At 37.6% G+C, this 70,929-nt stretch overlaps 6 protein-coding genes and 1 pseudogene across 9 annotated transcripts; 2 read left to right on the top strand and 5 right to left on the bottom strand.

Moving 5' to 3' along the window:
• Window positions 1-14,042: 14,042 nt before the first annotated feature.
• LOC137718834 (uncharacterized) lies at window positions 14,043-20,944 on the top strand. The gene is made up of 6 exons (XM_068458369.1): window positions 14,043-14,383; window positions 14,620-14,812; window positions 15,617-15,703; window positions 17,202-17,585; window positions 19,158-19,302; window positions 19,869-20,944. Exons 1-6 carry the CDS (start codon window positions 14,313-14,315, stop codon window positions 20,843-20,845), a joined length of 1,857 nt encoding a protein of 618 aa, XP_068314470.1. The 5' UTR covers window positions 14,043-14,312; the 3' UTR covers window positions 20,846-20,944.
• A 1,173-nt stretch (window positions 20,945-22,117) lies between these two features.
• On the bottom strand, window positions 22,118-24,973 carry LOC137717836 (large ribosomal subunit protein mL102 (rPPR5)-like). The gene has a single exon (XM_068457322.1). It carries the CDS (start codon window positions 24,850-24,852, stop codon window positions 22,579-22,581), a length of 2,274 nt encoding a protein of 757 aa, XP_068313423.1. The 5' UTR covers window positions 24,853-24,973; the 3' UTR covers window positions 22,118-22,578.
• A 1,673-nt stretch (window positions 24,974-26,646) lies between these two features.
• On the bottom strand, window positions 26,647-30,017 carry LOC137716899 (protein NETWORKED 2A-like). Its single transcript, XM_068456252.1, has 2 exons — window positions 29,924-30,017; window positions 26,647-29,456 (listed from the first exon to the last, which is right to left on the bottom strand). Exons 1-2 carry the CDS (start codon window positions 30,015-30,017, stop codon window positions 26,647-26,649), a joined length of 2,904 nt encoding a protein of 967 aa, XP_068312353.1.
• A 1,746-nt stretch (window positions 30,018-31,763) lies between these two features.
• Window positions 31,764-35,347, bottom strand: LOC137718570 (uncharacterized). Its single transcript, XM_068458120.1, has 3 exons — window positions 35,268-35,347; window positions 33,825-34,363; window positions 31,764-32,349 (listed from the first exon to the last, which is right to left on the bottom strand). The coding sequence occupies exons 2-3, from the start codon at window positions 34,288-34,290 to the stop codon at window positions 32,300-32,302; spliced, it is 516 nt and encodes a 171-aa protein (XP_068314221.1). The 5' UTR covers window positions 34,291-34,363; window positions 35,268-35,347; the 3' UTR covers window positions 31,764-32,299.
• A 5,802-nt stretch (window positions 35,348-41,149) lies between these two features.
• Window positions 41,150-45,570, bottom strand: LOC137717716 (kinesin-like protein KIN-4C; annotated as a pseudogene).
• A 710-nt stretch (window positions 45,571-46,280) lies between these two features.
• On the bottom strand, window positions 46,281-55,890 carry LOC137717715 (kinesin-like protein KIN-4C). Its single transcript, XM_068457166.1, has 28 exons — window positions 55,796-55,890; window positions 55,462-55,655; window positions 55,118-55,264; window positions 54,869-55,021; window positions 54,533-54,783; window positions 54,079-54,257; window positions 53,751-53,875; window positions 53,307-53,343; window positions 53,109-53,200; window positions 52,903-53,019; window positions 52,693-52,806; window positions 52,535-52,618; window positions 52,147-52,354; window positions 51,315-51,427; window positions 50,845-50,943; window positions 50,655-50,768; window positions 50,465-50,581; window positions 50,305-50,385; window positions 49,728-49,799; window positions 49,563-49,656; window positions 49,455-49,486; window positions 49,011-49,096; window positions 48,686-48,757; window positions 48,357-48,584; window positions 48,059-48,191; window positions 47,845-47,931; window positions 47,127-47,693; window positions 46,281-46,969 (listed from the first exon to the last, which is right to left on the bottom strand). The coding sequence occupies exons 2-28, from the start codon at window positions 55,570-55,572 to the stop codon at window positions 46,643-46,645; spliced, it is 3,840 nt and encodes a 1,279-aa protein (XP_068313267.1). The 5' UTR covers window positions 55,573-55,655; window positions 55,796-55,890; the 3' UTR covers window positions 46,281-46,642.
• A 6,501-nt stretch (window positions 55,891-62,391) lies between these two features.
• Window positions 62,392-68,224, top strand: LOC137718332 (mechanosensitive ion channel protein 3, chloroplastic-like). Of its 4 annotated transcripts, none has more exons than XM_068457857.1 (14): window positions 62,392-62,616; window positions 62,939-63,178; window positions 63,294-63,353; window positions 63,628-63,785; window positions 63,984-64,107; window positions 64,197-64,294; window positions 64,438-64,551; window positions 64,956-65,016; window positions 65,365-65,514; window positions 65,694-65,804; window positions 66,010-66,177; window positions 66,277-66,390; window positions 66,655-66,711; window positions 67,218-68,224. In XM_068457857.1, exons 2-14 carry the CDS (start codon window positions 63,101-63,103, stop codon window positions 68,055-68,057), a joined length of 2,133 nt encoding a protein of 710 aa, XP_068313958.1. In that variant the 5' UTR covers window positions 62,392-62,616; window positions 62,939-63,100; the 3' UTR covers window positions 68,058-68,224. The 4 variants fall into 4 exon arrangements, with proteins under 4 accessions (XP_068313958.1, XP_068313957.1, XP_068313959.1 ...); XM_068457856.1 differs by having other exon boundaries at window positions 62,392-62,620; XM_068457858.1 differs by having other exon boundaries at window positions 62,392-62,620; window positions 62,939-63,182.
• The last annotated feature ends 2,705 nt before the right edge of the window (window positions 68,225-70,929 follow it).

The following is a 70,929-nucleotide window of genomic DNA, read 5'->3' as shown; positions in this document are numbered from 1 at the left end:
AACTTCACGGTGAAGCGAATGTGCAAATAAATAGATTGAATGATGATTTATGTCCAAATTTGCAAAATTGGCTAAAAACCATGAGTGTTTATTTTTTTTATTTTTTATGTTTAACAAACGATAGTATCTACACTAAGTGGGGGAGTGGGCTAAGCCTTACAATGGGCTTGCCATAACAATATGGTTCAACTTTACCTTTGGCGAGGATCGAACTTAAGACCACTCACTTGAAAAGGAATACCACTAGACTGTAGCACTACATGGCAAAAACGTGAGTGTTAACCCAAGTTTTTATGTCAAAAATGAATTTTGTTTTTTCACGAAATATTTTCCATGAGCATTAAGGAGAACTTTTACAAGGTATTTGGAAGTAGATTTACTGACACACTCCGACCCAGAATGCCCACTTGAACTCCGAATCGAACTGTGTTGACCGACACCTAGAAGGTGACGAAGCCATAAAGTGTAGTGTAGTGTAGTGGAAAATGTGAATAAATTTAAACCTTGAAGTGCCTAAATATAAGAGTGCGATGTGAGTGGGAATGAACCCATTTCACACGTGATGTCAGAGCATAAGTACAATACAGTAAGATAAGGTGAGAATTATACCATCGAAGGTAATCGTCTACACCAAGATTTGCCAAGAATCCTCGTCGATATGAAAGCTCAGCTACTAAAACCTGGAGAGGCAAAAAACAAGGGTGAGTGGGCCTTAAAATGAAGCTTTATAAAAACCTTTTTGAAAACATTATAACCCCTCGCTGTAAAACTAGCATAGTTTTCAAAATATACATACTATGTATAGTAAGAAAATACTTACTGTAGCCTGTAAAATCTCAAGAATTCATTACGGCACAATATCTCGTAAATAAGGGCATGACATCCATACTCACAAAATCTCACATAAGCAACATATCATATCAGGTGCTCATCAACATATGCTGACACATGAGTTCATGCAGAGGTATTCTGACATGAATAGGACTAGGTGTAATAATAATATACGCTCTAGTACTACAATCACATGAAAACTAGAGCTATACGCAGCACATACGAGTCGAAGTTGCCAATGGCAACTTGTACGACAGGACTGGCACCTACAATGAATCCAAAGTGAGTATACAGTGCGATAAGCATATACACGTGAAAGACTGGCCCTGACCCGGGCGAGTACCAACACCAGTGCAACAAACGATGAGCAGATAACATCAATATAGTCATGCCATAGCCATTCAACAATTCTAATCAATATCGTACTATTCATGACCATAAATATAATCAAGGCATCTCCTTATAGTAAGCTTACTTGTGCATCCCATAGGATTATTTCATCATTTCCCAACAATAAGGTATTTCTTATAAACATTAATTTAATCATGGCAATCGCATAAAGAATTTATTAATGCTTATATATATGGAAACTAACCAATATATATATATATATATATATATAAAGAAAAGACCCACTCACAGATCATGTCACCGAGTCGAACCCGCCTCGTAGCATCAAGAGTCCTTGCAATCCATTTCGCATAAAAACGAAACCATTTAGATAAATATAACGTGCTAATGAAATTATGCGTTTTCGTACAAAGTACGGCTAATAAAGGAACTATCCTAAAATGGCCGAATTTTGAAAAACAAATGGCGGATTCGGAATCAGCGCATCGAATTACGCTAATGAGGGTCCGTGTCAAATTTTACAAAAGTCAAGTCTCTATCAAAGGTGAGGTCCATAGCCCTACGCAAGTCAATCTGGAACATTTGCCCATGGATTTTCAATCTGTAACTTCCCAAAGTCCACACTATGCTTCTAGAACAACATACTAAAACTTCTTTACGATCCAACGGTTGGATCTCCGCCAATGGCAAATTCAAGTGGCGGTCAACATTGGATTTTACAAACTTTAGAAATTCAATTTGGAAAGAGCCGTACGTCGGATTCCCAATCCATAAGTTCCTAATGTCCAAAAATATTACATACTATCACGTATTAAAGTTTGGTGCCAATCCAACGGTCGGATCGTCCATTCATATAATAACCAAGTAGCGACCCACTAGGCGGTCCACTACGAAACTATATTAAAACATCAGGATTTCACTAAATGGATGTCAATTATGTAATCGGAGCATCAAATTAGCCTAGAATGGTCATGTGGGGTCTTGGCCCACGGCTTGCCGCACTCGGCGGCTGGCCGCCCCGACTCGCCGGAAAAATCAACTAATTCCAAAAATTACCAAATTTCATATAAATGAAGATCTCAATGAGTAGAGAAAATTTTATACATGTGGCCAAGTCCAATTTGGCCAAGAAAAGCTCCAATTTCCCTTGAACTCGCTGAAAACCCTAGAATGGGTGAGCTTCGATTCTTCTTCCTTAATGTTCTGACGCCCCTACAACTGGTTAGGTCTTGTTCTTGGTTCCAAATGGAGTTGATTAAAGGTCGTGATGGATGGTGCAACTCACTGGATCGATGGATCGCCGCCAAGAAACCGTCGGTGTCACCGTCACTAAACGCCACGAAATTGGCCCAATTTCCGTCGAATCTTGGATAAAAAATGAAGGAGAAGAAGTATGGTGGTGATTGCAAGTGATGGTTGGGTGAATTTAGCCTGAAAAATGGTGGAAATTGGGTGAAAATCAAACCGGGTCACGGTTGGGTCCGATTTGGGTGTTCCTGACCTCTCTCCTTTATCTCCTTTCTTTCCTTCCGATTGTCCTACCACTCCCTCCTTTATTTCTGATTGGGCAGCCCCCAATCCCTCATTTCTCTTTTTTTTTCTTTTTTCTTTTTTCCTTTCAATTCCAACCATCTATCCTTTTCTTTCTCCATCACAGCCATGCATGTGCCACTTCCAAATTTTATGAAGCATTATAGATTATGGTCAAATGACCATTTCGCCCATAACTTCGTTCGTTAATAGCTCCTTCATTATAGCTCCAAATTACGTTATGTTTATGGGTACGTGTTCGTATCGTCGAGTACTTCAAAAATACGATACAATAGTAGCTTGTACACATCACAGAGAGACGGTCAATAAAAGTCAACAATCTCACCTCGAGGCATTTTCGTCAATTCACTCATTTAAAATTAATAAAATCGTAAAGTTAGGGACGGATTGTCACATTTATGGTTTACCGAGCAACAAATGTATATTTACTATAATATTTAAGCTGAAAACTACAAAAATTAATGAAAAATATAGTAATGAGGCCCAAAACATTGTTAAAATGGGTTCCACCCTCAAGAATATCCATGGAAAGTCTTATATTAATTTTCAAAACTTCCGTGAAGCGAAGATGAAAATAAATAGTTTGAATGACGATTTATGTACAAATTTGCAATATCAACTAAAAATTGTGAGTTTTTGTCATAAATGCAAATTTTTTATTTTTACAAAATATTTTCCGTGAGCATTAAAGAAAACTTTATAACACATTTGGAAGCAGTTTTATGATTTATTGAACAATAAAAGTCTATTTAGTAGAATATTTAAGCCGAAAACTAAAAAAAATAAGTGAAAAAATATAGTAATGAGCCCCAAAATATTGTCAAACGGGGTTCTACCCTCAAGAATCCCAAGGGAAAGTGTTACCTTAAATTCCAAAACTTCACGAAAAGGCAAAAGTGAAATAAACAGATTAAACAATAATTTAAGTACGACTCAACGATGATCGGTAGCGTGGTACAGACCATTTCCTATTCCAATTTATGTATTTATTTTCTGCTTTTTTTTCCTTTGAGCTTTTTCTTCATATGTTACTTTATTTGAGTAACCACTATTAAATTCAAATATCTTTAAAATTAGGTTTTAAATTGCTAAGTATAAGTGTTTAAATATGAATTATAATAGATTTTGCATGGAAAAATATATTTTGAAGAACATGAGTATGATAATTTATTGTTATGGTAAGAGAAATAAAAGAAACATTAGCATAAAAAAAAAATTTGAAAAGGAACGATCGGTATGAAGCTAGCAAATGTTACGGAAAGAAGTCGTTACCTCACTAGCAACAGTTCTTATGTATAATCGGTAGCCCAATACCGATCGTATCTTTTTCTATTTTATTTATTTATTTTCTTCTTTTTTCTTTTTTCATTGAATTTTCTTTTCTTCCTTTATGTAGATTTGAATGCCTTTACATTTAGATTTATATTCTCATTTTTCGTGCGCCAAATTGCCTTGTTTTGTGTGTCTCGTTTTTGTGCCCTGAGCGACGTCAGTTTACACAATGGATCCTAACCCGTTTTGGGTGCCAAAAGATCGTCACGTTTTCGGTGAATGGAGCCCGTCTTGCTTTCTGTGCGTTATGGCAGCCTAAACACCCACGTTTTTTTGGAAAAAATGCAAATTTTATATTTTCGTGAAGTATTTTCCGTGAGCATTAAGGAAAACTTTATAAGACAGTTGGAAGAGGTTTTACAGTTTACCAAGTAATATATTTATATTTTAGTATAATATTTAAACCAAAAACTAAGATATTAAGTGAAAAATATAGTAATGAGGCCCAAAACATTGTTAAAATGAGGTTCCAACCTCAAGACTATCAACGGAAAGTCTTATTTTAATTTTCAAAACTTCACAGTGAGGCAATGGTGAAAATAAATTGTTTGAATGACAATATATGTGTGACATCCCGTCCCGGAAATATCGAAACGCACGTGTGAATTGTCAACTTTACCCCCAGTTCGTTTCTTTGACATTATTGGTTGTTTTGTGTGTTGTGGCATGTGCTGGGCCACACACACACACATTCAAACTCACTGTCTCTCTCTGCCCTTTCTCTGTCTCTGTCTCTCATCTCCCTCTCCCTTCCCGTTCACCTTAAAACGGACGGACAAACACACACTCACTCGAACGTTCACAGATCGAGGAAACCAAGGACACAGTTGAGCTCGTGAGGTCGAGGGGAACACAGCCATACCATTTTCAGGTGAGAACTCCGACGTTTTCACGTCGATTTCACAAACTCCGATTTGTGTACTGTTCATGCAAACGTTAATCTAGCATGTTTTTGGGATTTTGAAGCTCGTAGATGTCTTAGTGAGGTCCCAAGGAGCCTCGGAGTGCTTCGTTGGACAAATTTGGACGTCGGAATCGTGGGTTTCGAAGTTGGCCGGTTTTCGAGTTTTGAGACAGGTATGAGCTCGTGGATTTTAGGCTTTAAAAGTAGTCTAACGTGATTCTACTAGTCCTAAGCTTCATTTTGGTTCAAGAATCATAGAAAATGGTTGAGAAACGAACGAGAAAACACGATTTGAAGTTTTTCCAGTTTTCCGGCGCCGGCGACGTCGCCGGAGGCTCGCCGGAGAAGGTGACGGAATATTCCTGACGCCGTTGACGGAATCCGTTAGAAATAACGGAATATTCCTCACGGCGTCAGTTGACGCCGTCCGTGTGCACCGCACGTGCCTGCGCGTGGTCGGCGCGTGAGGGCGCGTGCGGCGGAGGAAATTTTTTCTAAAAATATGGTTGTGATCCTGAGGTTGTGTAGAGCACGTTGGTATATTCATTTGTCCATTTTGAGCAATGTATGAGAAGTTATTACGAGAAGTTGGTTATGTGCTTTAAAGTTAACGTTTTTATAGTTATTTCGCATATAGGTGACACGTACCCCTAGGACGAGCGTTTGCACTCGAGGCAGGGGGGCTACGACCCTTCCACATACCAGTGAGTGGGCTTTTGTTTTCCGTATATACCTATATACATTTATTTTCCCAGAAATTGTTTAAAAAGGGTTAAGTATTTTATGCCATGCACCATATTATTATCGTTTATGCATCATTGCATGCATTAGTAGTGGCATACATATACATATGCATATTTGGTGCTGTGGACGCACAGCTAAGTGCCAGGTAAGTGGTATACACGTTTACATTTCAGTAGTGGTTTGAGATGCTTAGAGAGCTCATAACCTGCACCCCCGGTGTTAGTGCTCCCACCCAGAGTAGGGCACAGTCCTTCACGTGATGTTCACCTCCCGCACCATACGCTCAGTCCGACTCGTAGGTGACCCGCGATTATTCACACAGCCTTCACGTGATCGTAGCACTAGAGCGTACATATATATTACACCCAGGCCTGTCGTACAGACCACTTTAGGTGGTTCCGACTCGTGGGCAGGTTCAGTTATTAAGTTTTGAGATTTGAGCTCTATATGCAGCCGTACAGGTCACGTTAGGTGACTCCGGCTGCCAGATGTTATGCTATTGATATGAGTTATACCTGAGCACTTGCATATCATTATGAGACTTTGACATGGCACATTGTTGAGCATGTTTGGCATACCCTTGAGCATGATTGGCATATTTATACGTACGTATATATGTTTATTTTCTGGGAAGTATACAGGTTTTACGGCGAGGGGTTATAATGTATTTTGCTAAATGGTTTTCAAAGAGCTTTGTTTTTGCCCACTCACGCTTTTGTTTTGCACCCCTCCAGGTTCTAGTTGCTTAGCAGTTTCGGTGGTCTCCCAGAGGGTTATTCCGGCTTTTCTGACAGATACTCACCAGCGTAGGGTCACCTTTGGGTGTACTTTTATCGCAACTTTTCTTTTGGACTGCTGTAGTCTTGCTCTGAATTTGTATCTCACTTACGCTAGCACTTGTTTTAGTACTTTGTATGCTAGTTTTTAATTATTCGTACTTTTATATTACTACCTTATTAGCTTCCGCACGTGCACATGGCTACGTCACCTTCGTGTGACGGCCAGCACGCTTCGATCCCGGTCGGGGTGTGTCAATATGTACGAATTTGCAAAACCGAATAAAAATCATGAGTGTTAACGCACATTTTTTGACAAAAATGCAAATTTGTTATTTTTTGCAAAATATTTATGTGAGCATTAAGGAAAACTTTTATAACGCATTTGAAAGCAGTTTTATGATCATTGAGCAATAATTGTTTGTTTAGTAGGATATTTAAGTCGAAAACTAAAACAAATAAGTGAAAAATATGTTAGTGCGGTCCAAAATATTGTCAAATGGGGTTCTACCCTTAAGAATCCTAACAAAAAGCCTTACCTTAATTTCCAAAACATCACGGTGAGGCGAAGGTGAAAATAAATAGATTGAACGATGATTTAAGTACGACTGAGCAAGGATCGGTAGCGTGGGACTGATATTTCCCTATTCTAATTTATTTATTTATTTTCTGTTTTTTTGTTTTTTCTTTGAGCTTTTTCTTCATACGTTACTTTATTTGAGTAACCACTATTAAATTCAAATATATTTAAATTTAGGTTTTAAATTGTTGATTATAAGTGTTTAAATATTAATTATAATAAATTTTGCACGGAAAAATATATTTTGAAAAACATAAGTATGATAATTTGTTGTTATGGTAAGAGAAATAAAAGAAACATTAGCAAAATGGTTTTAAAAAAACCTAAATAAACAAAAATTGAAAAAAATGGATCGGTATGAAGCTAGTGATTGGAAGGAGGGTAAGTCGCTACCGTACTAGGGATAGTTCTTCTGAAGAATCGGTTTGTTACTACCGATCGTATCCTTTTCTATTTTTTTTCTAATTTTTTTTCCATTGAATTTTCTTTTCTTCCTATGTTACTTTACAAACGATATTTTTTTTACACTAAAGGGCTGGAGAAGTGAGTTAAGCATCATAATGAGTTAGCAATAATGTGATGAGAAGTCTTAGATTCGATTCTCGCTAAAGGCAAATTTGAACCATATTATTGCTAGCTCATTGTGACTCTTAGCTCACTCTCCCACCCCTTAACGTAAAAAGTATATGTTCAAAAAAAAAAAAAAAAACTAACCACGAGCTGATGGCTCAGTGGTAAAGAACGGACTGCGAGGCTTCCTTTAACCAGTACAAAAAATATGTGGAGGTCTTAGGTTTGAAATCCGCTGCTGGTGTAAAAGCTAAACTTATGCCAAAGGGAGGCTGAAATGCCTATGTGAATCTTCCCGACCTTCGAAAAGGATGGATAACCGTGACTTACAACTCCTTGTCTCCCTTTTAAAAAAAAAGAAAAAGAAAAAGAAAAAAAAACTTTTTTTCATGAAATGGTTAAATTTCTATCCTTAGATACTCAAGTTAAAAATTTGCATAGAGAGGCAGAATTAAAATTTTAATTAATATTAAAAAAAACAACAACAAAAAATAAAGGGTTACATATTAAAAAAAAAAAAAAAAAAAACGGAGAGTAATTTTCAGTCCAAAGCACGAGTTGACACACCCCGACCTAGAAAGTCCACTTGGACCCTGAATCGAGCTGTGCTGGCCGACACCTGGAAGGTGACGAAGCCATAAAATGTGATAGTGTATAAAAAGTGAATAAATTTGAATCTAAAAGTGTCTAAGTACCAGAGTGCGCTATGAGTGGGAGCGAACCCATTTCACATGCGATGTCAGAGCATAAGTAAGGTACAGTAGTGTGGGTAAGAATCATACCCTCAGAAATATCCATTAATACTAAGATTCACCACAGATTCTTGTCGATACAAACTCAGCAGCTAAAACCTGGAGGGCACCAAACAGAAGGTGTGAGTAAGCAATAAAACCAAGCTTCCCAAAGTTATTACCTCTCTAAAAGTAATGCCCTAAATGTAAAACCCGTATCGTTTTCCATAAGACAGTACAACATATATACATATATCCAAACCATACTCAGAAATGACCAAAACCACGGTTTGCCATCAAATCCACCATACATTAATAAGTAGGCCAAATGAACTAAATTAATACAAAGTGATATATCAGTCAGAATCATCTAAAATGACATGTACAACTTATCCGTATCTCATCAGTCATGGCTAGCATATAAGTCGGAGTCACCTATAGTGACCTGTACAACTTATCCATATCTCGTCAATCCTGGCTAGCATATAAGTCGGAGTCACCTATAGTGACCTGTACGACTTATCCATATCTCATCAATCCTGGCTAGCATATAAGTCGGAGTCACCTATAGTGACCTGTACGACTTATCCATATCTCATCAATCATGGCTAGCCAATAGCTCAATAAGTATACCTGCACACGAGTCGGAACCACCTAAAGTGGTCTGTACGACAGGACTGGGTGTAAATAAATACGCTCAAGTGCTACGATCACGTGAAGACTGGGCGAATAATCGCGGGTCACCTACGAGTCGGAACCACCTAAAGTGGTCTGTACGACAGGACTGTGCACCTACCTTGGATCCAAGGTGAGCGTAAGGTGTGGGAGGTGAACATCACGTGAAGGACTGTGCCCTGGCCACGGGCGGGAGCACTAACACCGGGGTGCAGGTTTATGAGCTCTCAATGCATCTCAATATAACATGTGCAACTCATGGCAACCAGTACGATAGTATCGAAGTTGCCTAACTCATAACTGTAGTCATGCTATAACGCAATCGATTCAACTAGTACCATAAACTCACCTGAACTTACCTGGGTGTCCTGAGTTCACCTTTGCACTTGAAAGCATTCCCAATAATTATATGCAAGTAATATACATATGGATATATCATGATGCAATCTACTACTCAACCATGTCGTAGCATTTTCAATTATAAACAATATGGTGTGAAGTGTACAATCAGTAACGCCCTACTTCCAAACTTTTCAGGGATAATTATCCATGACAACCCAATTAACTCTAATTTAACTAACTAATTCACAAAACTAAAACTTATCTTTACCAATTTCCTTCACATTACTCAATTTCCCAAGCAAGGCTTTTGTCTCAAATATTTTATGGCTGCATCTAACGTCTCGTTAGACTGCCTACGTACCCTAAACAGGGATCAAGCCATTCGTAGTTCACATAGTACTTCAAGCATTCACAATAATTATATATGAAAGTAATATTCCTAATCAATTTAAAGGTGTCGATAGAACTCTCAATAATATGTACGATAAAAAGGAAAGGATGCACTCACCTGGAGTCCACGCTATGATTCTCTAGCGCACGCATCGAGGCGTCCTGAATGATTGGTCCCTCTGACCAATTATCAAATCACATCTCAGAACTCTTATCCGTAGAATATGTAATTCACATAAAACACAACCTCAACGACATTCTAAAATAGTTTGAGACCCATTGACCACAAGTCAACCGTCGATCAAAGATCGACGGTAAGGTTTACAACCCTGTATAACTTGACCCGGAAGATCCGCATATCAGATTTCCAATCTGCAACTCCCAACGATCCACAATATGTTTCTAGAATATCATATTAAAGTTTCATTACGATCCAACGGTCAGATCTCCGCCAATTGCCTAAAACAAGTGGCCGTGAACATTTATTTTACTAACTTACAATTCCAATTCAGGAAGATCCGTAAGTCGGATTCCCGATCCGTAAATTCCTATGATCTTTAAATATTACGTATTATAATGTACCCAAGTTTGGTGACGATCCAACAGTCGGATCGTTGATTCACATTTTCATCAAGCAATGTATCGTAACGAATTTAGGTTCCAACGATCAACCTATGTCATTCAAATAACAAAACTGAATTCAAGACATTCGACATAGCCTAAAAATAGCATTGGCGGCCCACTGGCCACGCGCCGCCGCAAGCGCCGCCGCGGGTGGCGGTCGGCCGCCCCGACTCGCCGGAAAATCCAACTATTTCCAAAAATTCTCAAACTTCACAGAAATGAATATCTCAGTGAGTGGAGCAACTTTCATACCTGCCACGAAGTCCAAAAGTGGACGGAAGATGGTTAATTTTGCCCACGAAGCCGGCGGGTGCCTAAAACTTCCCGACGTCGATTCGTCGTCTACGGTGGTCCAACGGGGTCAAGGTTGGTTGGGTTTTGCTCCTGGGATGATGGGCTACAAAGCCCAAGTGGTGGCATCGGCCATTGCTTTGCCGATTTGCCGGAAAATCGAAAAGGGTGGCCGGAGCACCATTGATTTTAGTCAACTTTCGTGGCCTCAAACCTCCACATCCCATGATTAATCAAGGTGGTTCTTGGGTGGGTTTTGAAGGGAAATCTTTGAGATTCATGTGGGATTTCTATTGACTAGCATGCATATACAATTCAAAATTTATATACGAAAGCAACGGAAGCATGTCATACATTTTATCAAAGCTATAGTCATGCAAATCCCCTTCAAGATGCATAGGTTTATATATGATGCATCAAATATTATTTATTGAAGAACAAAGTTTAGGAGTAGTTTTATACCTCTTGATCTAGATCTTAGACCAAGGATTGACCACCTCCAAGCTCTTTGCTCCTTGAACTCCTTGAGCCTAGCCTCCCTCCTTGCCTCCTCCACTTTGTTGAGAATGAGTGCTCCTAGGTCCTCTTCAAGTTTCCAAAATTGAAAACCTCTAAAGATCCTCACCCACTAGTGTAGTGAGAAGGATGAAGGAATAACCAAAGGGGTGATGAAAAATGATTAGCTAATTTTTCCCCATGGTGGCCGGCCCTTTGTTGTTAGAGAGAGTTTGATATTCACTTCTCTTTTGTGTTTTGAATAATCTAAAAACACACTCCCCATTTTTCATTATTATGTTCCTTTTATTACATAAAGAAACAAGCCAACAATTGACCTTCTCTCCTCTCTTTGGCCGGCCATGTGTGTTTGGTTTGGGCTTTGGGCTTTTAATTATTTCAAGTCATCCAATGCTTGAATAAAAGCCCAATGGGTTTTGGCCCAATGGGCCTAATTAAACCCGAACGTTTCTTTAAGCCCAAAACGATCTTTATCGCTTTTATGATTTCTTTAGACTTTCTAAATTAATCAAAACACTTAATTAATCCAATTAATTATTTCCATCATCCATTAGTTACTCACTACAAGAGTGTATTGGTGAACAATCTTTTAGGTTCTAATTAGCAAGGCAGTGAGGTGATTGGCACCAATCCAATTGATTATATTTAATCCATACACTTAGTGAATTAAAACTTACTTTTAATTCACCTTCTTCTTTGATGACTACATTTAATCATCTAGAAGAACTCACAAGCCATGAGTGACATCTAAACATATATCATGGCTACCCAAGCTAATGTAGAAGTTTATTCGGAGAACCTATTCAGTTGGAATTACAATGTAATTCGATCCTTCTCTAAAACAATACTCTCAATCACATCACTAGGGTATGGATTTATAATGTCAAACCCCTAATGTGATTATTCCTTCTTTATACGATTCAATTGAGACGTATAGGAACGCTTTCCTTTATTACGCTCGATACTTCGGCCGAAGATTCCCGAATCATATCTAAGAGTATTCATCCTTTCTTATCGAGGATTAGAGATTCCTTGTTGCGCATTCACTTGCCTTCATGGCTAAGTGGCTTAACCCTAACGATGCCTTGGACACTCGCGTATGGAATGACTTTAACATAATCAAAGATTAAGTACTTAACCACAAGACAACGACGATGCCTCAGGTCAAAGGATTACTTACATTATTCCAACCATTAGAGTTACTTGCTTGACATGTGAGTAGACCTCCATGCAAGTACTCTTGTTTGATTGTGTTCAGTGAACTCATTCCCTTAATGAGCACCTACATGCTTGTCTTAGTGTCGCTACACGAATGGGATGAGACTTTCCATCCTTCCAATTGAAGCAGACATAGTATGTACCGGTCTATGGATTGTCAGTATCCCTCCGACAATCCTTATGACCAAGAACCTTTTTGGACATGATGGTTATGAGAAGAAGGTCTCTGTAATCTAACATCATTAGGTTACTTCTTCCATCGATCCATTGTCCATGGATTCACTATTTAGGACATATTTTGTTTATTGAGATAGTCCTAATTAGTATCTTTGCCTTCCGATGTATAAGAGATATATATACATCAATTCATTGTCCTGAAAGGTTTCTTCCAAAGATTGACTTTCAGGGCATATTTCCAACAGGTTTTGTAGAGAGGAATGAGAGCTTCAAGATGGTGGTGGTGGCATCGAAAAACTCCACCGGAGTTGGCCGGAATCGGCCTTGGAAATGGGTGGTCGCGAGTGGGAAAACCCACGGGAAAAGCTGGGATTTTTTTTTTTTTTTTTCTTTCTTTCCTTTTTCTGATTGGGCTTCACCTTAAATAACCAATTTCTGATTGGGAATTTAATTTAATTAACACTAAACCTTGAATAACCAATTTCGAACGTCCGTAACTATACCGTTATAATCCGGACTCGCAAACGGCTTTCGCCTATGCGTTCACATCCACGAGTATTACGAGAATATGTTAAAAGAATAAGTCATACGTCTCTCTAGACGATGGTCAACAGAAGTCAAAGTCCTTGCCTCTAGGGCAATTTCGTAAATTCACGCTTTTAAAATAAAATAAAAACGTAAATTTTGGAACGGGTTGTCACACGAGTATTTATCAAATATAGTCAAAAATTAATTCTTAATTTCAAAAATGTCACTTTTTATAAAAACTTTCAAATATATACAAAAGTTTACTTAAATGTTATGTCTATAAACACCCTCAAATTTAACAATTAAATAAATTAAAGGCTTTTTAGCTACTGTCGCTTTAAGCTCTGGTCCAACTTCACCTTCGCTTCTACACTCCACCACGACAACCCTATCCCCTTCGACCCCCTCATCACCGACATCGAGCGCCGTTGCGGTTACCGCAAGTGGGAGCAACAAAATTTCAATCATGCATTCAACGCCTTTTTTCTTACTAATATCATTTTTAGTTTTAAATATAAAATAGTTTTTAAAGTTAATTCACATGTCGTCACACTAACAGAGCAATTGACAGATTTTTCACTAAAAAACTAAAATGATCATGATTGACAAATTCAAAGAAAGACTAAAATGATTTACGATAGACAAATTCAAGAACACTACTATTGATTAACATTAATTGTTAACGATCAGATTAAGGATTTATGTCAATGTCACGAATCATTTTGGCTAAAAAGTCTTTAATTTATTTGATTGTTAAATTTGAAGGTATTTGTATCTATTTAGATGAAATTCTGGATATATTTGAAAGATTTTATAAAACATGACATTTTTGAAATTAAGGATTAATTTTTTGCTATATTTGATAAATACAGCTCTCGAGTTCTGAGTGGAGTAGATAGATACTGATAGCAGTCAGTGCACAGCCGTTTCTCCTTAAACCTCGTCTAAAACTAAAAGTCCTCCCCCTCCGTCCTTCCTCCCTTCCGCTCTTCAACGCTCCGCCGCTTCCTCCGCCTTCCCTCCTTCTCTTATTCTCTCTTTCTCCTCCGCGTCTAAAACCCCTTCTCAGGGTTTAGGGTTTTGCCCAAAACCACTGAGGTTTTTGCTTCTGAGGTTTCCTGGGCTGATTAGGCTTTTTGTATTTCATATTATGTGAATTGAAATTCACCATAACGAAAGCAATGGTTGAGAAGACCAAGGAACCTAAGAAGGGCTCTATCACCGAAGAAGATACCGCCACTCTCTTGCAAAGGTACCTGTTTTCCCTCCCTCATCGATTTCAATATTTTGTATATTTGTGTATTTGTGTATGTGGGTTTTTCGTATTTGGAATTTCTGCGTAATGGGTTTAATATGAGTTGGTTCTATTGGGAATTTCTGAGTATTGGGTTGATGTGTTTTTACTTTTGGATATTGGGATTTTTGTGTTATTTGGTGATTTGGGTTCATTAATGTGGGGGTTTTTATTTTTGTATTGCTGATGGGCAGGTATGCGCCGACGACTGTACTGGGCCTGCTGCAAGAAGTGGCAAACTCGCCAGAGGGGAAGATTGATTGGAATCGGTTGGTGGCCAAGACTTCAACTGGAATTTCCAATGCCAGAGAGTATCAGATGCTTTGGCGCCATTTAGCGTATCGAGAAGCACTGCTTGACAAATTAGACAATGGGGCTCAACCTTTGGTTTGTTTCCCACCCTTTCCTCTTCATCCATAGAATATGGTGTTTGTTCTACTCTTTTACACAAATGTTGTATGTTGATAACAATGTAATGTATTAGGTTTTCATTTTTTGGTAAATGATGTGGTTTCTGGGATGGTGAGTATAATGGTATTCTAATGGTTGGGTGTGTGTGAGAAGGAAAGAAAGTTAAAAAATTGACCCCATCTCTATAGTTACCATAACCAAATTGCTGTTAGCTTAGATGTACATTCTGCTTTCCAGAGCTGTTATTTGTGGACATGGTACGAAATGGAGAGGTAAGTTAGTCTCTAGCTCACTCAATCTAGAGGTGGTTACAAGTAAATGGACTGATAATTTATTAAGAATATTTATTGTGACATCACTAATTTTTCCAGCCTGTTTGTTTGAAATTTGAATATGAATTATGTACATCATAGAAATCTTGCCATTAGTCCACTGGAATGAATTATAAAGAGTTCATTCGACCAAATAAAATAGAAAAAAAGGAACAAAGAAATCTAAAGTGCTGTTTTAAGTCACCGGTTTCCTGCATGGTAATTGTTTATATTTCCAAAGTGAGTTTGAAAATTTATAATGAGCGTAGATGGGTAACTTTCATGAAAATGTATTCAAATTGTGTGAGCTAATTAACAAATTTCTTGCTGAGGTTAGATTGTGCTGCATTTTCTTGCAAGCTACTTGAGTCACAGTGAAGAATATTATCTGTTCCCCACTCATTATAACTGGCAGGAAACAAGTGCATTTTCTTTTTCCATATTCTGAGTGATGTAATTTCTCTGGCAGGATGATGATAGTGATTTAGAATATGAAGTGGAAGCTCATCCTGCTGTTAGTGCTGAAGCTTCAACAGAAGCTGCGGCATGTGTGAAGGTATATAAATGATTGTGTACTTAATCAATGATTTGCTTCAATGTTTATTACTTCTGACCATCCAGGTCAATCCTTGAATGGAGTGTAACTATTTCAAATACAGGCAACCTTTTCCTTTTTAGTTTTCATAGCAAATTAGCCCTGTTCTCAAATCCAAATTCTTTCTTTCACATTGTCCACCCAAATAGAGCCTTCTAGTTCCCTGCTGAAGCCACTTTTCTGATTGCATGAACTTCCAAAATGCTGTTCTGGTTCTTTATAAATTCTCCTTGTATTGTTTCTAGTTCCAGTATTGTATAGGTATATTTCACCTGAGCTCTTAATATATAGATGAGAAAGCATGTTATCAACATCTAAAGGTTGTCCTGGAACATGGATACTACGTTAAGGTGGTTTTACACTTGTTTACCTTTTCCTTTTCCTAGTAGGAGTAGGAATATGCCTTAGATTCCTAAGTTCCAAACAAATTAAATCAAAGGTCCACTTAAGCCTTAGATTCCTAAGTTCCAAACAAATTAAATCAAAGGTCCACTTAAAATGCCCAACACTGCAACGAATATTAGGAACTTCGAAACAGGCTTCTTATTATGGCTCATGTCAAGCAATGAACTTGTTTAAAATATATAATACTGATATTGCGACCATTTACTATGGAATTATTTTTGGACCGACAAGGTTTTTTTTGAGATTGTAAAACTTTCTTTCATGTCTGGCTATATTGATGAATTTTGTCCGACCAAGCAACTGCTTTTGCATCATTGGGTCAAGTAATGTGCGCTCTGCCAATGGGCAAGCAGAATGGTAGAATGAGCACATAGTAACTCCAATGTCAGTTGACCATGCTGTGACCTGGGTATGTCCATTTTCACACAAGTATATTGGTTTTGCAGTTTCTATGTGAAGCTGGCCTTATATCAGCTGTAAGTAGTTTAGAGTCTGCATAGATTTCAACAGAAATCCGGTGTGTCCCAACTTCTGGTCCATGCCAAGGAGCCAAGGAGAGAGAACATGAAATATTATGTGGACTTTTCGATTGTCTAGGTACCTTATCATGGTTTACAAGTTGTTCTTGGTGCGCCTTTATAAGTGTTGGCTTTATTTTGTGAGAATCTGGTGATTGCTATTTTTTGTAGAATTTTGGTGGAGATGAAGGTTCATTTTTGGGCATCTGTAGGGGCTTTTATTGTTTCAGAGTTTAGGGTTAATTCTTCGTTTGTAATTTTTTGGCATAATAAATTCTATCATCTGTTTATTATGAGTTTTGTTTCTTTGCAAGAACTCTGATGTTTTGAAGGTGGTTGGTTCTGTCTTAATCTCCACATTTTTTGTACTACTTTTTTTCCCCTCTTTAATGAATTTGTCTCCTATAAAAAATATCACAGTTTACATGTTGTGGGGCACATGTTTATAAATTTGAACAATTTCTCGATTATTTCTACCTTACTGATTTAAAGATCCAGCTAGCTTATCTTGTTGAAATGGTTATTTTCTTGGACAGGTTCTAATTTCATCAGGTTTATCAAGTGACTCAAGTCATCAAAATGGCTTAACGGTTGAGGGTCTGTTGTCCATGAATTTACCCAATCAGTCATCTAGATCTCAACAAAATTTACAACCAACATGTTCAATGCAAGGGAAGAACATTACAGTTCCGGTTTCTGTTTTGAAAAATTCCCTTCCTGTGACAACAACTACAGTGGAAACTGCTGAAGGAGATGATGCATTAGGAAATGGCATGGCTCCTCGAAAGAGAAGAAAGAAGTGGTCTGAGGCTGAGGATTTGGAGTTGATTGCTGCTGTGCAGAAATATGGTGAAGGAAATTGGGCAAATATCTTACGAGGAGATTTCAAAGGGGACAGAACACCTAGTCAGCTAGCTCAGGTTTTTTTTCTCCTGTCACCACAACTGGTTCTCAAGACTTACATTTTGTTTTTGCATTTATTGTATGTCTTTTGACTCTTTTCATATTTTGGTTCGTTAGTCTTTTCCATGTCTATTTGTAATTTGATGCATCTAAAGTGGCAACAAGAACAACATAAACATGATGCTTATGTTATGGTTTACTGGGCACCAAATGACTTCCAAAAGTACTTGAAACTAACTGAGAAACGACTTTTAAAAATAGACTAAAGCATAAATGACATCTAAGAAAGAAATGAGCTAACATAAAGAGATGTAGAGTTTAATACCAATTACTCTAAATGACTTAAATTTATATTAAAAAAAATAAAAAATTTAGAGTCTCTAAAACTGTTGACTTTTACCCGTTTATATTATTTTCCCAACTTGCCTTGTAGTCAAAGTGGGAGTGTTATCTGGTTTATGGGCTATTAATCACTTTGTCAATGCCCTTCGTATCTGAGGGGAATTAATTAATTGGCATTCTTATTTATTTGAGGTTCCTTTTCCTTACTTTTTTTTTTATGAAAAAAAAAAAAAAAAAAAAAAAAATCTCCAGAAGATGACCTAGAGTTTGAATTATCCCTTGGCTCTGGTCCTTTTATTTATTTTTTTAACTTTGGAAAAGAAAATCCCTTGCCTTTTGTCATTTAAAGTGATGTAAATGGACTTGAGTATTTGTAATTGGAAAGTTTTGTTAATATTGTGGAATTCATAGTCTAGTTGTCATATTGTAGTGGAGTTGGAGACTGAAATAAGAACTGGATAAACATATCATCCTTTACTCGCACTTAATAGTCTGATTATGTTTTCTACATAAATGCATCATCCTTTATGTGATCATTAAAGGTTTGACATTGTGCCACTTCTTTGCTATACTTTGTACTTCATTTGTAGCTCGTGTCGATGTGCTATTGAAAACTCAGGTTGAAGCCATACATTATTTGACGATTTTTTGAATTAATTGAGTTAATTCATAAATTATTATCAGTAATTGATTTATGTATATTTTCAAGGTTAAGCTGAAGTGATCAAAACATAGACTAAAGATTCTTCTAAGGTGGAGTTATGTAGGTACCATATAGATGTAATTGCACATCTAGCAACTATGTGTAAATAATACTGATCAGGTTTCTGTTGTCATCTAGTTCGGTTAGATGTCTGGGTTTTACCCAGGTTTCCCGGGTTCAAATCCCGGCAACGGATTTTTAGTTTTCCATATATGAATATATTATGTTAAATCTTGTGAATTATGCTTAGGTTGTGGGCAGTTCATTTCAAGTTATGCACGTGGTCCAACTATTTATGTTTTTGGTTTTGATTGGAAGCATGAATGTGCACCAATGTTTTGTGGAGTTTTCGTAGTTTCTAAGTTTCAGGGCTATGTTGCTATATGTCCTGTTTTTTCTTGTGATTTTGCGGACTTCTTGTCTGCTCTTGTATATGTATTGTTTCTTTGCAATAAAATTTTGTTTCTTCTTTAAATCTTAAAAAAAAAAAACATGTGCACTAATGCTTTTTTTTTCCTACTAATTATTTGGGTTTATATTACAGAGGTGGAAAAATATTAGGAAGAACAATGTAGACTTGAATGTTGGAGGCAGCTCAAGTAAACTTTCAGAAGCACAGTTGGCAGCTCGTCATTCATTGTCCATAGCCCTGAATATGCCTAACATAACAGCTAATACAATTGGCACTGGTGATTTTCTCTCCCATCTGTACTGTTCTTAGATTACAGGAAAGTACATATAAATCTTATGTTGCTTCCAGAAATCCTGCATACTTTCAAGGGACCCTCGAGTTCCATCTGAACTTCTTTTGTTCCCACTAGCAAGTCCTGTTAGAGTCGAGGGAAAAATGTATACATTTTATTTTTACCGCATGGTATACTACAGGCCTTTAGAAAGTCATATAATATTATAATACTTCATCGTCTTTCTTAATGCCAACGAAGACTATCTTTTTACTTTGGATTATGGATGTGCATAATCTGTTGAGCAGTTTCAATATTTTAGCTGCTGCATTATCTATTGATCACTGTTCTATTGTTGGGATTGTCTTCAACCCCCTTTTTCGAAGTCTTGGCTTTTCCGTGGATGCATCATGCATTGCCTCTTTCATTAAGGGGTGATTTTTGGCATCTTATTTACTGAAACAATTGTGAACGTTTTGATTGGTTTCTTATCTCTATGATTTTAATTGACATTTTTGTGTAATTTATTTAGTAGGATGTCAATATATAACTAACAGTATTCATGTAAACAGCTGGGACAAGTACACACAGCAAGCTTGCTGGAACAAATGCAACTAGTAACTCTCTGCATTTTACTACTGCTGAAGCTAAACTCCAGTCCCAAAAAGGCCTTAACCCAGTGAAAGCTGAAGCAAAACCGCAGTCCCAGGAAGGCCTTAACCCAGCGAAAACATATCAAATGGGATTGTCAGGTTCCACGACAAAAGCTCCAGTGATCGCCAAAAAAACTATACCGAAGCTTACTGATAGTATGGTAAGAGCCGCTGCGGTTGCTGCTGGGGCACGCATTGCTTTTCCTTCGGATGCTGCATCACTTCTCAAGGCTGCTCAGGCAAAGAATGCTGTCCATATCATGCCTACAGTTGGTTCTTCTACCCAATCAGTTAAACCTGGTGGCATGTCTACCCACTCAGAACTTCCTCCTAATGTACATATACTGCGTAGCAGCTCGGTTGCTACGCCACTTTCGACCCCTTCATCCACTGCTGCCACACCTAGCACCACACGCCCTCGGTCTTCAAAAGTTCTTCCTCAGGCAAGTCAGCACACTCCAACTAAAGACGCAATGTTATCCAGACAGACCAATGGCGTTAACTGTAACCTGGATGCTGAGCAGGTCCAAGATGGAGCAGTTATCTCTAGGGATGGACCGAATGACCAAGGTCAAAAGGATAAAAGGGATTCACCTGACCAGAAAGCTGAGTCAAAAAATTTATCAACTGATGCTGAAAAACCTGTTGATACTCTGAAGATTGAAAGTGATGAGACCGATAGTGCTGTCACAGGTGTACAAGCTGAAGAGAGAAAAAGTGCAAAAGATAATGAGCTTCCGCGTTCATCTGTTAATGTAGGAGCCAGTGACCCATCTGTAGTTGATGGTTGTGAAAACCGAAGCGCAAGTGAGAAGCAGACAGATCTTGCCATTGAAACAGATGGATGCAAGGGAAAACAGGTCGTAAGCAAAGAGGAGGGTGACATTAAGATCTAGGGGGAGAAGAAGATTAGAGTATCTTGTAAAGCTTGTGATGTAAATTTAGACCTAATGAATGCTTTGGAACTATGATGGATGGATGGTTTTTGTCAATGATGTAAATTCGTGTCAATTTTGGATGGTGATGGTGTGTTCCTGCGTTGCATTACACTATTCAAGTTGAGCTCCATGTTGAATTGTGTAGTCACTCATCGTTTTCGGGTAGTTTTAATGCAATCTGTTTTTCCCTTAACAGGTTTACATGAAACGACCTGTTAAGCTAGCATGTGGGAAAATCGAAACTGGAACACAACCGCCCAATACCATGATACTGACACAAATCGCCACGATGCCTCCCGGTCAAACTTTGGGTAATGTTTCCTTTCGCCAGTACAACACTCCGATGGAACCCATTCCTGGCGTGAAGGTATTTTTCAAGAAGCCTAGAAGGCAAAAACGAAAGAGGAAACCTTGAAGAGAGAGGAATGTTGTCCACAAAAAGAGAAATTATACACATATTTGTAATAATTTAAAACTAATTTAATCGGGAAACCTACAGATTACAGGCCACAAGAACCAAGAAAGATTAGGAAAGATTAGCGTCTCGGCAAGAGATATATATATATATGAATTTAGAGAATTGAAAGCGCTACTTCGATCAATTGCAGTGAGACAGCTGCGAGTAATATCTGTTGAAAAAAGATATTAGCCTTGTTCTTCAAGTGATCCAACAGTTTGCTTGTCTTCTGTTTACATGTCAAGTAAATCACTTAGATGGTAATTTAGTTGAAGAATTTGAGTTATCTCCTAGACACAAACTTCCCAAGTCCAACGAGTTCGTCGCTACTCCTAATTCTGAAAAGCAAAGAAATCTCTTGAGCGTTATGATGAAGACGATGAAGAATGTTGAGTTACTCTCCATATTTCCGCTTGGTTTTAAGGTGGAACTTTAACTTTCTCCGAGGAAGACAAAGAAGTTGAGCATCCAACAATCTTCAAGCCCTCGTCCTGCCCATCCTCCCAAAAACGATGTAAGAACTGACGACAACATTGTTCAAGTTTCAAACGAATTATTCGATCGTGACGACCATCTCGCTGCCGAGTCCTTTGCTTTCGACCGTGACATAGACGTTAATCAAGGTCCCAAATTCTCTGTTTCAAATCAGCGGTAGCCAGAAATTAATTCCGAATCCCAACTCAACTGCGAGAAGAAGATCGATCGAAATTTAAATATATGCATTCACAATGGAAGAGATGAAACAAGTAAACAATAAAGGATAGCGGAATATGATTATTTAGGTCTTTAGAACCGATCATTCTTTGCCCTCCAAAAAAAGCAAAAGGGATAAATAACTTCCCAATACAATGTCACAGCAGATTTGAGCGTAGAGACAGAACCTGTGTTATTTGAATTTGGTAACAAAGCTTTCAACTTCCAAGGCGCAAAACATTGTTGCAACCAACAATGTGGCAACGAAACGGGTGGAAAATATCGACTAACCAGAATCTTTAGGAGAAACGACCAAACAAGTAGATCGCTGGAATATGAATTCAAGGAAGTATGAGGAAGCTCCCAAATTACTCTACATGCTAAATATCTAATCCGGCTTAGTACAACTTCGACTAAGCATTGTCACTCCTGTCGTTCCTGAATGCAGAGCACCTGTCACAGGAGCCAACGTGGAAATTAACAAGTTCAATGGGCATCTCCTTCTAGTTCCTGCACAACTTGCTTATGGAGACATGCCAAATCACGACGCAAGAACAGCTTCTTTATTTCCTTTTTTGCTCTGACCACTTTTATCCCCTCCCTTTATCATTCTGGAGAGGATATCTGCTTGTTTCGTGTTACCCTCTTGATTTAGGCTCTTAATCAAATCCTTGGTGCTACTCCAGTCGGAGACCCCTCCTTTCTCCATTATTTTACACAATATTGAGTATGCATTAAGAGTTTTCCCTGCTTCTAAGAGAGCATCCAACACCTTGTCATAGCTTGAGAAATCCACATTGCAATCTCTCTCGAGGCAAAAATCTAACAGCTTGAGGGCTGCAATTGTTTTCCCTTTCTCAGCAAGAACAGATAAAAGGCTATCAAACTGAGGCGTACACCCGCTTTGCATAAGTAGATCGATTCGTCCCAGTGCTTCCTCAACATGACCTCTCATAAAGAGGGTTTCCAAAATCTTGGCAACCAAATCCATGTTCTCCTTCACCCCCTTCTCTACCATACTTTTCATTACTCGGCTTGCAGTTTGAACCCTCCCGTCTTCAAATAGACTCTCCATCACTGACCTGAACAGTGATGCCTCTGGAATATGCCCGCCTTCAAGCATGCTGTCCAAAGCTGTTTTAGCATCAGCTGGTTCACCTTTACTCAAGTAGCTGCTAATGAGTAACCTGTAAGAATCTGCTTCTCCAGGGACCCCTCTCCTACCCATGATCCTTAAAATCTCAAAAGCAGAATCAGAATTTCCTTCTTTCGCATGTCCGCACATCAAATTATTGAAGGCAACTGAATCCTGAACACACTTTTTCATCAACTGCCGGAAAAAAACTTCAGCTTTCTCAGTCTGCCCATGGTTACACAAATACTCAATCATTGGGTTATAAGCACTAGCCTCCAACTCGATAGAACTCTGGGGCCTCATAATAATTTCTTTCTCAATAAGCTTATCCAGCAGATTGATTGCTCGATCATAAACCCCGGCCTTGCAAAAGTTCTCAATCAGGATACCATAATGACCAGGCTCAGTGGGAATGCTCAGCCGAATCATTGCCTTGAGGACATCAGCAGCTGCATCCAAATCCCCAGACTTGCACATCAATGATAGCAATTTCTCAAAGATTGAATTATCCTTGGGAGCAATATACCTCTGAACCATCTCCTTCAACATGTTCACAGCTTCATCCTTTTTCTCTGCCTCACAAAGCCCCGGCAATAGAGTCGAAAATGTGACAGCATTCGGTTTAATACCAAAAGACTTCATCTCTTGAAACAACCTCAATGCATCATCAACTTTCCCAACATCAACATACCCTTTAATCATGGTAGTATAGCATATCACATTAGGTTCTAAATTCCTCCCCTTCAACTCTACAAACAACTGCTCTGCCTCATCCATCATCTTAAACCGATTGTACCCGTGAATCATAGTGTTATACGTAACAAGGTCAGGCAAAATTCCTCTACTTTTCATATCCTCGTAAAACCGCTTGGCGGTCTCTAACCTCTTGCTCAAAAAGAAACCCCAAATCATAACATTATAAGTATGCCTATTGGGCTCTATTCCCTCACTCAGCATTGCATTAAAATACCTCTTGGCCATCGTATACCGGCCACGGCGCATAATGGCCTTAAAGAGAGCCTCGTAGGACTTGAGACTTCTCTGCACACCCAATTCCTTCATACTATCAAACAATTTGACAGATTCTTGAATAATGCCAGCCTTACCGTATCCGGCCTTGCCGTAGCCATCAATGAGCGCAAGGAAGAGGTCCTCATCGAGCTGCTCACCTTTTTTCGGCATGTCCAGAAGGATGCACCGGGCATGATTGAGCTTCAAATTCCGGCCCAGAATCTCAATAATCTTCAAATGGGTCTCCCGGTCGTGCTTGAACAACCCGGACCGCTCGACCCACCTGAAGAATTGGAGGGCGTGCTCCCAGTTCCGAGTGCCGTGCAAGACGTTCCACACTAGGTTGTGGTCGAATTCGGGTACCAAGTTCCGGATTGAGTTCTGTAACCGGGTCGTCCAGGCCCGATTCGCCATCATTCTGCAGATTATGTCCTCTGTCTTCTCTGGGTTTCGAGGACGGTGCTGCTTAGGTTTTGGGACATGGGTTTGAGTTGGGGATGCGGCTTCGGTTGGTGCTGCGGCTTCAGTGGCGGCTACGCCTTTGGTTGCGGCAGCAGAGGCACCGGTGGCGGATTCCCCTGAGCTGAAGAGGCGGAGGTGCGCGAAGGCCTGAGGATTGGAGGGTCGAGGCCGCCATCGATGGGGTTTAGAGAGAGAAATGTACGCCATGGATGGCAAAGCAGAGGGTAAGCGTGTGTGAAATGAGAGTTGGGGGGTCTGTCAGGGAGTGAGAGTTAGAGGCAATCACCGAGAAAGCGAGCACTCCGTATTGCGTACTGGCTTGTTAGGGTTTAAGCATCACTCAAAACAAATGTGGGCTTTACGTTTGGGATCTTGTCCAATTAGTCATGGATTTTTTTTTTTTTTTTCATTTTATTGTTTGAATAAACTACATTTTATCTCCTCGAGTTTTTGTCCAATTTCAAATCATACGTCTTTTAATCTTATCAATTTCTTACAAATGACTGCTAAAAAAACCTGTTAATTTAACCGTTAAATGATAATGTGACAAATATAAACATATTTTTATTAGCATGGCAGTTAGTTGTACCATGTAAATAAAAAATAAATATTTAATTATTTTAAAATGTCTGCTTGTTTCCTTCATCTACCATCGCGTGGATTCCAGCTAGGTATGTGCTGAAGCTGGGCCAACCAGTCTCAGTCACGACCACCAGAATGTTCTCGTATCGTGCAACGACCATGGCGCTGATGACAGCGTCAACCATCATGTCGAAGAGGTTTTGGTATCAGACGCCCGTGGTGAGATAATCTCAGAATCTAAATGGGTTCTTCTTAAACAGGGGAAACCCGATGGGGATCTCACTGCACATCTTGTAGAGGTTGTAAGGCAAGTCTCTAAGAAGTAGCCACGTCGAGACGAGTGAGACCAGACACAGGGATTTGTGAGAGAGAGTGAGGCCAAAAAAGGGGCCCACTTTTCCGTCCCATATGCTAGTCTGATTCATAAGGTTTTTAAAATGAAATGTAGAACGATGTAAGGAATTAAGTCCACCAATACGTTCATTAAGTTTAGAGTAATGCTACACTTACCATATTTTTCATCCTACATTGACAACAACCACCACAACCCTCTTTTTTCCAATTAATATCTCAAAAAATATTATTCGGAGAGATTGTTTGAGGCTTGTATGGAATCTTCTGGGGAGGTTTGAGAGATGCCTGTCACATATGCATGGCATGAACGAATAGGAAGCCAATCAGCTTGCGAAATTGGCAATGTTCGACAGTGAGGAGCTAACTATTCGCAGAAGTGAGCTAGTCGTTTGGCCGCTAGGTCTTTCGGACAGCCTTCGTAGCTTCATCAGGGAAAAAGGCCTAGGCAAAATATATGTAGAGGTTGACACAGAGAGTAGCACAAGCAGCCACATCAGTTTAGTTTTCGCAGCCATCGTTAAGGAAGATGGCCTAGGAAAATGGAATAGTTACTATTCATAAATTGTAAGTATAATTTAGTTTTTTTTTTTTTAAAAGTGTAGGTACACTACCACGTTGTCAGTCATTTTGTTTTTTCCTTTTGGATGTCGACGTTTGTTATTCATTTTTTGTATTATTCAATGCATGTGGTATTCTCATAGAATCATGTAACACACAGACGAATTACTAGGCAGCCGCCTCATCTGGCACTCCTTAGGGCCAGCCTTGTATTATGTTGAAAAACGAACTGTCAACCCACTTTTATCATTTTTGTTAAAAGTTTGGGGCTTTATAGTCTGAATAATCACGTGTACGTATGCATACAAACTGTTTGAGTAAATATTTCAATTTTTATGGAAGATTAAGCAAATAAGAGAAGATTCTGAATAAGTATCATACAACAATATAAAAAAATAAAAATAAAAAACTAACACAACGAACTTAAACTCTCTTTGGTTCCTGTGTGCAACAATGTTTGATGACATTAAAACTAAAAACATAAAAGTAGATCATAAAACAAATCATCTACATAGGTTGTTCTGGAGGCGGCGCAGCTGCTCCTAAATCACTGTGCTGTTTCTGTAATGACGGGCTGGCGCAGGAAAAGATTGATGGCCTTTGCCTTCTCAACTTAACCCCAAACAAGAAAGACCGCAAGGGAATTCGAGACTTACTCGTTGAGCGTTTGGGGTTGTTAATGCTCTTTGATACTGAAATCCCAAGTTCCCCATCGAGTCTTGCTAGTGTTTTCTCGACCTCAACCTTGAGTCCATCAACACGGTTAAGGCCTGCCTGCAGTTCATCTGCAACCTTATTATTCTCCTGCTTCATGTTGAGAACCTCGCCTTGAAACTTTGCCGCCTGATATTTGCTTATAAGCTCCATATTTTCTCCTTCGGAACTTAAACTGGAGAGTCTCGATATCTCATCTTGAATATGGCACAAGGATAATAATCTACCCTGCAAGTCATCTTTTAGTACTGCATTGTGTTCCAACCATAATGACAGTTCCGTTTGTATCTCTCTTAAGTGTCGGTATATTGGCCTGGCATCCGATTGTAAAGCATGTCCATCATGCTTCTTTTTGTTCTTTAGTTTCAACAACTCAGACTGTAAATCCTGTATCGAAGTGTGGAATTTTTGTATCTGATGAACCGAGGTACTAAACCTCAGCCAAAATTCTAAATTTTCCTCCAACAGCTCATCAATGTCTGAACGGAACCTTCCTTCTATTGCTGAAACAGAATGGGGTCTAACAGTATGTCTTCTCCTCATGATTCTCTCTTCCTCCTTTCTCGGTAAGACCTTTGAGTTTCCTGATGAGTCCTCAAATTTCTCTGTTCCTTGTTCACCAAGGTAGCTAGAAATCATCTCTTTATCCAAATTTGGTGATGCAACAGTTGAGTATGGGGATGCAACCACTTGAGTTGGACTCTCAAGGGTGCCTTCCTGAGTTGGAAATTTATATACTGTCGCAGGACTGTCCTCCGGATTTGTTTCTGGGGAGCCGAGTTTTTGCTTCAAAAGTTTAATCTCATTGTCTTTGGAGGCAAGAGCACCCCTTAATTCCCTAATCTCCATTGCTAAATCGAAGATGTTATCCCGGTTTTTCTTTTCCACTTCGCCAAGCTTCCTCCTTGCGTCTTTGTAATCGCGGAGAATTGAAGTATACTCCTCCAGCAAAACCTTTTCTCTATCCTCTAACCCTTTTAGGAACAGCTGTCTCCAGTTTGGCTGTGCTTCCTTCTCTAGTTCCAATTCCTGTGGATTAACATCCTCGGACAAATCTTGTGCCTCTCCCTGTTCCTGCTGCATTGGTTGGTCTGATTGCTTTTCTTCTCCGTCTTCCTCCTTGATAGAAGTTTCGAGAATTGTAACATTCTTTCTCTTAATTTCACCTTCTGACATTTTGTCTTCCAAGATCGCCGAATCATCATCAAGAACTGCCTTATTTGAATCTTCTTTAATCTCCTTTTCAGGCTTGGCATCAACTGCTTTCACATCTTGGAACAGTCCGGCATTCTCATCCTCCTCTTCATGCTTCACACTTTTCAGTTTTCCTGACAGATGGTCAAGATTACAGCTAGCTTCCGTAAAATGTGTTTGGAGGTTGTTATTTTGGTCTTCCACTTTTCTGTTTAAATTTCTAATTCGACGCAGCTCTTCCTCCAACTCCTTTAACCGTTTGCTCATCTTGTCCGCATTTTCAATTAGAGTCTCTTTTTCCTCTTCCAAGCTTCGAACGTGCGCCTGAAGCTCATCATTTTCTGATTTTAATCTATTTACTAAAGCATTCTGAGAAGTGACTGCAGTTTCCAGACTCACTATCTTGTTCACAAGTCTATCAATCTTCTCTGCTAGTTCTGTCATAGAAATTGAGGTGTTTGAATTCGTATCAAGCTGTTCCAAAACCCTAGAACGCAACGAGTCCTGATCATCATGTATTTCTTGATCTAGACTTACTGATTCTACATCAATATTCTCATAATCATACTCATCAGTGTCGCACCAGTCTGCATGTTTTGAACGAAATTCATTTCTGAGGCTCTCAAACTTGCTGCAGGCTTCTCTAACCCTTTGGCGCTCAACTCTCGTGTCTTCTTCTGATCTCTCTTTCTTATCCTGCAGATTTGTTAAGCTGTCTTTGCATGACTTCAAAGCCGTGGCAGCCATCAAAGTTCGAGCTTCGTTGTCTTCGATAACAGTGTCAATGCCATACTCATCTTGCAACTTGCAAACTCTTTTTTGCATATCAGTGATCTGATTTTCAAACTCCCAATACCTGTCATATCCGCGTTCGAAAAAAATCTTCACAAACTCCTTTTCGGTCTGCAGCGCCAAAATATCCTTTTGAAGCTTATCGATTTCTCCCAATGCCTCCTCTTTGGTCAACCCCGACCTCAGAGTAGCAGCTAAGGCAGCTTTAGCAGAACTTGCATTTCTCTTAAGCGTGCCCTTCCTCGACAATAACGTGGATTTGCTCCTCAAATATTTGGGGCCCTTGGGGACTTTTGGAATGTTTTTGGATGCATCCGGTGACACTTTGTTAAGACTGTCAGAAGAAGTTGATGTTTGAGAAGCAATCTCATCATCCTCGTCCTCCATAGCATACTGAACTCGCTCAGGAAAAACTGTGGCAATGGTGCGGTTGGCACTCTGAAGGTCTCTTGACAAGTGATCATATCGCTCTGCTAAAGCTCGATAGGCGCGAAAAGATTCTTCAACATAGGCAACTAGCTCCGGCCTCTTCCTGTAATACATTTCTGCCCTCTTTGCAAAGGAGTCCCCATCTTCATCAATGATTTTCAATGTATCATGAACCTTCTCCTCCATATCTGTAATTCAAATCACAGATTATTATAGCAGGCATTTGAGCTTATGAGATTATAAACCTCTTAAACAAAAATCATCATTTGTAATCCAATGTACTAAAATAGAAATATCATTGTGACAATTCATCCAACATTTTCCAGCTACAACCTATATAACCTACATAAGCATTAGGCCATTTGGTCATGGCGGTGAGCTCTTGCCCTCTTTTACCTAAGTTCGATTCTTCTTCCGCATAGATTATAGTAATTTAAGATATCGTCTCGTAAAATCGTAAACATATATATAACATATATTAATCCCAGTAAAAGGAATTAATGGGGAAAAGGCACCATTTGTACCAAATCAATTGAAAAAATGGGGAAACTAGAAATATCAAAACTGAAAGGAAGAACAAACGGATCAAAATCTCATACATATACATATATATTTACACATAAACACACACACACACACACACAGAGATACATACCTTGGAGGTTCTGTTCAAGCCATTTGGACTGCTTTGTCCTGATGTGGCTAGCCCACCACCATGAATATGCATTGCTTGCTGCTCTATGCAACATTCCTTCTCTCTCTCTCTCTCTCTCTCTCTCTCTCTCTAAACAAAACCAAAGATTACATGGAGAAACCCATTAAACATAAAATCCAAACGCATCGAATGACAGAAAATAATTAATCAATCATGATCCCAAGATTAGTGAAGGAATTAATCAAAGATTAGGAGACCTGATCACACATAGCTCTAACAAATGGTGGCTTGGTCAGGACCAGACATTGGAGGAGATGATACTTCGCCTGAGTTATAGGTGTTGGAAAAGCTCAAAAAATGCAAGAGCCCTCTGTGAGGCTGTCCACGTGGCATTCCCTGAGTGTGCCAGGTTGGAAGTGTCCCCGGGAAAAAGAGTGAGAGCCCATGAATTAATATTTAGTTTTGGATACTTCTCTTGTTTTGTTGGAAAATACAAGCTGGAATCCGTGTCTTGTTCCCTTTTTTTGGTAATAACTTACCTATTTTTGGAAGAGTTCCATCTTCTTCTATGTTCAATGTTTATCAATTTTTAGTGACTGGTTAGTATATGATTATGTTCTGTGGAATGTTCTAGGACAAGTATTTCGCATTTTAATTACTAGTATAACATGTTTCTAGTTTCCCAAGTAATTTGTGAAAATTAATGACAATGAACGAGGTAATGTGACACCCATGTTCTGGACACACCTGGGCGCTAGTCAACGACCGGTTGGCTAACGTAGTGTGCACCCAACTAAGCTCTAAGTGATCTAGTGGTACTTTTCTTCACAATATTGGAAGAAATGCAAGGTTCTAAACTCCTCTCTCTCTCTCTCTCTCTGTTGATTAAAAATGATATAAAATTGGGCTTGTACATCTAAATTTTGTCCCCGGCATTTCTGCTACAAATTGTGACACACCCAGACCCGGAATGTCCATCCGGACACCCGAATCGCAATGTGCTGACCGACACCTGGAAAGTGACGAAGCCATAAAGTGTAGTGATGTGGAAAATGTCAATAAATTTAAACCTAAAAGTGACTAATTTAGAGTGCGCATGTGAGCAGAATTGAACCTATATCACACAAGTGATGTCAGAGTGTAGATAAATTGTAGTAAAAGATTAGTAAGGACATTTATAATAAAAGGAGAAGTCTCCTACATAACAACCTTTACCAACAATTTTCGTCGTCATGAAACCTTTACCACTAAAGAGGCGAAAAACAAGGGTGAGTGGGTCTGAAAATAAAGTTTTGTAAAACCTTCACAAATTGACCGAGCTTATCAAACCAGCCAAACCAAACTAATACAAGCAGTTCGATTCGGTTTTGACACAAAAGCATGACTTTAGTTTGGTTCAATGCAAATTAACCTATTTAAAACCTACATAAAACCAAATCGAAACGACTATTTTAGTATTGGTTACAACCATTTGCATTCATCCCCCAAATAATTACTATTTTAACACAAGAACAAAGGTGCCATATCCCACAAGCTTAAGTCATTACATCTTAGTTTATTCCACAGCTAAACTAAGTCATCGTAATTTCATTCTTTTACTTTTATCAACAGAATGGAGAATTCGAACTTGAAATTGTCTTCCCATATTGAAACAAAGCAGTACCGCTAAACCAAAACTTAGTTTTTCATATTGAGTATTGAACTTTGATACCAGTTGGTGTCAATTTGATACCCCTTCTTTTGGTTGAGATTACGTCACTCATCACTTAAAACATAGAACTTATCCAATACATTGGAAAGTGATCTTAGATCCTTCGAGGATTTGGAGGGAGGGAGGGAGAGAGAGCGAGCTATCACATTATTTACAATTTTTTTTCTTTTAATTATTCACAAATTGTTTACAACATGAATTATTTACACACTACACATATGTACAATAACGTTAGGAAGAAGCTCTTCTATTTCACATAATATTTACAATTTCTAAACTATTTACAAACAAATATTAGGGGTGAAGTATTAAGCCGCCTAGCTCTCATGCTTTCACATATTTACATCCAACAATCACAATTAAGGCAAATAATTCACATATCATCATCTCTTTTCCTTCACTTTTCTCAATTTTCTTCAGAGTTTCTCAAGCCAAAACTCTTTCTTTTTTTCTTTTTTTTTTTTGTTTTCGAGATTTTAGCTATACACATAGTCGTGCCGTACTTAATTTTGAACTGCAAGAAAGACGGCAGCAGCAGCCTCCTTCCCAGCCAATCCCAAGGCAAAGGCAGCAGGAACGCAAACCACCTTCCAGCAATACTGGGACTAGAATGCTCCATAATAAGTAATTACATCAACCTAGGCCGGTATCCATTTCATCCGGTATCAGCTGTTTCTCAGAGAAGAGAGCCACTCTTCCATATATTTCGTGCTCTCTGCACAACCAAGCAAAATGCAGAGAACAAGTCAGCACTGGATGTTCATTTTACTCATGAAAAGCATTTTTCTAGTGAGAATCAGATACATTTTTCTTTTGCATATGACTAGAACGCAATTGCATCTCAACAAGAAAGCTGAATAACAATTACCACAAACAATGGTCCAATCTATATATACCACCACTTCACGACACACACTATCGCAAACAAACATGAAATAGACAGACATGATAAGATAAACAAAGTATGTGATTCTGGTGGAATAACGAGGAAATAGCCACCAAACAAAGCCCGTAAGTTCCTGGTAAACACCACAAATAGGAGCAATGATAATACCAATAAATCCATCATGCCCCCCATTCTATCTACCAAGTACATTTGTCTCTGAGATGTGAAGATGCGAATGCAAGGAATAAGGACTTCTTAAACAAACTTATGATAAAAGCAAAGTATCGTCTTCATTAGCTTAGTGGATATGACAATCAATTGAACTTAACCTCCCTTCCCAACAACTCCAATCCCAATAACCCTCCATTGAAATATAGAGCTTCATTACTACTATAATAAGTGCCAAATGTTGAAATATATAAATTCAGCAGCTAAAAACATCTACCAAGCATATGCAAGGTGCCAAATCACACAAAACTGAATCTGGACAATCTCTTATATTAAAAATTCAAGAAATATTTCAGACCATGCATCCATTTCTTTTAAAGTCAGTTCCTGAGTGCTTACTTCCACTTTTATTACCATTGAAGTTTCACTTAATGTCGTAGTTTTAGTTGAACTGCAGCATCAATATAACGACCGGTAAAATTTAGTGAACATAAAATATGCATGAAAATCTGGACAAAATGACAGGACAGAAATAGAGGAAGCCAATATTCACCAAATTAAGCTAAATTTCAACCATTAACTTTTATCACATATAGACATAAGATCTAATTGTATGTGATATGTGTCTACCACCCGGCACTCAAGTTGTGCCAATATCTATTGATTATCAAGTCAAGAAAAACGCCATTTCCTAAAACTTGTATTTCTTCGGTGGATTCTACAATTACATAGAATATTCCTAAACTTAGCCAGTTCAAAAACTAACTTGTAAATGCTCTTTTATATCCCTTAAACAAAAAAGTTGCAACATTAACTCGACGTTGTTTATAACAAAAAATGTGATCCTCACTTAAAATTCATATATCCGATGCAATAACACTAACATTAAACCAGCCTATAGTCATTGGGAATCACTTCCTTTTTCCCCAAAATAACAACAGAAGCAAGAGCTCCATTTCTAATGAGGGCCTAAAATCAACAGGTATCAAACATTTAAAATTAATAAGGTTTTCAAAATTTTCATATCAACTATGATATGGTATTTCATCAAGCAGGATACATGAAAGCATTGCTAAAAAACGTTTGTTTTTGTTTGTAATAAGGGATAAATAGTCATGTAAGGCATAAGCTGTTACCATCTGAATAACCATCCGGGATGTTCCCAACAGTGCTCAAGAAATTGTTCATTGAATCCTTCACCATGTCATGAATAACATGGCCATAGCATGGAACCAGCACGGCAAAACTATCGTCTGCATCGTCATCACTAGGGAACCCAGGTCCAAGAGGCTCCAACCATCCAACCGACCAATCGGAGTCCTCAGATTCAGAACCAGAAACACATACACCCTCAGATGGCACAAGAACAACGTCAAATTCCCTATCAATTTTCCGTTCTTCCCGACTACGCCATTTGCGCCTCACCCTTCTCGACGATGATGAGGCCATATTTGACCCCTTCACCGAAGAAAACTTTAACGTATCAGTTTCCCGCATGCCCGATTCAGGGGAAGAATTCAAAGAGGACCCCTTTGGGACTATAGGCTCTTTTTGCTTTCCACTCCACAATGACCATGAAAGCTGGGTAAAAGCCACAGCCATTTCCACTCAAAGATCTCTTTCCAGTTGCGCAAAGTATCCCGGGCTTAACGAGTGGAAGTGGAAACGTTTCAACCTGTCCATGAAATGTTCATAACAACAGAATCAATCAATGTATCAATACAATCAATTCTATACAACAGAAAAGGAAATTGCTCACATTCATAACATATATTAAGAAAAAGCTGAAAAAGCTTAAACAGGAAATGGCATCAGCAAAGTATGATTCTTTTGGCTGAGTCAGTAAAAGTTTCCGATTTCTGAGAAAGTCAAATGTTCCCTCTAATGAATTTTCTCGGCAACCAAACAAAAGATAAGGTAAAACAACTGCTGTAAATTCAATGAATATAGACGCGCAATACCAACAAACCGAATCCGACCCAGAAAATCTTCCTTGTCAAAAAACCAACTTTCCCAAAGAAGAAAACACGATTTTGCCAAATTTAGCCACGAATGCAATTACGGAATGGACAGATTTTGGAAATTACAGAACCAGAAATAAAAACAGCTCAATCCCCTTTACAAGTTCAAACGCACAACTCAATCCCACAAACAAATCCTACAGAAATTCACGGAAAAAAAAAAACACACTATCAAATCGAAAACTTGACCAAAACCCATGTTCTAATTTTCGATTTCGTAAACGAAAAACCAGAGAACTGGGCAAAAAATCGACACAAAAGTTAGAGCATTTCGATCGGTCTTGCTTCCAGAAACAACTTCTCCGCAAGGAAAATTTATCTGAACCGTCCTAATCCAAGTAGCCCAGAAAATTGGGGAAATCAAATTAAAATGCTTGCCTTGTGGTTCAAAATTGGAATATCAAATGGAGATTCAAAGCCGGAAACAAAAGTATCAGAAATGTCTTTTTGTTCGAGACGAAAAGATGAAGGAACTTTCAATTTTTATATATAAATATATACACACACTTCGGAGCGTGAACTAGATTTAATTTTTCAGGGGTTCTGCAAGAAAGTAACCCTAATTTTTCAGCTGTGAGTCTTCTTCAGTCAGAACTGACAAAGGGGTCAAGGAGATTGGGCCTTCTTCTGCTTTCAAGACAAGGGCTATTATGTTGTGCAAGCTTACATTAAGGGAAGGATGATCATACACGCAAGTACCTCCGGAAATATTGCATTTTTTTCTCACGTTATTTATTACTGTTGAATTAAATTTTGAAATTGTGTTTATTCACTATAAAGATATTTAATTTAAATTCTTTCAACAGTGATAAATAAATTGACAAACAGCATCGTTATTTGTAGGTGATAAGCAAAAATTCTCCTTTTCAGGTTAATTTCTTTATTTTGGTGAAAAAAGCCAAGTCAGATTTGTGATGTTGGAAAATAAAAGAAATAATTGATGGTAGATTATTTTTTTTTTCTTATCCCATTTTAATATCACACGAGACAGCATCGTATTTTAGAAAATAAAAAATTTGTTACGACAAAAATAGTAAAATAAAACTTGCTTAGGATTGGATGATTATTATTTTTTTAATTATTACAAGCTTACTTAAGCTATACTAAAAAGAGGGTTTGAACTCAAAATGCAGTTCGTTGAAGTAAAAGTTGATATTCACCCATGACAATCTACTACTTCCAATTGAAAAACTGCTGAGTATGGACTTCCATGTCATTTTACTGGTTAGTCAATAACTCATAGAGGGGATCCATGCATTCGTACCCTTCTTCCGTCTAATGAGAGAAGGGCTTCTATGATTGATGGCACGAATGCACCATCAATGTTGCATTTTGTGATATGATATATTGTCATGTGTAAGTATATTATCACATGACATTTTATTAACAACGAAGGAGTTTACAATAATAGTATACTCTTTTTTTTTTCTTTTTTTCTTTTTTTTTGTTAAACTGTAGATTTTGTTATATTAAATGTTGAATTAGTCATCAAGAGGTTCGAATCCACACCGTGATACAAATGTTCAACTCTTGGTAAAGGGCCACTTGTTACAATAACAATATATTTGTTTCATGAAAATTGTAATGTGTAAACAATAGAATCAATTAAGTTTTAAGTAGAACCTCAACTTTTTTAATAAATAAAACATATTCCTAAGGGTGGAAAATTAGCTAGACCAATTCGAGCATTTTTGTTTGATATTATGAATTTGTTTGGAAGTACTTTTAAAATAGTTAAAAAGCGCTTTGGTGAAAGTTTTTTGGCTTCCTAAAAACTTTTTTTTCTTCAGGATTTACTTTTATTTTTACTAAAGATTGATTTCAAAATCACTATCATCAAAAACGTTTTCAGTCATTGTAAAAACACTTCCAAACGAGCTATAAAATATTAAGGTAATGTTAATTTATTATTTATGTTTGACATGAAATTCCCAAATGAGTGAACATATGTCATTACTCATCTCATAATCAACCGGTCATTTTTTATGATTGATATTCACCTGATTCACGTTTTGATGGATTCCTAGGACACGAGGTGTGTGGTTATTTGAGAGACGGCTGGTAAATTTTGGTGGCTTGGACTTTGGATTTGACCTGAATTTTAAAGGCCATTTGCCGTGTGCTTGTGTTTCAAGTAACCTTATAACCCACTTGTTGGGTAATTCCGCTCTTTTGTTTAAGGTTTTTGAGGCCTGCCGCCTACCCCAAGAGAAGAATTTACCAAACCAATAAATAAATAAATAAAAATAAAAAGAATAGAAATTGCCGTGTTATGGGAATTGATAAACGTGTTTCACGAATCTGTCATTTTTGATACATGCTATGTTAGGTGAGGAAGAATTGAACACAAAATCACAAGTGAAATAATAAACAATTTCCTTGCGTATTTATCTTTTAAAGACAGGTGATTTATCATCGTGAGAGAAATAGATGTATCTTATATAATATTAAATTTATATTCTTCTCACAAACGTTGAAACTTAGTCACCAAATTAGCTCATCGTACTACAATGTGTTAAATCCACGTCTCAATACCTAAGTTGATTGAAATGTATGAGATTAGAATGGGATCAAATTTGAATAAGTAAAACAAAGAATGTCATTTGATGAAGAATTAAAATATGCTAAAAGAATTTGGTATTTATAAACTTGTAGTAGTATTATTTGTTTCTTGGAGTGCAAGAAACTTTGGCAATTCCCATCCCTTTGAATGAGTACAGATAACGCGGCCACAATGTTATTTGCACTCCTCTCCCTCCCCTATTCTCATGAGTATATAGTGATGCTAATCTTTTGTTTATTGTTTAACCTTCGAGGTCCACACGACTTGTTAGACAACATTTAAAAAGCCGATTCCCCAGGAAAGAACTTTCGTTTTTTTTGTTATTATTACAGATATATATATATATATATATATATATATATATATTGTTTTAGATTTTTTATTACAGTTTGAAGTGCGAGAATAAGATTCGAATTTTGACCTCAAATGCGAGGCACAAACTATAAACCCTTATAATTTAGTTAGAAAAATTAAAAATATGATATGATTGAACACACTAAATTTTTTTTATTCTACACCCTGTATGCGAAATTACGATATCGCAAAATCATGTTTGATTCTAATTAGTACTAAGGTCTAATGTTACTCACATGAATCGCAAGTACATATTATATTTAAGTTGAGTTTGATATTTTATTATCGGTTGGGTTATTGTGTCGCCTTACCGTTAGAGTAGAATATCTCCCTCTCATATCAATGGTGATGACATATTATATTTGCGTTATTAGTCGGCTCATTGTGTGGCCCAACTCAATCCCTCGTACTCTTAGTAGAATATCTCATTTCCTTTAGTTTAAAATATCATCATATCAAATAAAAATATCACTTATATGATCTTACAAAGGATATTAGTTGATCTAACAAAGGATATTGGGTGACTAGTTTATCGACTTAAACAGTAAAATTAGGAATAAGTCTTCAATAGTTTGGACTCTGCCTTTATATCATTAGCTTGACAAGTAAACAAAATAGTGTTTTTTTAATTCAACTACGACGGTTCATTTCTCATACTACTAAGTAGGCTGGTCTATGAAGAAAATTTGATAAAAGTACCCTTCCAACCAAAACAGCAAAAGAGGGCCATCTAGTGCTGCTACCATACGATAATTGTATGGCCTGTGCATGCATGCGTACACAATTATATGTACCTTATAATAATTTCAATACTGGAGGAGTTATCCATTTCATTGGTTTTTAATAACAACGGACAAAAATTAAAATGTTAAACAGCCCATGATTTATATATAATATATTCCCGACAATATAGAACGTATATGGCTAAGATCTTTGATCTTTCATATGCTAACTTATCTCATGCATGTATATTCTATGTGTCCATACAAAAATTAGTGAGGGTATAATTTTGCTTTCGTCGTCCACTTCCAAAGAAGAAAGATAAGGATAAATGGATGAGTTTGTACTTTGGCCACAAAGCCTCGAAGGCCTAGAACCTTCTCTCTTCCAAAACAATCTGAAAGTACGTGTCACCAAGAACATAAGGAAAATGATCAATCCGTGGCTTAGGTTATGACGCGGGCCTCTTGTCAGATTCTTTGCATTCAATCATCCAATGATCCATTGAGATTGATGGTTTGTTGGTGCTCTTCTGCCTAATTAATTAATTAAATTAGCCAACACCAACGATGCATTTGGCATGCCGATGATTCTGTTCCATATATGCCATGACGATCGGAGTACATATTAAGGTTTAACGTTAGCACAATGGGCATTTCACACCATTGAGGTTTATAATCGATTCTAAATTGTTTCATAAGGTTTCAATTTTTTTTTTTTTTTTTTTGTTCGAATCAAGCTCTACAATGTTTCGACAATCTACTAATTTATACTTTTTTGTTTAAGTTATTTGTTATTAACTAACGGTGTGACGATGTGGGATTCATCCCTATATTGATCTTAGTGTGTTCTTTCTGAAATGATTAGTGGGTTTGGAGGGTAAACGTTCCTCATTTGTCACGTCAGTAATTAATAGTTGATTAGTTGATTAGACGATCAACTTATAACATAAAGTATAAATTTATTCAATTTTAAAATGTTTAGTAAGAGAAAAATAAAATCTCGTAATCCATTTTAAAATCGACCGAAGCTTGATAGTCCATTCTCGACAAATGTGATTACGTAACACGTTATATATTTTAACTTAATATTACGTGCATGCATTTCACGCATTTTCTTACCCACACTCGGACGACAGCCCCATCGCAGCAGAATTATATATGTGAATATTCTTTGCCCATGAAATTAATTCAATAGCTTAGCTTGGCTTTTGAAAGTCATTGATTGCAATTTGCCTTTCTTTGCATGCTTTACTTAATTTGCAGCAAATTAAAACTGCTTTTATTTTTTTTTTCTTCCTTCATTGGTATAGAAATATGACTCCTTAATTTAACAATTTACAATAAGTACAATATATATAAGGTTTTTTGTTCGAAATAAAAAAGAAAAAAATATATAGATAGCCATATAGGGCTTGACATAACCTATATATGGAAAGAATTCTAAAATAAATACAAATGTAAATTACATTCTTTTAGTTACAAAGAGAATTTCAGTTTAATTAATTCTACTCTAACATCCCACCACACCCTCGCAAACTTGACTAGCCTGATCGGACGAATTTGGAGCAGAGAACACCATTCCGTAGTTGATGAAGAGTCTTGGTAAGCAGGTCAGTGGACTGATCATTTGATATATAACAAACTAAATGATTACCAAGAGCCACGTTTTCACGAACTAAGTGATAATCAAGTTCAATATGACGTGAGCGAGCATGATGAACTGAATTAGAAGCGAGGTAAATGGCACTAAGATTGTCACAATGCAAAAAGACAAGAAAAGATAAGCGAACCCCAAGCTCGTGAAGTAGAAGCAAATCTAAGCGGTTGCGACACATGCATGAGAGAGAGTGCGGTATTCCGATTCAGGACTCAAATGAAATACAATCGGCTGTTTTTTAGAGCACCAAGAGATGAGATTAGAGCCAAGATAAACAAGGTAGCCAATAATGGAATGACGAGCATTTGGACAACCAGCCCAATTAGCACCAAAATATGTAGACAAAGTAGCGGAAGCAAGTTGAGGAATCAACGTAACACTAAAATCCAAAGTACCTTTGACATAACGGAAAATCCGTTTGGAGGCAATCTTATGAGCAGTGCAAGGTGAACTCTAGAAATGGGCAACAATATTGACTGCAAAGGAAATATCAGGGTGAGTGGTAGTGAAATACTAGAGGGAGCCAACTAACTCACGGTATGGAGTGGAAGAAGCCAAGACGGACCCATGAGAAGCGGTGAGAGAAATCCTGGTCGCCAAACGACCAGATCATACCCTCGAACAGCCAGCTTCTCACTCTCGAACACTGCCATCTTTTTTGGGTTATAAATGGGGAAAAAATGGTTGTGGCGCGAATAAGGAATGAGTGCTGCTGCCACTACAAATGAGAAGGAAAGAGCTGCCGACCCTAATCCAAATAGGAATAGCCGAATAGGGAAGCAATAGGAAAGCAAAATATTCCTACCGTCGTTACTTGTTTTTTGGGATGTGTTCGTGTAGATTGAAAGTAATTTTAATTTTACTCTATTAGTTGTTTGACACAAAAAAAAAATTCTGGATTAGTTGGTCATGGTAACTAGATTTCAATTCGAAACCGAAATGGCATTCAAAGCGAAAGAAGAAAAGACTGAATGGTATTTCATCCAAATCAAAGACATCTATATCGTAAATCCGACTTTCTATCAATTATATCTGAGAGTTAAACACGGTGATTCTCTCTCTCAACCAATGCCTCACTACAGTGGCTCTACTTCTCCATCACTGTCTCGCTACAGCGGTTCTCTTTCATGACGAAAATTTTATCTTAACCTTCTGCTTGCATTGCATCCTCTGCTCCTTTTTTTCCTTTAGTATTTACATTAACAAGTCGAATTGCTGGCTTTCGTCCCTTTTTATTTGGGGCGGGTTTTGCAGCGTCTGCATTCACCTATAGGGTTTAAAATTTTCAGTCAGAGAGCAAGGAAAAGCGTAATGAAATGCTGCTCCAAGGGGGGGGGAACCCCAGCAAGCAGTAGAGTATTTTTGAATGCCAAATGGCAATTAGGAGTCAGAGGTACCGTAAAAACACAATTCTGAAACGCAAGGGTAAGAAAATTATTAGAGAGGAGAACAATGTACTCACTATAAAACATTTTAGTTCTTTAAGAAAAATAAAGCGGGATTCAAAAAGGATAATGAAGCATACCAGTAGGTTCCCAATATCAGATAATGGTTTCTTTCTTGGCCCAAGATTGTCATTCGGCTCTGCAGCCTTCTGAACTAAAGCATTCTGAAGTAGCATTGCACCTTGATAAGCCAGTGAGCTATCCTTCTCCACTTCAGTTGTATCTGAACAGTTCAAAATGCCATCAACCGTCTCTGATTGTGACGACTCATTCAACTTAATTTGAACTGTCAATCCTCTATTGCTGCACTTAGAGGCAACACAGCCACATGATGCCCCACAGCTGCCACCCGTGGATCGACATCTGCATTTCATCGTCTTGCACAAGGAACTCTTACTGCATGAGCAGCACACTGTTGATGCAGTTTTAACTTTTACAACGTTCGAGTTTTCTGAGGCAGATGGGGTGATGTCCTCCACTAACTTGTAACTATTACTCCCAACAGAAATAGAATGTTGGTTCATAGTTCCCTGACCATCAGATATCATAATTGAAGGTGTGAGAATCAAGGAAATCACATTTTGTATTTCTAATCGGGGAATGTAGTTGTATTTGATTAAGAACCCTGCAACTCATTCATTCCCTCAAACCACTATATGATTCCAGCCCCAGGAAGAAGATGTATTGAAGCTCAAAAAAATTAAGACACGAAGCATGGATTCGCATTTAAGTGCACTAACCTGTGACTTATTCCCAACATCAAGTGCAGCCTTGTTCAACCTTAGTTGTCCAACCATACTACTTAGACTAACGAATTGTTCCTTCAGATCTTTTATACCTAAATCCTTCTCCAAGCAGTCATCCTCTTGCTCCTGGCATGTGCACCTTAAGATGGCAGGGGAAAAAGGGCAAGGTACAGAAGCAAAATACATGGGCATAGTTTACGACAACCTTGCAGGAACAAAGTTCAGAAGCAAAACTTCTCACCTCGACATTTCTTGCTGCTGCGCCTCAGCTTCATCCTTCAGGTTTGCAGCTTCCTCAGCCATCCTACAAATCCAAAATGAGAAAGATGACTTTCTAATCTGATTCTGTCTTGTATGTAATAACTGGGGTTTTGGAAATTTTATCCCACAAGAACTCTTAAGCAGAATCATTCAAAAAAATTCCAACATGTATGAGAACAAAACACAACAAATAGATAAGTCAGTCATGCATACCATATCATGTAACACAAGTACCCTTAAGAGGCTTGAAAAAAAAAAAAATTAACAAGGAAATGCACATTTTAGTTTTCAAAAACTTTCTTTGAGTGACATTATTGAACTACAAAATCAAAACTTGCAAACCTTAGTGTCAATGCAATATCTCATACTAGTTATTCTCAACTCTCAATTGAGAAAGTAAGTTTGCTCCCCTATATTAACTTGGGATTACTTTCATTGAAGATGTATCACGGATATATGTACATCTCATCCAATTTATTATAATTTCTGAACTTCTCATCTATTCATTTCTTTTTGCATAATGAAAATAGTATTGACCATTGATAAGGTATCAGTCATTCAAGAATGTAGGAGCACGCAGTAAGTTTTATTTTTCATTGCAGTGGAAAAATTCAATCATGTAGTACGCCAGATGGATTTACGATTGGTGTTTGACACTTGATTAGATGTAGCAGAGTCTAAAAGGATCCGCCAATCTAATCCACCTACACCTGATAAAAGAAAATTTGGATAAACAATTTCAGTGGAAAGATTTATTGCCCTATGCGCCTGGAATGAAATGCCAATCGATTTCTTTTAGTTAGATACCTGAAAACCATAGAAATTCATCTGCTAGTGGATGTAGAAGGATCCAGTAGGACCAGTAGCCAAAGCGGAAGTAGCTCTGCTAGCTAATGATTTTTTCCTAACTACTACAAATATTGTTAAATATTTTGCGCATAAGCTCCCTAAGCACAAAGTTTTAACTTGAAAGTATAAGTGATGAAAATCCTGTATGTATACATAAGTACATAGTTTCTAGCAGCAGTGTTGACAATGCATTGGTTTTTCTTCATATTTAAAAAGATCATAAAGTAATGGACGAATCATTGCAGTCTCTTAGACATAGAGGTTTCAAGAAATCTTTGGGACTCACTCTTCTATATGACGTTCATATTGAGCACATAGTTCGTGTAACTCTGCTGTTTCGTTAAACTCATATTCAATACCCTGCATCAATTATTTAAAATGTGTCAAAAGTACTTGTCTGATTGTGTTAGAATGAAGTCCTAAGATGCTATTAAAAAGACCCATTTCCAATTGCATCTTTGAAGATGAAATGAAGGGAATGTCATTTCCAGTTCAACTAGAAACACAATCAGAGTACATGTGATACAAGTATACTACAAATAAACTAATGAATCAGTTTACAAGTATACATGTATGAGCAAACGCACCAAAACACACACATGCATACATACACAGACAAACACACATTCAACAGTTCATCACTTCATTGTTTGGTTCTGAAATACCTGAATTGCTTCAATCTTCCCATTTTTAGCACCTACATGAGTTTAAGAAAAAATGAGGGAGTACATTTAGTTATTATACAAATTCAAAAGAAATTTAAGACAACTCTACAGGTTTCTGTTCTGACCACCTTTTTGGTGCAACAAAGCCTTGCGAGATTCTGACAGCTGCCTGAGCCGTTTAGTGGCCATGAAAGCTTCCATATTCTTTCGATGCAAAACCTGAAGCAGAAAGACAAACACTAAGAGAACTGATTCTCTACAAGTTGCAACTACTGGAAATAAAAGTTCCATCAAGTGGTTCATCCATAGCATCTTATTATAAAAGAAATACAAATTTACCTTCTTCAGTCTTTGATTGGAGTCCAATAGCTTATGCATCTCATGTTCATTCTTCCTACCCTCTTTTTTGAGCTGTTGATGCATAAAGATATCCAAAAAGATTTCATATACCTCGATATAATATAAGTTCCGCAAAAACTATTGAACACTTTTCCAGACATACTAAACAGACTAAGCTAGTAGCTGGTATATATAGTTCCATAAAGGTTATCGAAAATGTGCTACTTAATACATTAGGGAGACGCATATACCTGAAGAACTTCTTTTTCCAGGGAAGCCTTTTGCAATCTGAACTACACAGACTCAAGCTTCATCTTACATTGCACTTGAACCTAAACAGCACACAAGTTGTCAATGGTGAAAGAACAAAATTTAACAAAATTTCATACAGGAAAGCCTCATAACTAACAAAATGTCACCTTCTGAGCCTTCAACCTCTGAATCTCGAAATGTATCTGCTTTGTGGGCTCATCGCCCCTTCTTCTAAGAACCAAGAGTTGAGACTGAGCATCTAGCTTCTTCGTCAACACTGCAACCTGCACAAATGAATTGTAGATATAGAACACGCAAAACCATTTTTGAACACCTCGTCACAACTTCAAGCATAAAAATCCACCTGATCCTCAAGGAAAGTCAACTTTTGAATGTAATCCTCTCTCAGCTTTTGAGCACTGCTGTCACAAGAAGTGGATGAACCATTTGCTAGCTTGAATCTCAGCTCCTCAACCTCCTTCTGCCAATTGTTACCAAAAGCAAAATTTAAGAGCTTTTCGCACGTAAGTAACTCGCAAATCAGAACCTAAAAGAACAATTCAATTAGATTCAAATCAGCCAATCAGACTCAACTAAAGTTAACTTTCCTGATTTCACTCCGTTACCACATTTCTCGCCACCCAAATATAATTCGGACGCACAACTCCAGAGAAAACTCAATCAAATCAAGCATGAAATCAAGGGTAGCCAATTTTCTTTTCTTTTCTCCAGCAATTTCTCGGCAACCAAACAGACTCCCAAATTTAGGGAAAAAAAAATGAAACCGAAACAAAAGTAGAGTGAAAGAGCGACCTGATATGCTTTATTTTCAAGCTCCAATTGGTGAAATTTCTTCTCGTAATCATCGCCGGTGGATGCGTCGGCGGTTCGCTGTGCGCGGCGGTTGCCTTTCTTCATCGTCTGACTTCCAAATCGGCGAGTTCTCGAGTGGGTACGGATCGGACCCGAATTCTGCAGTGGAGTGAGTGAAGCGAAGCGTTAAAGTGCGCTGAAGAAGAAGAGGGAGGGAGGGAGGAGGACCCAACAATATACCCTGTAATTAAATAAAATAAAATAAAAGGAGGGAAATTTCTGATTCAATTTTGCCAGGTATGAGTTAAATGAACGTTGACTAACTCACCTACATTTAGGTTTTTTTTTTTTTTTTTTTAATATTCTAAAATTTTTATTACACACTTTAAATATTTTATTTAAAATAAAAATTACAATTGTGAAGTGTGCACTATAAAATTTTTAAAGTCTCAATAACAATCTCCTCTTCTAAAACTCAAAAATTTGAATTCAAACAAAAGAGGAAAAAAAAAATTGAATAAGGTACGTACAAATAAATACCCAAAATTAGGGGTGGAAATTCGTGTGAGCCGGTCACAATGTTTCTATTTAAAGAGATGTGTCATTTTGTGTTTTGTGTATAGACTTGATTAACTTGGGGAATATTTTTGCTTACCATCCTCCGAAGAAAATCACGCGGCACAAAACTTCGGAATAGAAAAAATAAACAAATAAGGAGTGTGCTATCCACACATCATTTTTTACTTCTCACACACCCTTTGTTAATTTCTATCCGTTGATCTTCTTTAATTCATCCAATCCGACGATCGAAAATTAGAAGGGTGTGTGAAAAGTAAAAAAATATATGTGGATATCATACCCCATAAATAAATAAATAAAACGTGAGACCACTTGAAAAATATCTCCCAATAATGGGTTCAGGTTGCCTAGTCCACAAGCTGCAGAAGCACATAATTCAAGGAAAACCATGTCTAATCTCATTGATGTGGTAGATTAGATGTTCGCTAAATGGAACAGCGTATCTACAAAATGCCAGTGAAAACGGTCCCAAGTCCTGAGCACCATCGTCTAAGCAACAAAGCCAACAACGGCCTAATCACCTACATCTCTATCTTCATCAATCAAACACAAATCAAGGCTCCGGATCGATAAATCCTCATAGCCACAGTAATTTTGCAATCACTAGCAACCTCAAATCCTACGTGGCTATCACCACCTGCTTCACGCTGCTGGTATAAGATAATGCCAACGAGGGAGGCAGTGGAATTTACAGGTGGTTTTCCTTCTCATCTTTTGTTCTCTTCTGCCGGAGAGGACTTCTTGGTGCAGGAATTCCAGCTTCCTTGTTGGCATCCGATTGCTGTGGTTTATCGGCATTCCTGTCTCTAAATGGGTTGCCGCTGTTTGATGCAGCAGCTGATCGCATGGCTCTTGGTAGCTTCATAGGGATGCTTGCCTCTTGTCCTTTGTTATCTGGCCTTCGAGGTGCTTCAGCAACTTCTGGCTGCGAGGGAGGCGGAGCATTTGTAACAAGTTGAATTGTGGATTTTCGCCACTTCTTTCTCTGGTTAGGCTTTGGTGCGTTGGATTTGACCTTCAGTTGATAAAACCATCAAAATGTAAACCAAAGTAAGTGTAAGACTTGTGAAATAATTAAATTCTAAAGCATCAACCAAGAACAAATTGACTGCGCAGATGGTAAGGGACGAGTGAAAAGCAATTCGATTCTATCAGGCGAGACTAAAGTATACCAACGTATTTCCAATTTCGGAAAGTGCCTTCCTTCTTGGTTCACCATCATCAGTTGTCTCACTAGAGTTATCAGCTAATGCATTCTGAAGCAACCTTGCACCATGAGTAACAAGAAGCTGATTCTTCTCTGCTTCATCAGTCCCGATCTCATCTCTAATCCCTTCAGACACCTCCGCTTGTGCAGATTCTTGCGCCACAAGTGAAGCTGATTCTCTATTTGAACACTTTGTAGCAGCACAGCCACATGATAACCCACAAGTGCCTGCGGAAGATCGGCATTCACATTTGCTAGTTTTGCATGATGAGCTTTTGCTGCAAGAGCAGCATACGCCCGATTCACTTTTCTTCACAGACACGATCCCATCACCTGAAGCATCTAATTTGAAGCCTCCAAAATTCTTAACTTCTGACTCATTATATCCTCCCCCACTTGAACTTCCACTTTTGGATTTTCTCTTTTTAGATGGTCGTTTTCTTGACATTACCCAGTCGCCATCCTCCTCTGCATCGGATTTTTCTGAATCAGACGTATCCATATCTTCCCAGATAAATGACGCCCGGTTTTCCTAGATTCACAAAACACGTCATATAAAGATTAACAATTATGTCAGTTGTAATCAGCAAATGGCAACAAGTATTTTAGAACAAAAACAATAAAGAAAACATAGTATTAAGCAGCATGAGGAACTTGCAAAAGATAATGTCGCCCCCACGTACCAACTTGCGCAAGTCATACTTGTGCCCACCATTGTATAGGTCCACGTCCTTAGAACAGTTCATGGCGAATTTCTTCAACGCCTGATTCTGCTAGAAATTGCAAACGATTCAGAAAATTAAAAGAAAAATGAAAGGAAATAGTCAAATAACTACAGGAAGATAGAATAATCATGGTTTCACATTGGCAACCACATAAGCTAATCTAAGACTTTACCTGATGAACAAGTTCAGCCCTCTGCATCTCTGATTTTCTAAGCAAACTACTCAGGCTTACAACTTTTTCCTTCAAATCTCTTATTTCCAAATCCCTCTCTCTGTATGCAACTTCTTTATCTCGTAACAAACACCTTGAAAATCGATAAAACATTTATTTTCAGTGGCATTCCAAAGTAAATACTCAAGGTAAAAACAATTACGCTGACAAGCACACTGAAGTTTTTTCTCTCAGACAAAATTATTAGGAGGAATATTTCTATTCTGGTAAAATCTTTGACCTAAATATAATGTATTACCTGGAGGAAGAAGCGAAATTGAACAAATGATTCATCAAATTTTTTGCATCAGCAAGAGACCTAACATGGTTCCAGCGTCCCCTCCCAGTAAAACCCCGCTCGCGCTCTTCTGCTTCTGACAATTGTGATGCCATAGAAACCAGGGTGCTAGATGAAGTAGCAAGCATGTTTTCAAGTGCATAAATCCTTGAATTTCTCGCACCAGGAGACATTGATTCGGGGTAATCACTACAATAGGCACCATTCAAAAGAGAGAGATGTATGTCAAGTTAGCACCAAATAATAAAGTCAATTTGTTCAAATAGAATATTCATCTACAAAACACTCACCTGAAATTAGTTCGTTTTAACATTTCTGCTTCTTCTTTTAGCTTTGCGACCTCCTTGGCCATCCTAGCCCGCCTGAAATACCAAGAGTTAATTAAACTGATTCTGCAAAATTGTGACTGAGATAGAATCTCTTACTCTAACAAACAGATATAACAGAATTTAAGGATAAAAACAGCCAGCATTCAATATGATTCTTGGCACAACTAAATACAACATTTCAACATAATATTACGGATGGCATCCTTTTCAAAGTAGTCAACTCTAAGAATCTCATAGACCATTTAAGTAAATATATAAAGTAGTCTACTAGAATGGAAAGACTTACTCTTCCATTTGACGCTCATACTCAGATCGTACTTCATGCACCCGAACTGTGACTTCAAGCTCATGTTCAATTGCCTGCATCAAAGCCTGTATGCAGAAATATTACATACAGGATAAACACAAACCGGTACGTAAACAAATCAATCAAGAAGTTACTTGCCGTGAATTGGACTGAAAAGCCAATTCTAACCCTATCTCAAGGCTTGCAGTTTCCACATTGTAAGAACACATATCTTAGAAAAAAATTCAAAGCAAGATGCTGAAGGTTCATTATCAAGCGATGTGATGCTTCATCCAATATGGCATAGATTATGTGATGCTATCATTTTGTGTACAGCTACAGATCTACAACATTAATCCACCTTCGTATCATCCAAACAAAAAAAATCCTTCTGATAAATGACTCATTTATTCCTCATTAGATACTTTAGAGAGTGACAAGTACCTGAACTCCAGGACCATGTCCACTGCCAGCTCCTGCATAGAGTAGTAACAAATTGTTAATACCATAAAATGACAAGAAAATAGAAACAAATGAGGTATATCGCATGACCAGAAATTTCACGTGAAGAAGTCTTTCGCGATTCTAAAAGCTCTTTTAGCCTTTTTGTGGCCATAGAAGCTTCTTCTGTCTTCCGTTGCAAAACCTGACATAACGTGGATAAAAATGTGAATATCTTTGAATAGATGAAGTACAACCTAGCAATTTATTTCTTACCATTTTTTGCCTCTGATTCAAAGCTAACAGTTTATGCATTTCATACTCATTCCTCCTCCCCTCTTTCTTAAGCTGATAATTGACAAAAATAAAAAGGGAGATTTCATTAACTCTCAAATTTCAAAAATAGATAATGTAGATAAAAGAGAAGGCATTGCAGTCATGCGGTAAACTACACTATGCATAGCATCATATAATTGTAACTTGTTAACACAAAAGAACAAATGTTTTATTTGGGGGGTAGCTGTGGGGGCGGAAAAGGTAGATTTCTGCCAACCCAACAGATATAAAAAGAATAAATAACAATTCAAAAGTTAGAACTAACTTTAAAATGATTTTCCAAAATGATGTAAAATTCATTTTCTAGATCATGGTTGCTAATTGCTGTTGACAATCTAACAGTAATAAAATGTGTTTGTATATCATGATTTGTAAACAGTATGCTAGGGAGCACCATCACTGATCCACTTGCACATTCCAAGATCATTTACATGATAAGCATATGACCAGTGGATGTGGCTATACTCCATCATAAATCAGTAATTAAAGATGCATGCAATTCAAAATTTTCAGATACCTGAAGAACTTCTTTTTCTCGTGATGCTTTCCATAGTCTGAACTGCTCAGACTCTTGTTTAATCTTGTGTTGCAGTTGAACCTAAGAAAAAAAAGATTGCACTTAATAATGAGGACAAAACGTGACTAATATCTTTTTGCATTATTCTTTCATATCGCACCTTCTGAGTCTTTATTCTCTGTATCTCATCCTGAAGCCGCTTTGCAGCCTCATCACTTTTTTGTTTTTGTCTCAAGAGTTGAGCTTGAGCATCTTGCTTCTTTTTGAGCTCAGAAACCTGCAAAGAAAAATTCAGCCCAGTTGCCCAACAGATGCAGTTTCCATCAAAAGGTTAGGGCATTTGCACTCACCTGCCCTTCAAGGACATTCAACTTGTGTAGATAATCTTCCTTCAACTTTTGAGCACCATCATCAGAAGTAGATGATATGTTGGAAAGATTGTGTTTCAACGCCTCAATCTCTTTCTGCAGAACCAGAAGAGGCAGATTTATAAGCCAGACCTTTGCATCACAGCACAAGTATTGCAGGAAGAAAACAAACCTGCAATGTTTTCTTTTCAAGTTCTAACTCCTGAACTTTCTTCTCATAATGTAGTTTAAGAACCGAGGTATCAGAAGTAGTAAACCGCTTCATCTCAGCCTTGAACAAGTCAAAGTAACCAATTTAGAATAAAATAAAAACAAATGATAAAACCCCACACCAACAGCAAAAACAAACACGCATACTTAGACAATAGCAGGATGTAAAGAAAAAATCTTGAAAGTTAAACGGACATCTTTGAGAAAAAAGAGTTGCCAACAGTTAAGCATGCCATTCAAAATAATATTTAGTGAAAGGTTTCTTCTAATTTATGGATCCCCAAAACTCCATTTCAAAGAAGTAATCCAATGAGGAAAGGTGGGAGCTCAACAAGAAATCGCTTTAACAAATCCAATGATTTGAAGTTGTCCAATTGAAACTGCGCAACCAAGATAATTCAACCACTTTAATCAAAACTTAAGAAACCTTACCTCCTTCTGTTCAAGAGCTTTGTCCAATTCTTTGAGCTCCCTATCAAATTTTTCTTGAAGAGACGAAAATTCTTGCTCCTTTTGCTCCTTTTCATGATCTTCAATCTCATCTACTAGTAAATCATACGGAAGCATAAAGATTTTATTAGGATAATAACAATGGTAAAGGTATAGAGAACACTAAAACAACCTCTAACCTACCAGCTGCTAAAACATAATAAAAGGCCAAACGTAATAAAAATATAACAATACAACCCAGCTATATAACATAAGAGTTAAAAGAATCTTACAATAGGCATGAATTCGAAACAAAGGTATATCAAGTAAATCGAAGCACACAGTCATGCCATGTAAGAAACTCTATCCCACAAGCCCTTTGCTTCCTCCCCCATAGAATCCTCAATAATCCTCTTATTTTATAAAGAGTAAGTCTTATATTTACATGGACATTACAAGTTGTAATTACAGGAAACATGCCCAAAATTATTTATCAATCCAACCAACTAGCAATCCACAGCTTGAAGTACATGCCAGCAAAAAACACAGATTTGTTCTTTCTGCACTTAGAACAAAAATACATACCAATAAAAATGAAAAACTGACAAATAGTTCTTCATTGTAGTGTACAACCAAATCAAACGAGTATAGAAGCAAATAATCAAAAATAAAACAAGTACTCATGAAAGCAGTTTGGTGTTAAATAAAAAAAGGAAACAGTACACATGAAAGAAGCTTGGTGTTAGATGAAAAAATAATGTATAACCAAATCAAACAAGTACAGAAGCAAATAATCAAAACCAAAAAGACATAAGACAAAGAATTTCTTTTCTACCTGAAATATCCCCAGCTTTAGTATCATAATCAGATGAATAGTCATTGATAGAGGGGAATAAAATATTCTTAGAACGAAAGCCGTCATCATCTGACTCAGCACAGTCAACAAATCTCTTGTGTTTTGAGTTGTTTGAGTTTTTCAAGCACAATAACTCCCCTTCTAACTGCTGAATTTTTGACACGTAACCTTTTAGCAAGTCATAATCGTGCAAAGAGTTTGAAAGCCATGTCCGAGTTCAGATTCTTGATTATCAGAGAGAGAGAAAATTGTGCAACATGAAAAAGAAAATGAATGCCCTATACAAAAAGAAAAAAACAAATGCATACTACCAAATAATAAAATATAAACAAACAAACAAAAAAAAAAAAAATCACTATACACCAACCTGAACTGAATTCGAGTCAATCTCATCCCAAGATTTACCACTTCGTGCTGATTCAATCATCATGGCCAGTTTATCTTTTTCAACCTAAAATATTGAATATTAGTGAAAGCCCACACGAGATTGATCAATGGCATGAGTTTATAATTATTTACAGAAACCTGAGCATCGAGAGCACGTTGCTTTAGATGTTCGCATGAAACTCGACGTTCTTGAAGCTCGTGCCGCAACTCCACGTTGCTTGCTTCGAGTAATGATACTTTGTGCTTCAGGATCTAAAAAAGTTGAAGGTCAATGAAAAGTCTGAAAGCAATAAACACATAACCTTGCTGATAAAGAGCGGTTGTTATTACCACTTGTCATTGATATACCTGAAGTTCCTCATACGGTGCACTGGCATCGCCACGATAAAATAAAAGTTCAGTCTGTAACTGTTCAATCTGGCTTCTCATTGTTTGCAACTGAGCTGCCATGGGATCACGATTGACCTATATAATCAATAACAAACGAAAAGATCAGTAGAAGAAAAAAAGAACCAAACCTTAACAAAAAATCATTGTATTGCACCAAAACTTACAACTGCCTTATTGTGGATGTTGCGAGCACGGTTAGCATATTTCAAAGTATTTAACGTCTCTTCAGCATTTGTGTCGGCTGGACTAACACAAGCTAGGAAAAGGGACAATGAATTTCGGAAAAATAAGTATCGGATCATTAGAAATGCATATCTTAAAGAGCCAATGAAGCTTTACTCTAACAAACAAAATCAGCATACCAATCATCACAGTCTTACTGTTTCCTCCGAGCGAATCCTATAAATTCACATTGCCAAGATTAGTCAAAAACAGTACCAAGGCATCTTTCATTTTATTTATTTACAGTGAGTGAAGGACTTCGGTTTGGAAAATAACCAATCATATTTTTTTGAAGTCAAGTTAAATTTTATTATTATCTACCTTAACACTTCAAGACATCGGGAGTCAAATGCTAAGTAAATTATGATCTACATACATTCCGCCTAAGACAAACCAAAACCTCAGTTTAAGTTGTCTAAGGAAACTAAAATTCTGCACATTCTTCATTGCGTTGCTACTTTTTTCTCCTTATCTAAAGTAACCACAATGATAAATGCATCTGAACACGGCCTGAAAATATGTCTATAACTTACAAGCTGTCATAACATGTATCACAAGAATTCAAAAGAAATTGATTTGCATGCCTGTAATAAACGTGTTAATTTGCTATCACGATACGGAACATGGCCGCCTTCTTTCCGCTTCTTTTCGTCTCCCAAGGCACTTATCACATTACCAAGAGCAAGTAAACCCTTGTTAATATGAATGCCTAATACAAGATAAAATAAATGAATAATTAGTAGCCAATTCAAACCAAACAGAAAAAAAAAAAAAAAAAAACAATCAAAGGATAACTTATCTCATTTATTGAAGAACAGTGAAGTAAGGCTACTGCAGTTAAATTAATAAATAAAGATTTTATCTTCATACAACCCTATAAGAAAGATTCAATATAAAGTACATCGTAATTACCTTCTTTCAACCTCATTCCGTCAGCACCTGTCCGTTTTGCCCGCTCAGACCCTGCTAAATCCACTAAATGGAGCTTGGCGCATAGGATATCATCACCAATATCGTCATTATTTGCTCCATTCACAGAGTGAGAAATCCTCTTTTGCTCCATTGTTATTGTAAATATTGCATGTGAACGGCTGCAATGTGAGGAGAGGAAAACATAAAGGATAATATGTTAGTTCAATTGTGACTGTTCATAAGAAAAAAATAGATTTAAAGAAGACAATATGATGCACATAATAAATGTTGGTACTACAAAATCTAATCATAACTTAAACAGATATAGAGTTCAACACACCCTGAAAAGAAAATTCCGTTATTCAGGAAACAAATTACACATATTACTATAATTCTAACTAATTATCTACTTTTATACTATAAAACCATCTAATAGAGAGCGCAGGCATTGCACCTTGACTGGCTATTCATATTGGTGCTTCCAGTAGCACGAGATAATGATCCACGAGTGAGATATGACGCCATCTCTTCTTTTGTTCTAACCTCTGCCTCAGTGACACCAGCAAGAGTTATCCCTCCATTCACTGTTTCTCTAATTTGGATGGGCACTCTTGCCGGCGCAGGCTTTGCAGGTGCTGCCCCTTCATTTTTGGGCAGTGATGATGAATTTGGGTCAAGCAAATCAAACACTTCCTCCTTAAATATCTGCCGTAATACGCATTCAATATCAACATTTAACATAATAATTTAAAGAGAAATGCTATTAATGAACTAATGGAAATCTTCATACCTCAATAAATGATACCCTGATCAAAAACTCTGTGTTATCTTTCGTTGTCTCAACTTTCTTAAATATATTTTCCATCACTTTGGGTATTATTCCACCATTACTTCCTTCTCCAGTATAGTTAGTCCCCATTGTATATGTCTTCCCAGAACCCGTCTGCAATATTAAATGAATTCAATTTTGTTACTTAATATTAGCCCAAACATAAAGTTAAAAGAAACCCAACAACAAGAGTTTTCATAAACATTATACCTGTCCATAAGCAAGTACAGTCGCATTGTATCCATGGAAAAGGGCATCAACGAGCGGAGCAACACAATCGTCATACACCGCATTAGAAGGAAGTCCGGTGCTACCATACACATAATCGTATGTGAATGAATGTGTCCCAATTTGCACCTGCTCACATATTCCAATCATAAATCATTAGTTACCAACACATTCATATTTTGATTATCACAAAAAAATTGAACGTGCATTACACATTATGAATTCAAAAATCAAATAAAATTAACAAAGCAGCTGAATCTGGCACATCTGACATTCGAAAAACCAAGAACCAAAAGTTTAACCTAAAAACTTGAGAAAAAAATTACCTGGGGTTCACCGGGAACGACGGAAATGCAATCTGTGCAGCCTACCAGAAGCTCTGAGGTAATCAAGGGCCTTACATTGACAGCCACTCGAACACATTCCGAACTATCCATCTCGACCTAATGCGAAAAACGCTCTATCCCAAATCTAAAAGTCCTAAATCCTCCGCCACGCCTCCAGATTGAAAAACGAATCCCTAATCAGAATCAAACACCACCGCATCAAAAATCACCAAACAAACTTCAACGGAACATTAAAAACCCGATACGAATCGGGATTGATAGCAATCGAAAAGAGGAGGAGGAGATGAAAAACGGATCTGGGAGGGAGCTGCACCTGAAGGAGGCGGACGAAAAATGGGATTTGCTTCCTTCCTTCCAATTTCGTTCGTTTGGTTTTGAAATGTGCGTTTGCGTTGTGCGGTGGGAGCACAGAGAGAGAGAGAGAGGGGAATTTTTGAAAGCGGGCGTTTGGGGTTGAATTAAAGCGGAATTTAGAGACGGCGGACAAGTCCGGATTCAAATTTTAGGGTGCCACGTGAACTGCGCGTGATTGGGCGAACGGTACTCTAATAATTAGCGGGGTTTAATTTTGGAAATGGCAGGGATTCGGGACAGGCTGGCCCACTGAAATGGTTGGTGGCGATTCGGGGGAGGGTGTGTATGTGGGGGTTTGAGTTGGGCCAAGGGCAAGAGTGGTGTTAAAAGGTATCGTTTGGTGCACAGACAGGACGGAACAAAATGGGATAGGACGGGACAAAACTGAACAGAACAAGATGGAACGAAACGGAGTGGAGATTCCGTGTTATGTTTGGTACATGCAGAACGAAACGAGACGGTTGTTTCGTTCTGCGTTTGGTAAGCGTACGACGAAACAAAATGGTTGTTCCGTTCTGCGTTTGATAAGCGTGAAACGAAATCAAAATATTAAATGACTAACTTATCCATGTTCCGTTTATTGTTTGGTCAAATTTTTTATATGGAGATTAATTATTAATTTCGGATTAATTAATAGTTAATTTAAATTTAAATTTCAGATTAAATCCAACAGTAGTATTTTGTTTGAATTTGGAATTGAATTTGAATCTACCAAGTGTCTGTTGTGAAAAGGCATCTGATTGCCTATATATCTGAAACCTACTACTGCATTATTTTAACTGCAACATTCATATAAATTTTCTGGGACAAACACTAGGAATTCGCCAAAATCAAAGTTAACTTTGATGATAGATGGTTGAACTTTGTTCATGCATTGCTCTCAATTCTGTTTTATTTTTGTTAGTTACTCTAGAAAATTGTTATTAGCACTCCAAAAATCTCATTCTACACTCCAAACTTTATGTATTTGAAAGAAAAATACACTTGTAAAAAGTGTAGAACGAGATTTTTGAAGTGTTAATAACACTTCCCTTACTGTATTGTAATTTGTATAATTTCATTGTTGTTTGATTTTAATTTTTAATAAAATAATATTCACTGATTGTTGTTTTACCAACAATAACAAATATGCTGCGATTCATGACCACCAACACATGGTGAAAATGATAATTGACCAAGAATTAGTTGCATATATAGATATGAAAATTTTCTAAATTACAAATGTAACTGACACACCCCGACCGAGGCCAGGGCATGTTGGCCGTCACGTGGAAGTGACGTAACCATGTGCACAGTGCGGAAGCTAATAAAATAATAATGGAAAACAGTACGAATAAATAAAAACTGGTTTTACATAAAGTAATAACAACAAGTGCAGCGTAAGTGTGACGCTAAGTTCAGAGCATAAAGCCTAAAGCAGTTCAAAAGAAAACGACGCAACAAAAGTACACCCGAAGGTGGTCCTACGCTGGTGATCATCTGTCAGATATGCCGGGAAAATCCTCAGGGAAACCACCAAACGTGCTAGCCAACTAGAACCTGGAGGGGCGCAAAACAAAAGCGTGAGTGGGCAAAAACAAAGCTTTTCGAAAACCATTTAATAAATAAGTTCTAACCCCTCGCCGTAAAACCTGTATACTTCCCAGAAAATAGATATGTATATATATATATATATGCCAATCATGCCCAAGAATATACTATGCCAAACCTCAAAATGAAATGCAAGTGCTCAGGTAATATCGCATCAATAGTATACAAAATGTCAGCCAGAATCACTTAATGTGACCTGTACGCCTGAATCTAGAGCTCAAATCTCAATCTCACTAACTAGACCTGCACACGAGTCGGAACCACCTAAAGTGGTTTGTACGACAGGCCTGGGTGTAACATATATATACGCTCAAGTGCTACGATCACGTGAAGGTTAGGCGAATAATCGCGGGTCACCTACGAGTCGGAACCACCTAAAGTGGTCTGTACGACAGGACTGTGCACCTAACTTGGATCCAAGTTGAGCGTATGGTGCGGGAGGTGAACATCACGTGAAGGACTGTGCCCAACTCTGGGCGGGAGCACTAACACCGGGGGTGCAGGTTATGAGCTCTCTATGCATCTTAAATCACTACTGAATGTAAACATAAATCACAACTCACCTGGCACTTACCTGTGCGTCCGCAGCACCAATACATACACATATATAAATGCAACTAACCATGCATAACAATTGGCAATATAAAATATGGCATATAACTAATAAACGTTTAAATCGATTTCTGGGAAAATATGATTATATAGGTATATACGGAAAACCAAAAGCCCACTCATTGGTATGTGGAAAGGGTCGTAGCCCCACTGCCTCGAGCGACCATGCTCGTCCTCGGGATAGGATTCACCTATATGCGAAACAACTATAAAAACGTTAATTTTAAAGCACATAACCAAACTTAAGAAATAATTTCTCATACGATGCTCAAATAGGGTGTATGAATACACCAACGTGATCTACTCAACCTCAGGAACATCCCCATATTTTTAAAATAATTTTTCACCGTCGCACGCGCCCCCACGCGCTGGCCAAGGCACGGCCACACGTGCAGGCCACGCGCAGGCACGTGCCTGGCACGCTGACGGCGTCAGTTGACGCCGTCAGGAATATTCCGTTATCCCTAACGGTAACCGTCAACGGCGTTAGGAATATTCCGTCGTCTTCTCCGGCAAGACTCCGGCGCCGGAAAATCGGGAAATTTTCAAATCGTGATATCTTCTTCGTTTTTCAACCAAATTTCACAAAATTGGTACCAAAATGAAGCTTACAACGAGAGGAACACAATCATACCACTTTCAAGTGCTAAAATCCACGAAATCTCACCTGGAAAATCACCCCAACTCCGGCCAACCTCGAAACTCACTATCCCGACATCCAAAACCTTCAAATGAACCACCCCGAGCCTCCTAGGGACCTCACCAAGCTTCCTACAAGCTTGAAATTCCCAAAAACATGAGAAATTACGTGCGCATGAACAGTACCCAAATCGGGTATCCCAAGTTCTACGTGAAAACGAAGGTATTCTTACCTGAAATGGGTATGGTTGGACTCCTACGAGCCTCACGAGCATGGATATGTACTTTGTTTCTTCGATCTGTGAAGGTTTGATGAGTTTGTGTGTGTGTCCGTACGTTGGAAGGAAAATGGGAAAGGAAATGGGAAGGGAAGGGAGCTTGGGACAGGTGTAGGCATAGGGAGAAAGGGTGAGGGGAATGTGTGGTCCACCATTAGCCAACAACCAACCAAAAATAATCACAAAACGTAAAGAAATCGCACTAGGGGCAAAATCGTCTTTTCACGCGTACGTTTTTAAAATTTTCGGAACGGGTTGTTACAGTAACTACTATTTTACTCTTTATATTTTTTTCAATCTAATTCTTTTCTAACAAAATTAACATTTGTTGGTATTTTTTTTTTTTTTAACGAACGATATTATCTACACTAATGAGTTAGGGAGTGAGGTAAGCCTCATAATGAGTTATCATATTTGTTGGGGTCTTAATTATAGCACATGTGTGATTGTGTAAATCATTAGTATAGGTATTTAGGATTCTAATATAATCTAAAAGATCTTATTCCTTTTAGATTTGTATTAGTTCCAAGGTAAGCAAGCCTATTATGTTTGCTATATATAAATGCACAGGCGATGGGAAACATCATCACATAAATTACTCAACTCTCCATTTTCTCTCTGGCGTTGTACCTTCTCTCTCCCTTCAGTAAAATAGGCCACAAAACATTATCAAGCACACTTCTGATGTTGCGCTAAGGAATTGAAGGTTATTTTGCTACAAACTCGTTCACAAGATTCATCATTGGAATCCAAGTAACTTCAAAAAATATGGTCTACATGTTGATATTCTTTCAGCATTGATTGCACGAAACATTTAGCATTGAGCTTAAACTCTAATTTATGTTTATAGAATTATATATTCTACTTAAATTATTGCTCGTAGATTATACTGTTGTCCAAGTAATTCTCTTTCTTAACTAGTATAAATAAAGGCACAAGGCGTGAGTAATAATACACATGTTTCCTCAAGCCCCTTATCTCTCTAGCTTCCCTCTCAACTTTAGTTTGATTTGTTTTACTATTTATTAGCACATTTTTTTCTCATTTTTTAAATTAATTATAAGGGCAAATTCTTCCTTTAGGTATCGTTTGGTATGCAGACGGGACGGGACGGAACGGAATGGGATGGGACAAGACGGAATGGAACGGAGCGGGAGCAAAGATGCCCTCGGATGGAAACAAGGAGGAAGAAGAAGGAGACGGCGAGGTTATAATTTTGTGTTCCACGGATGTGGAACGAGTCGTTCCAGGGGGATGAGGTGGAACAAAAATTCACCCAAAACTCGTTCTGTGGAACAGCTCGTTCCATCCGTTTTAGGCACACCAAACGTGGGACGGAACGCCTTATCCCACTCTGTTCCGTCCCGTCCCACGTACCAAATGGTACCTTAAGAGTAATGTGAAAGTGGATTAAAACATGAAGAGTTGTTAGTGTAATTGTTCAAATTCAAGAATTTTTTAAAATAGGATGAATCTCATAAAATATTAGAAAAATTAATTATTATTTAACACGTTTAGTTAAAATCCCGAGTTTTCCAAATGAGACAAAGAAAAGAAAAATCAAATTACTTGACTAATCATGCTACATGGTGCAATCTGACCTTGACAAAATGACATAGAAGAAGAGGATGAGATTGACCATCTCCTTTAGAATGAATTCCAAAATAATAAGCAAACAAACATCAACACACCATCAACGTGTCTCATATCCATCATCCATCATCCATGAAAAATGATCGCAACTTAGGAAATGGACAACTAAAATTCACCCTCAAAATGTATGGTCGTAAACATAAAGTAATCAACTAGACAATGCAGCCCAATGGATCCAGTTGTCAACGTCATGCAATTCTTGAACCTCATGGTTTTGACAACTGGAGCTTGATTTGAGCTCCACCTAACAATCTCGGTTCAAGTTTAACGGTAACCTCATTAAAGAAAAATCGAGGAGATATTGAAACTTCAAACTTCTTTAAATAATTGAGAGGTTTTTTAATTATTACATTCTTTATAACTTTTTTTTTTTGTGGTTTGTTTACAAAAGAGCGAGTTTAGGCAAGCCTAAACACTTTGGTACTCTCGTTTTGATTCGACTCGATTACACCTTTCAAACTTTTAAAACTTGATACTTATTTAATAACAAATTATAAAAGAAAACGAAAAAATATGGCATAATTTCAAAATTTATTATCTAAACTATCTATTAACAAAATTTCATTTGTTAACTAAAAGAGGATAAAAAGACAATTTGATCTTATATCACAAAATAAAATCATGAAGAGTATTGTAGTTTCGCATAAACTGATTATCTTTTTTTTTTCTTTCACTTACATGTTATCATAGCATATTTCTAATTTTAAGAAATAAAAATAAAAATCTCTCTCCATTCTCCCGCCTTCTCTCGCTCTCACGCCCTCTCTCTTTTACATTTTTTCCAACTCCTCTCTCATATATTTTTCGAGAAAAAAAAAATACAGCTTCACACAATGTATGTGGCCTTAGGCTAGTTTCTATTATTATTTGGGTAAATTAGGTAGATTCATAATTTCGATTCACACTACCTGCACAAGTCAAATGATAAAAAAAAAAAAAAGAGTATTGATATACCCACTTCATTGTCTTATTTCTCCATCCATGTTATAATTTCATCCACTTTAAAAAGTTAAAAAATTAAAATGCTATTTCTCCATCCCTTATTATTCCTAAAATAACCTTTAATACATCACATTCACGGCGGCAGCCGAAACCCCAGCCCACCCGACCACTCACCCCCGGCTCGCAACCAGTCCACCACCAACCTCTCAATGATCAATATCTTTCTCCCCTACCCACCCACCACCACTCTCTCTCCTGATCTCTGCCTCTCTGCCACCGAAACCACTAACCCACCCAAACATGTTCCTCTTTTCACACCATAACCAAATCCTTCTCCAACTACATAGCCAACCCATAATCCGTACTCCAGACAGCCCCCAACGCCCATCCTCATATGGGTTCTCAATAAATCTTGTCCAACCTAAACCCTAGAACCCAACAAATTTTTTGGTGCAAATCTGTGGGTGTCCAAAAGTTTCTCCATTGAAGTGGTTATGGTAGTTGATGGTGGTGCGACATTTACATGTCAGCTGCCCGTTTATAAACAAGGGTCTAAATGCATTTTTCTAAGAGGATAACATTTTGATTAAAAGATAGATGAAAAAATAAGACAATAAAATAAGTTTAGTACCATTCTAAAAAAACGTTATATGTCGGACCGATCTAACCCGACCCGACACACACGCGAGAACAACTCGACGCACATGCATAATTATCATCGAAGCGAGAGACGAAAAGGAGGGAATAACCGATGTCAAATACGCACGGCGCGCAAGTTAACACTCTATGCGCCACATAAACGATATCTCCTCCCTAACAGTAGAAAAGGCGGGTCCACGCAACCACACACAAAATCCAAAACGCTGCACTTTCATTTGACCACGCTGCCACCGCGGACGCGAAGCCGTGTTACCTTGCACCTCCCGGCGTACGTTAGCACATCCCCACCCATTTTTTGGGGCTCTAACCTTCTCCACAGTTCCCACAACTCCCTTTCCCTCTCTCTCTCCTCCTCTCCCCCTCTAAAAACCAGTTTCCACTACAAGAAAGCCTCTGCTTAAATCCAGTAGGTAATTCCACTGAATTATTTCCTTGTGAATTTTATCATTTTTCTTTTACTATAGCTTCCTCAGAAAATTGGAATTTCTAGTAATTTTTATTATTTCTCTCTATTTAGTTCTGAATTTTGGTTTATTATTTCAGGATTTTTTCACTATTTTTTTTTATGGATTTTATCTGTGTAATTTGTTGTAGAATTTTAAGAAATCTAAAAAAATTGACAGTAAAATTCATTTGCCTGGTTTAATTGCAAGTTCTTAGCTTTATAATTATGGGTTTTTGTTTACGATTTGAATATGAAGTGAGAATTTGAAGTTTGGGTTTGGCAGGTGTTGTGTTGGTGTACATATTTGGTAGTGTGTGTGAGAGAGAGAGAGAGAGACCCATAATTTGAAGACATAGTCTGATTAGGTTGAAAGGGGTAATCTGATTTTCAACGACATTACCTTATTGTTGCTCAAAGTTACACCTCTACTGCTTGAGAATCAACCATGCCTCATGCGGCTGCTACGAGGTTTTTGTATGATTGGAGAAGTCACAATAATCGTGGATGCCGTAATCCAGATGCTGTATGTGAGATTTCTTGTGGTCTTTTTTGCTTCATAACTATCTTCGTGCTTAAGAGTTTACGTTTTTTTTTTATGGAGTACTAATGGAGTTTTGTAATTTTTGTTGGGTTCAAAGTGTCTTGTAGGAAAGGGTCGAGTGCATATGGTTAGCGTCAATCTTCCGTCACATGGTTTGGTATGGTTTTCTCATTGGTTCAGTTCTTTTTTTCTTTCCAGTCGCTGTTCATTGATTTGGTATGCAATATGCATAATTGTCACCGGAGTTCTGGGTTTTCTATTTCCCTTTGTGGAACTGTTTGTGTGCGTGCTCGTGTTTCTAAGATTTGCTCATCATTCCTTGTTTCAAGGTTTTGTCGAGTGGATGATTATAGTGTAGTGCTTGCTTGGTCTGTGTGTGTGAGTTGAAGGCCATGAATGTTCATTTTTGTTTTGTTACGTTTAATTGTTAGCGACAGGGTGCCTGCAGTCTCCATCTTTTAAGCAGTGTACGTGGCCCAATAGGTCCAGTTTCTTCCAGATGCAATGTCTTCGTGTGCAGATCTGTTTTAGGTCCAGGTGGAGGAAACGGGGCTCCTGTTCTGAAATCTGCTACTCTTGTTTTGACAAGGTATGTATACGCGTTCCCAACTGAATTCTCAATTCCTTTTTTGCTTTCATTAGAGAACTGCACACACAGCATATAAGGTATTAAATTTTGGGCACTACATTCTGTTTAATTGGAAGCCATGCCTCATCATGTTTTCTCTCTCATTAATATTGAAATGTGTGGTGTCTAAAGAAATATACATGTTGACATATTATGCAGGTCCTATGGTACTTTACGTGGAAGCCCTGCTTTACTTAAATTGATCCCAGCAGTGGCTATCATTGCTTTTGCTGTTTGGGGTATTGGGCCACTATTGCGTCTCGGCAGGGTTATTTTTCTTCGAGTACGTTATTCTTGCATCACACCTTGCCTGTAGACATGGTTTGATTATGTTATTGAGCTGAATAATTCTTCCATGGTGAGTTTCTGCAGCGGAATGATAATACTTGGATGAAAAGTAGGTCACACTATGTCATGACTTCTTACCTTCAGCCCTTGCTTCTCTGGACTGGAGCGACACTTTTATGCAGGTTCACTTCTACATTAGAAGTAGTTAGTTTCAACTTTCAAATTACAATTTAGGGAATGAAAAATAATGCTAACGTATTCGCTTGTCTTAACCTGGTATTTGTTTCCAGTCTATCTGCACTAACTGCCGTAATGTTCATTTCAGAGCATTGGATCCTGTAGTCCTACCTTCAGAAGCTAGCCAGGCTGTCAAGCAACGTCTTATAAATTTTACACAATCATTATCTACAGTGCTGACATTTGCCTATTGTTTGTCAAGGTGAGTACAATTCTCTGCTGTTATTGTGTCTCAAAGAAATTTCTTTCATGATTCTGGTGGTCAACCAATAGATTGGTCTCCGATGAATTGCATTTTGATATTTGTTTCTTTCAGAAGTAGTCAAGCAACTTCTTATATTAGGTAAAAGTAATTTGAACATTGAAAATGGCCTAACGGCTTGGTTCAACAACTTTAGTTCTTCTTATATTAGTTAAAAAGTTAATTTCATTTTGCTGGCTTAGTTTTTTTATTTTGCTGCTATGCTCTATACACGGATGTGTCTGTGTGAGTGTTATTTTTCTTTTGTCCATACCGGTCCTATAATCATTGTGGTTGTTGATTCTGATGGCTCTGGTTCTGGGGTTTAAAATTTGATTTGCTATAGTGATACTTTTTGTTTACAGCTTAATTCAACAAGCACAGAAGTTCTCTATGGAGACAAGTGACCCAAGTGACACAAGAAATGTATGTTTTTCTTACTTTCTCAGTATGCAACTCCTTTAGTTCCTTGTTTAAATGTTATGTTTTCATACTTTCTTTTGGAAAAATTGATTTCCCTTTCCAGTTAGCAATGCTGAAAAGGAAAATGACGTTAGTGTTAATGCAAAAAAATAACAAAATGTTACTCATTATCATCTACATTAGCTTTTTTTTACCTTTTTTGCAATATATGTAGCATAGTTTTACTTTTCCTGGCAAATTTTTGTTATTTTGTGATTTTGTAATAATATATAGTAATATACCTATCTTGGTGGCACTTATAGCATATAAGATCATTTTTCTTTACATAATCATTGTATCTTGCTTGGACAGATGGGCTTCAATTTCGCTGGAAAGGCGGTTTATTCTGCAGTTTGGGTTGCTGCGGTATCATTGTTCATGGAATTGCTGGGATTCTCAACCCAGAAATGGGTAACGGCTGGGGGTCTTGGCACAGTATTGCTTACCCTTGCTGGTCGTGAGGTAGCGATCTTCTTCCCCTGACAGCTGACATTGTAAACTGAAACAGCTGCAGTTCATTGATCATAACTACAAATATTTTATATCTAGTGTATACTTTTGTTCAAATACTATTAAAATATGTAGTTTCTTTCAAGGTTTTTCTGACAACGTTGACCTTAATATTTCTTTTTTTGACTCAGATATTCACAAACTTCCTTTCAAGTGTAATGATCCATGCCACACGCCCATTTGTTGTTAACGAATGGATCCAGACTAAGATTGAAGGTTATGAAGTTTCTGGTACTGTTGAGGTTTGTACATATCTTTGTTAATCTATCATCAAATGAGAACAACAGTTAGGAGGAAAAACATAATGTATGTGCATTATACCTTTGATTACTTCCACCTTAAACATAAGCGGGATTCAACAATTTAGTTCTTTCTGCTAAGTGAATTTCTTATCTGCAATTTGGCCCCTTTTATTTATTTTTTGATGAATTTGATATATTTTACCAGCATGTGGGTTGGTGGTCTCCAACAATTATTAGGGGCGATGATCGTGAAGCAGTTCACATTCCAAATCACAAGTTCACTGTAAATGTTGTCCGGAATCTTAGCCAGAAAACTCATTGGCGAATCAAGACCCACCTTGCTGTCAGTCACTTGGATGTAAATAAAATTAATGTGAGTATTAATTTAGTTCACTGGCTTGTGACTTGTTCTCTGGAATATTGCTTGTTCTATCATGTCATACAATAACCTTGGTGGCATTGCTGTCGACAGACTATAGTAGCTGATATGCGCAAGGTTCTGGCAAAAAATCCTCAAGTAGAGCAGCAAAGGTTGCATAGAAGAGTTTTTCTGGACGATATTAATCCAGAAAATCAGGCTCTTATGGTAAGGCTTTTATGCTGTCATTTTTCAAAGTTATGAACTTTTCTACTCAAAAAAATACATGACGAAAATTGTTGGTCTTCCAATTCTTCACTTTGACTCCCAAGGTCTTCATAGAACAAATGGGAAAACTCATTTGATTTTCCAATTGATCTTCAATCTCCATATACTCTGCTCCTCCCTTTTGTTTTCTTCTTTTTATTAATTATTTTTTTAATGATTGTTCTTATCTCAAGTTTGTCTCATAAACGTACAATTTTGTGACAGATTTTGGTGTCTTGCTTTGTTAAAACATCTCATATTGAGGAGTATCTCTGCGTCAAGGTAAATACTATTTTATTGGTAGAAGCTTTATGAAATAATGATGCCTGAAAAGCAAAATTATATAATAGAATCTGATAGTATAAATCTTGACCAACTTTGAAATGGACGCCGATACAAATTTCAGGAGGTTTTCTAGAGATGCTGAGTAATAATGACTTTAAAGCCATAGTCTGAGAGTAGGTGCTTTCTAGTTCTCAATTCTGAGAGTTAATGCTGAGATTTATTTAGTACAATGGGAATCACATAACCTTGTCTGAATATTCTGACTGTTCGTCGATCTCCCCCTCACATACTTGTTCCACGAGCTCATAGTGTCACATAACCTTGGATGTGGATTGTATCATTCGTGTTGTTTGCTAATTCTGGTTTCCAAGTTCCATGTTGTCTGCCTGAACTTTGTAGATGTTTATGGATATCGTAATACCTTTAAATGTTTCATTGTAATTATAGGCTTTGAGAAAACCTTGAATGTATATCTCACGAACTCTATTGATGAAATAATACAGGAGGCAATACTTTTGGATCTTCTCAGAGTTATTAGCCATCACCATGCCCGGCTTGCCACACCCATCCGCACAGTCCAGAAATATTACAGTGAGGGTGACTTGGAAAACGTGCCATTTGCTGACACCATTTTCACTCGTTCTAGGGCAGCCACTAACCGTCCTTATCTACTTATTGAACCATCTTACAAAATCAGTAGTGACGACAAAGGCAAGGCTTCGACTCGCACAACGCGTACAAATGGAGAAAAACAGGCCCAAGCTGAAGCAGCCTCACCATCTGACTCCAAGGGATCAGATGCTAAAGCTGGGCCAGCCGTAACACATACACAAACTGACGATAAGGCTGCAGTGACTTCAAGTTCCAACTCAAGTACAACCTCTAAGACTTCTGAAATGCCAACACCCGAACCCCAAACATGGAATCCCACATCTGATGATTCAGTTAGAAACAACTCCGAAATGCTGCAGTCCAAGAACGAGAGTATAAAATATCCAGGGAAGGAGACAACGGGAGCTGATTCCAGAGGTGTGTCTCCACAAAAGGTGACGGCTAAGAAGCCTCATGTTGCTTCACCCGAGATTGGTAGCGAAAAAGCAGATGTTCCTTTGAATATTACACAGCCAAAGCAAGATGGCGAGAAGCCTGTTGCAGCACCATCGACAGCTAGGCCTCCATTAGAAGAGAATATTATCCTTGGCGTTGCTTTGGAGGGCTCAAAGCGAACGCTTCCAATCGAGGAGGACATGTCTCTATCTCCTACTGCAGTATCAAAAGAATTCAGTGGCAGCCGTAATGGTGGTGGGTCTCCTTCCGTTGGCACGGATGTGAAGGATGGTTAGATGTCCATGCGAACTGAATAGCAGGACCGAGAAGGCTACGTACAATGTCATATTCTAATTGAAGTGTAAAAATGCATGCGGCTGAGTTTTTGAAGCTGCCATTACATTGTCTTCCATCATTGTTTGAAAATTTGTTGGTCTCAGTCCGAAACGACCAGTTTCTCCCATGCCCTGTAATGAATAACTCAAAGGAATGAAGAAAAAAGGTACCCTTAGGACGGGTTTACTAACCATTTTGTTTTCAGTTTTTTTATTTTAATATTTTTACAAATTGAAAATTTAAACGAAAAACTTGTTAGGTAAGTGAACCAGCTTTTAAATGAAAAATGAAAAATGAATCGGCTTTTAATACAAAATATGCGCAACTCACATATCAATAAGAAAACAGTTTTTTCAAGGGCCAGAAAGCATTGTGTATAGCGCTGTTCTAAAAATTTTCGTTTAGTGTCATCTAGATGTTATGCAGGTGATCACTATTCCGATTAATCTCTCGACATTTGAAAATTAAGAAATGGCGTCTAGACTTGCCTAGTCACCCGTGTTGGTCGCGATTTTTACGTAGACAGAAAATAATTAACTTTTATTTTTTCCATAATTAAGAGACGTGTTGAGTACAATGACGAATACTCATTATATGCTTGTTCCTCATATTTTCAATATGTTCTAATACTTTTACAATTTGTGTCATTCTATTTTGCAATTTATGTATTTCAATATAATAATTTCTTTTAATATGAATAGACATTTATCTATATGTGATATAATAAATTTAATTAAAAAAAAAAAAACTGCCTAGGCTCTGTACTTAGACATTAGACTCATGTCGTTACACAACTAGCGGTTAGTGCCTTTTGGAACCTTGGTGGATAGATAGAGGGACGAAAAAAGTTTACCGACTCCACATATAAAGTGTACACTCTCTAGTTTGTCTTACTATTTTCTCTTTTGGCAGTTTCTGTATTTAGTAAGGGTATTAATGTTATTTTATTTCTTATTTTTATTTTTTAACAATCGATATTATCTACACTAAGGGGGAAGAGGTGGACATAACCTCACAATGAGCTAGCAATAATGTAGTTCAAACTCGCATTTGGTGAGAATCGAATTTAAGACCTCTCACTTACAAATAAAGAGGAATACTATTAGACCATAATACTAAGTGATAGTAAGGGTATTGATGTTGGTGCCTTTTTTTTTTCGTATTTTTATGTCCGCATTGATAATCAGGTTGTGTGTCCTATTTTATGTTTAGGTCTGGGTAATTTGTGTTATTTACACTCCTGCGCTTATGATAATGGACTCTTTTTTATTGTTTTTTACTTTGTTTCTTGTTTTAATTTTACTTGTTGTTTATAACAGGGGTCCATTATTTGATAGTTTGACTTGACGGTCTAGTTTTTTTTTGGTCGATTGACGGCATAGTTTGGGAAAATGAAAAAAAAAGGCTGGACTGGGCTCTGAGTCCGAGAAGGCCCGGATTTCAAGCCCATTTGAAAGCCTAATTCCCAATTTAATTTAACCAGAGTTGTGACCCAATTTAATTTATAGCCGTTCTACAACCACAAGCCCTAAATTGTAAGAAAAATGATGAATACTAGGATGAACATTTATTATTTATTATATGCTTGTTTTTTATGTTTTCAATATGTTCTAATATTTTATAATTTATGTGTCATTCTGTTTTAAAGTATAAGGAGACATTTATTTACATGTTATATAATAAATTTAACTAAAATTAAAATAAATAAAAAACTGCCTAGACGCCTAGACGCTAGGCTCTTGCTTGTCACCCGACTAGCAACTAGCGCCTTTTAGAACCTTAGTGGATAGTTAGAAGGATGAAAAATGTTTATACTCCACATAAATAGTTACACAATCGAGTTTATTGTATTACTATTTTCTCTTTTGGCAGTTTCTGTATTTATTAAGGAGTATTGATGTTAGTGCATATTATTATTATTTTTTTGTATTTTATGTTCCACGATGAAAATCAAGTTGCGTGTTATCTTTTATGTTTAGGTTTGGATAATTTGTGTTATGCACATTTTCTCTTTATAGTTAATTAATCTCTTGCCACACGCCTAGACGTGTGTCAATTGGCCTTTTTTTTATTGTTTTAAATTTTTGTTTCTTGTTTTAATTTTACATATTTTTTTATAAAATGGGTCCATTATTTGATAGTTTGACTGGACGGTTATAGTTTGGGAAAAAAGGCCGAAAAGGCAGGACTGGGCTCTGAGTCTAAGAAGGCCAGGATTTCAAGCCCATTTGACAGCCCAATTACAATTTAATTTAACCAGAGTCGTGACCCAACTTAATTTATGGCCGCTTTACAACCACAAGCCCTAAACTTAACTTTCCCTCTCTCTTCGCGCGCTCGCTCTCTCTCTCTCTCTCTCTCTCTCCCCTCAGCTCTCTGTGCCCTCCTCCATCATATCTCTCTCTCGATCGCTACTGTTGATCACGACGGAGCTTGAGTGGATTTGGCGGAGTCCTTCGCCGTCGCCGTTATCAGCAGGCCTCTTAGTTTGGCGTTTGTGGTGATATATATTTCTTTCTCCTTGTTCTCTCGATTTCTTTATGTAATTTTTTTGGTCGATCGTTTAATTCGATTGTTGGATTTGTTTGATTTCTTGAATTTGTTTAATTTGTTCGATTTTTCCCTAATTTCTGAATTTTTTACATGGCTGACAAAACTAATTTGCTGGCCGCCGATCCGTATTCGGAATTTCTAAGAAATGTGTTAGAATTCCTCTTTCCCACATCGGCGAGCTTGAGACCAAGCTTTTTAAATAGAATTACCCGCTCTAACTAACACCAAGCTCTTTTGTATTAAAACCCCACACTTGACGGATTGAATATGTGACCAAGT

This window comes from Pyrus communis, chromosome 15, assembly GCF_963583255.1.
Source record: "Pyrus communis chromosome 15, drPyrComm1.1, whole genome shotgun sequence".
Taxonomy (NCBI): Eukaryota; Viridiplantae; Streptophyta; class Magnoliopsida; order Rosales; family Rosaceae; genus Pyrus; species Pyrus communis.
The sequence above is the reverse complement of the archived record's forward strand: the minus strand, read 5'-3'. Positions and strand labels throughout refer to the sequence as shown.

What these genes read in the sequence shown, in the direction of transcription:
- LOC137718834 (XM_068458369.1), top strand. Translation starts at nt 14,313, where the DNA reads ATGGTTGAGAAGACCAAGGAACCTAAGAAGGGCTCTATCACCGAAGAA. An exon ending in ACAATGGGGCTCAACCTTTG is followed by an intron (nt 14,813 to 15,616) that starts GTTTGTTTCCCA and finishes TTTCTCTGGCAG; the next exon opens with GATGATGATAGTGATTTAGA. An exon ending in AAGCTGCGGCATGTGTGAAG is followed by an intron (nt 15,704 to 17,201) that starts GTATATAAATGA and finishes TTTCTTGGACAG; the next exon opens with GTTCTAATTTCATCAGGTTT.
- LOC137717836 (XM_068457322.1), bottom strand. Translation starts at nt 24,852, where the DNA reads ATGGCGTACATTTCTCTCTCTAAACCCCATCGATGGCGGCCTCGACCC.
- LOC137716899 (XM_068456252.1), bottom strand. Translation starts at nt 30,017, where the DNA reads ATGTTGCATAGAGCAGCAAGCAATGCATATTCATGGTGGTGGGCTAGC. An exon ending in GCTTGAACAGAACCTCCAAG is followed by an intron (nt 29,457 to 29,923) that starts GTATGTATCTCT and finishes TTTGAATTACAG; the next exon opens with ATATGGAGGAGAAGGTTCAT.
- LOC137718570 (XM_068458120.1), bottom strand. Translation starts at nt 34,290, where the DNA reads ATGGCTGTGGCTTTTACCCAGCTTTCATGGTCATTGTGGAGTGGAAAG. An exon ending in CCCGGATGGTTATTCAGATG is followed by an intron (nt 32,350 to 33,824) that starts GTAACAGCTTAT and finishes TTGGTTGTGCAG; the next exon opens with AGAGCACGAAATATATGGAA.
- LOC137717715 (XM_068457166.1), bottom strand. Translation starts at nt 55,572, where the DNA reads ATGGATAGTTCGGAATGTGTTCGAGTGGCTGTCAATGTAAGGCCCTTG. An exon ending in CTGTACTTGCTTATGGACAG is followed by an intron (nt 55,022 to 55,117) that starts GTATAATGTTTA and finishes TTAATATTGCAG; the next exon opens with ACGGGTTCTGGGAAGACATA. An exon ending in TTGACTCGAATTCAGTTCAG is followed by an intron (nt 52,355 to 52,534) that starts GTTGGTGTATAG and finishes AACTCTTTGCAC; the next exon opens with GATTATGACTTGCTAAAAGG.
- LOC137718332 (XM_068457857.1), top strand. Translation starts at nt 63,101, where the DNA reads ATGCCTCATGCGGCTGCTACGAGGTTTTTGTATGATTGGAGAAGTCAC. An exon ending in GCTACTCTTGTTTTGACAAG is followed by an intron (nt 63,786 to 63,983) that starts GTATGTATACGC and finishes CATATTATGCAG; the next exon opens with GTCCTATGGTACTTTACGTG. An exon ending in TTACCCTTGCTGGTCGTGAG is followed by an intron (nt 65,515 to 65,693) that starts GTAGCGATCTTC and finishes TTTTTGACTCAG; the next exon opens with ATATTCACAAACTTCCTTTC.